This window comes from Oncorhynchus gorbuscha, linkage group LG16, assembly GCF_021184085.1.
Source record: "Oncorhynchus gorbuscha isolate QuinsamMale2020 ecotype Even-year linkage group LG16, OgorEven_v1.0, whole genome shotgun sequence".
NCBI lineage: Eukaryota > Metazoa > Chordata > Actinopteri > Salmoniformes > Salmonidae > Oncorhynchus > Oncorhynchus gorbuscha.
The window spans coordinates 18,367,179-18,439,267 of NC_060188.1; the positions used below are offsets into that span (position 1 = coordinate 18,367,179).

Below are 72,089 nucleotides of genomic sequence, written 5' to 3' on the forward strand. Positions count from 1 at the left end.
CCAAAGGTGTTTCTAACATGTATTGAATCAGAGGGTTGAATACTTACCTAATCAAGGTATATTAGTGTTATATTTAGTATTTAGTATTTTTTACATTTTCTTCCACTTTGACATAAACAGAGTATTTTGTGTAGATTGTTGACAAAAAAACCCCACAATAAATCCATTTAAATCCCACTTTGTAACACAATAAATCCATTTAAATCCCACTTTGTAACACAATAAATCCATTTAAATCCCACTTTGTAACACGATAAAATGTGAAGATATCCAAGGAGGGTGTAGACTTACAAAAAAAAAAGTTTTATAAAAAGGTATGCAAAATATTTTCCAGCAGTCTCAATGCCATCACTTCATTGCCCAGAATTAGATGAATGCTAATTTCATTACAGCTCAGTGTATGAGAAAACAGGACATTCTTCAAGTTTGTCACTAGTTACCATAGCTACAAAGTCAAAATTATGGCCAAACCACACTTATTTCTATAATTTATCTTTTAAAAATCATTTTTTAACCTAACCTAATCACTAACCACATTGCTAACCTTATGCCTAACCTTAAATTAAGACCAAAAAACAATTTTTTTACTTTGTGGCTGTGCTAACTAGTGACAACCATTCTTCTATGACATTATGCTGATGTCACAATGCAACCGCACTGTGCTGCCCCACTTTCAGACATTCTCACAGCTACAGCTAGTGTCATCATACATCCCTGTGGCACTGTGTGCTGAGACAATCTTGTCCATCAAAGCTCTGTCTCTGTACCCTGTGAAGAGAAGAGAGGAAGCAGGGGGCTGGCGAACACTACGCAGAACCCCCTGTCACCACCAGGAAGAAGAAACCATGACCGCCCTCCGGGACAGCATGTTTTTAGGAGGAGGGAACACACGGAGGAAAGAACTCACCAACATCACCATGGCAGCCTTCATGCTTCCCGTGCAGCACCTCAATGAGATCACCCCTCTGATTCTGCTGGAGTTCCACCCTGAGGTGGAGGCTGACACTGTGGACTGGCTCCTGGGGAAGATCCTTACACCTGAGCCTCTGGGGGGACTAGACCTTTTGGCCAGAGTGATCAGCCAGACCAGGGCCGGGGGTGCCATCATGGTGGTGGGGGCCACGCCAGAGCGGCTGCTCCTGGAGGCTGACGAGGACCTTCTGTTCAGACACAAGCCCTGCTGCCCTATAGGAGGTCAGGCACGGGAGGTGGGGGACCTGGGGGACCTGGGGGGGATGCGCCCCACGGAGGGGGTGTATGGGATGCTGTCATCAGCTGAGTGTGTGACCCTGGTGCAGAGGATCCTAGACAGGCTGAGAGTGGGGGAGGGAGAGGAAATTCAGGTGCTCCAGCGGATTCCCCTCCTTCCAGGAGAACCAGTGATGGCCAGTCTGTCCCGCTTAAGAGTCCTAACTAGCATCTACCCCATACATGAAGCCCCACTGCTTCAGAGCCTCCAGGGGAGGTGGTGGGCTGGCTGGTGTGGCCTCAAACCCTTCAGCCAGAGAGAGCATTGGCAGCTGCTGGAAGATATCAGGGCTTATTTCGGGGAGGCGGTGGCCCTCTACTTTGGGTTTGAGGGTTCGCTCATCAGTGCTCTCCTCCTGAAATCCACCTTGTCCATGTTTCTCTCCTTCTACCCCCTCAGGCTGGGGAACAACCTGGTCTTTTTCACCCTCTCTAGTGTGGTGTGGTCAGAGCTGTTCCTGCAGGGCTGGGGGGAGAATAGCAAAGCCCTGCAGAGGGACTGGGGGACTGTGGTCACTCATCTGTCACACAGTCACTCATCAACAGCAGCAGCAGTGCCCAGGGTGGCACAGGGCACAGCACCACCACAGCCCCAGATCGATGCCCACCCTTTTGGAGAGATGAGCTTGAGGAGACTGCAACACTCCTTTGCCTTCCTAACCTGCACCCTCTGCCTCTCCTCCATTCTGATCCTGATGTATTTACACCTAGATGGACTAGTGGGGGACTTCATCCTGAGAGAAGAGCTCAGTTTCCTCTTTCACAACATCCTTGTCTACCTCCCCAAAATCGCCCTCACGGTTGCCATGGCAGGGATGGACTGTGTTGCATTCCAACTGTCCCAAGGCCTCAGCCCTGATCCCGAGCCGCCAGTGCAACAGTCACCAAGGCAACAGCCCCTGCTCCCTGAGGTTATCCTCTCCTGCCTCTTCAACCACTTTTCCGTCCACTTCTACAGGGCTCTGATCTTGAAGGACCTCGCCATGGTGCGCTTCCACCTGTCTGTGCAGCTGGCCACCCATCTGGGCATCAAGCTACTGTCCGCCACACTATTTCCCCGCCTCAGGAGGATGAGGACGCCCCTTGGCCGCGCCCACCAGGAATGTCAGTCTCCCGTCCTTAGACAGATCATAGAGCAGAGCAACAGACCACCGTGTGACACCCAGACCTGGAGCTACCTGGAGCTCCTCATCTCCTACTGCCACGTCATGTTCTTCTCAGGCATCTACCCCCAGTGTGCCCTCTGGTGCTTGTTGACCATCATAGCTAAATCCTGCATGGACTTGTGGCACCTGTGTTCAGGCGCACGCCGCCCCTTCCCCAGAGCATCCCCCGGGGGTAACGTTTTGTGGCAGCGGGTCTTCTGTGGCTTTGAGGCCCTGGCTGTCCTGCTCAACTCCCTCCTGCTGTGGTCCTCTATGGAGTTCAGGCTTCTCTTCCTGAGCTATACTGGGTGGGAAATGTTCAGGGCCTTCCTCCTGCTGCAGCTGTCGCTGCTGAGCCTGAGAGGGGCGGTCACCTTCCTGCTCCTCTACCTGGCCTGGTTTGTTGGCAGAAAGGCAGAGCAGCCTGAGACTCGCCAACCCCACCTCCACAGGCTCCATCGCCACCAGCACCATCAACAGCAGCACTCTCACATACGGTAGAGATGCAGCAGCCACTCAGCTTTAGGCTTTGTGGGAGGATCATTGTGTCCTGCAAATAAAGTGAGGAGTGAGGAGTGACATACTGTAGGTGTGCTGTTTGTATGTGTTTGTGTAGGGGTATCATTTTTCTTTTACAGAGTATATCAACTTTGGCATTAGAGTACAGAAATCTTTGTCAAACAAATCAAGCTCACACATCTATATCTGGGATCTTTAGAGGGTCATTTTTAACCGTTGTCCCATCTACTGTAGGCTATGCCCAGGCTTTGGCCTACGTTGAATGGTGATAACAGTCAGACAATTAACACTGTGACTGGAGTCCTTCCGCCCTGTCAGTAGGACTGACAGATGGTGCTAAGCAAGGCTAAACTCAGTGGTCATGTCTTTGACCTCACAGATGAGACACTCTCCACTGAGTCTGATCACAGACCGGAGAAAGTCCTTGTAGGAGAAAGTCCCAGTAGGAGAAAGTCCTTGTAGGAGAAAGTCCTTGTAGGAGAAAGTCCCAGTAGGAGAAAGTCCTTGTAGGAGAAAGTCCCAGTAGGAGAAAGTCCTTGTAGGAGAAAGTCCCAGTAGGAGAAAGTCCCTGTAGGAGAAAGTCATTGTAGGAGAAAGTCCCAGTAGGAGAAAGTCCTTGTAGGAGAAAGTCCCAGTAGGAGAAAGTCCTTGTAGGAGAAAGTCCCAGTAGGAGAAAGTCCCTGTAGGAGAAAGTCATTGTAGGAGAAAGTCCCAGTAGGAGAAAGTCCTGTTTTAATGATCAGCTTTTTGAGACTGATATATGTTTGGTAAACATATGACCGAGCTACAGTATGTATCAAATGTGTCTGTCGAATAAAGATACTGCACATCACTAGATTACAGTGGCATTCTACAGTGTTTATGGACTTACACCCAGGCCTTCCAGTGCCATAAGAGGGTGCTGCTAGCCTTTGATCCTTCAAACATTGCTATTGCTTTCTAAATTGAAACTCAGACATAGCAGGTAGTCTCCTGGGTTTTTCTTCTACATTTTTAAGATATAACTTAAAAATAATATAAATGTCAAAGCTATTGTAGTTCTAGACTTTGGCCTAAATTAATCTGCTGATGATAAGACTCATAGTATTGATCAATATAGACTGTTCTGTTTTGTCATTCTATGTTAGTGAACCCTCGACTCAAACATTTCTGGTGTTAAAACAGAACCCTGTTTCCACTATTCATCTGAGTCACATCATGACAGTGTTTTATTTGTGGGTGGACTGAACGTTGGTTATTCCATGTCATTAAGGACAATAATGTTCATTATGAACTGTCAGTGGTACAATATCTGAGATGGGAAGGGCTGATCCCAGCTGTCTGTCTCACCTCTAACTTCTGACTCACGGCAGATAGAGAGACCCCCAGTGAAACCTTAGCTTTAGCCACAGAGGCCCGAGCTCATGTACACTGGGTGGGTTATGGTCAGCTAACTATGCTTGCTGAGTCAAACATGGTTGCACCCAGGATAATAGTCATCTGGCTTTCAAAATGCATCTGGGTCCAAGCATATAACAAAGAAAATGTAAATGCCAATGACTGTAGGTCCTTGTTTGTTCACTGTCACACGTGACTATAACATGAAGGACAGGAACTGTCCTGTAGCAAGATAAATTAGACAGAGTTGATTTGAAAAGGATATTTAATGTATGCACTTAATTTCTCCTCATTTCTCCTGATAAGCCTGATGGGACAAAACGGAGATATGTACGGACTGAGATATGATTAGGGCATTTTTACGTTTATTGAAACATTTATAGTAGTTTTGATTCCCTTCACATTTATGCAGTCCTTGATAATGACATTTCTCTGTATTGTGGATGACATTTGTCATTTTGATCGAACACTGAACAGGAGTTAAACCTTTACAAGCAGAGCAGTTAAATGAGAGAGGACATCTTTTGTACATTGTGAATATTTGTCATGAATTTGTAATGTTATATACAAAACAGATTTTAGTCTTACAAAGCATGGAATGTTCAAGCTAACACTAATTCAAGTTTCTGCCCGTCGTAGTGAATTATGCAGTTCTACCATCCCAGTTCCTTAATTATACATTTGAAACGCTAATCTTATAGAAGTCCTGGTATTGGTGACCTCCAGTATCAGTCCTGTTCCCGTGGCAGTGGCCTGTTCACCATACCTGCCTCCCAACGCTGCCACAGAGGAGTTTTCTGGCCGCCTGCCTTGTAAACCTTGGGCTCCTGGAGAGATAATGCAGGACACAGGAAATGGATTTAGCTAGACTGGTTAGCAGTTTAGGTTTTCTTACATTTCAGTCAATCTCCATTTAGCCACACACAGAACTTGAATATAACCACATCCCTTGTCAGATGTCAAATATTATAGCGCAGTTATCTTTGAAAATAAATGTTGAGGTCAGCTTTGCCAGCAAAATACACCGATTCTAAACAGAACCCCTACTGTTACATTGCTAGCAGAGACAGACATACAGTATAATTGCAATCAAAGCTTGTGAGTGAATGACATGTTGTGTTCCTGTCACAGGGAGGAAACTTTTAGGAAAGCAGAGCTGTACCTGTGTTTGTCCAGGGTTCACCCTAGCACTCTTAGGATTGGGAGGAGGCCAGGTCCGATCCAACTTCCCCTTGGATTGTCGGCCATCAACTGCAGAGAGGCAGGATAAGGAATAATGAAATGGGATAAGGAAAGGATTTACAGACTGATCTAGCAGGCTCCAAAACACTGCTAAGTAAAAATACAAACTCCTTCTAGACTCCGTACCATTTGAAGATGTATCCATTGCAGTTACTATAATTCATATTGTAATTCCTCCGATGGCTATTTTTGGAACTAGTTCATTTGATTTGAATCATGCTAGAAGTCAAGGAAATGATCTTCTTCCGTCTGTCCCCCCCAGACCTCTAATATCAATGGTCACAGGTATATATCCCCATGCCCACAAGTTTATCAATCTAGAATATACACACTCATATGATTCTATATTACATGACAGGAATAAGCTGTGACTGCACTGTGCTCACAGAACCCCTTGCTGTCCCCGAAGACATATCTGTCATCTCAAACATGCAGATGCCCAGAACACCCTTGATCTGATCTTTCTGGCCATTGTACTGCCGTGGTAACTGTGGTTACATCCTACAAAGTCCCCCTGTGGCATGTGCTGCTGATTCAGATAAGTGTTCAGCCAGAGGGATCTTGCCCTAACCCCTGGTGACAGGGATGACACTAAGTTGACGACAATACTGTGCCCATAATAACATTATCTGATGCTAATGCAAATAGGCAGACATTAAAGTGCTTGGGCTGAGATGAATGTGTGCTGTGGAATGAAAGAGGCTATAACTGGCCTATCCACTTTCCCTCAGATATAACTGGCTTATCCACTTTCCCTCAGATATAACTGGCCTATCCACTTTCCCTCAGATATAACTGGCCTATCCACTTTCCCTCAGATATAACTGGCTTATCCACTTTCCCTCAGATATAACTGGCTTATCCACTTTCCCTCAGATATAACTGGCTTATCCACTTTCCCTCAGATATAACTGGCTTATCCACTTTCCCTCAGATATAACTGGCTTATCCACTTTCCCTCAGATATAACTGGCTTATCCACTTTCCCTCAGATATAACTGGCTTATCCACTTTCCCTCAGATATAACTGGCTTATCCACTTTCCCTCAGATATAACTGGCTTATCCACTTTCCCTCAGATATAACTGGCTTATCCACTTTCCCAGATCAGATATAACTGGCTTATCCACTTTCCCTCAGATATAACTGGCTTATCCACTTTCCCTCAGATATAACTGGCTTATCCACTTTCCCTCAGATATAACTGGCTTATCCACTTTCCCTCAGATATAACTGGCTTATCCACTTTCCCTCAGATATAACTGGCTTATCCACTTTCCCTCAGATATAACTGGCTTATCCACTTTCCCTCAGATATAACTGGCTTATCCACTTTCCCTCAGCTATAACTGGCTTATCCACTTTCCCTCAGATATAACTGGCTTATCCACTTTCCCTCAGATATAACTGGCTTATCCACTTTCCACTCCCTCAGATATAACTGGCTTATCCACTTTCCCTCAGATATAACTGGCTTATCCACTTTCCCTCAGATATAACTGGCTTATCCACTTTCCCTCAGATATAACTGGCTTATCCACTTTCCCTCCAGATATAACTGGCTTATCCACTTTCCCTCAGATATAACTGGCTTATCCACTTTCCCTCAGATATAACTGGCTTATCCACTTTCCCTCAGATATAACTGGCTTATCCACTTTCCCTCAGATATAACTGGCTTATCCACTTTCCCTCAGATATAACTGGCTTATCCACTTTCCCTCAGCTATAACTGGCTTATCCACTTTCCCTCATCCACTTTCCACTTTCCCCTCAGATATAACTGGCTTATCCACTTTCCCTCAGCTATAACTGGCTTATCCACTTTCCCTCAGATATAACTGGCTTATCCACTTTCCCTCAGATATAACTGGCTTATCCACTTTCCCTCAGATATAACTGGCTTATCCACTTTCCCTCAGATATAACTGGCTTATCCAAGATATAACTGGCTTATCCACTTTCCCTCAGATATAACTGGCTTATCCACTTTCCCTCAGATATAACTGGCTTATCCACTTTCCCTCAGATATAACTGGCTTATCCACTTTCCCTCAGATATAACTGGCTTATCCACTTTCCCTCAGATATAACTGGCTTATCCACTTTCCCTCAGATATAACTGGCCACTTATCCACTTTCCCTCAGATATAACTGGCTTATCCACTTTCCACTCAGATATAACTGGCTTATCCACTTTCCCTCAGATATAACTGGCTTATCCACTTTCCCTCAGATATAACTGGCTTATCCACTTTCCCTCAGATATAACTGGCTTATCCACTTTCCCTCAGATATAACTGGCTTATCCACTTTCCCTCAGATATAACTGGCTTATCCACTTTCCCTCAGATATAACTGGCTTATCCACTTTCCCTCAGATATAACTGGCTTATCCACTTTCCCTCAGATATAACTGGCTTATCCACTTTCCCTCAGCTATAACTGGCTTATCCACTTTCCCTCAGATATAACTGGCTTATCCACTTTCCTCAGATATAACTGGCTTATCCACTTTCCCTCAGATATAACTGGCTTATCCACTTTCCCTCAGCTAGGTGTGTTTATTATACGTTGACGCAACACCAAATCACGATGGCACAAACAAATACTTTTTGCTAAAATTCTACTATGCTCCCCCTCACTTTGCCCCAATTCAAACACAAAGCAATTCTACATGTAATACAGGACATGTCCACTGACCTGATGCTGTGAAAGAGGAGGTGGATGAGGGAATGCGTGTGGTAGGTGAGTCTGGGCTGGGGTCCTCTGTGCCGTCTGGCCTGCCCCCACCGACTCCTGCCTCTCCGTACAGACTACACCTCTGCCTGCGCAGCTCCTCCTCCCTCTCCCTGGCTTCCCGGATGTCCCTCTCCACCTCTGGCTTCATGGCCAGTGAGGGACGCAGCTTAAAGAAGGGGTTCTCCCTGAGGATGTCGTCCTCATCCCCTGGCTGTTCTACCCTCACCTCATCCGTGTGCTCCTCCTCTGTAGAGACAGTACCCCCTATACTTAGGCAGTCTAGGCTTCTGTAGAGGCGCTGAGCTCCTCTGTCTCGGTTTGGATAGTGGGCTATGATTGTGTCGTCACTTTCCAGAATAACCACCTTCCTCGCTGCTCCTTTAGCGGCGGGTTGGTTCTCTGCACTGGGGTTTTGGCCTGAGTTAGCCTCCTTTTGGGCCTTTAAGTCAAACAGCTGGTGGGAGTGGGCTCTAGAGAGAGGGCAGCCTTTAAAAGAGACAAGCTCCATGCTACGCGTCCTCTCCAGCACAGAGGGGTAGACATGACCTCTCATCCCCAGGCCTGCTGTGGTGAGGGGTCTCCTGTGCCTGGTGGGTCCTTCTGCATTGCCTTGTTGGAAGGCTTCAAACAGCAGCTTTCTCTCGCTCATCTGGCGTACTGTTCCCTTGCTGTAGACTCCAGGGATCTTTCCCAAGTTCACCAGGACAAGCTCCCTATGGATCTCCTGGCTGATCTCCTTCTGCATCTTCTTCTCTGAGAACTGCCAGTCAGCGCCCTGCCCCGGCCCAGCCTTAGAGGACAGTGTCTTAGCCAGCAGCGGAGTCTTCATCAGGGGGATGTCTACCACCTCCTGACCTTCCTGGGTGTTTGACATGCACCTGGACCGACGCAGGCTCTGCTCCCTTTCAGCAGATCGCCGGATCTCCCTCTCGATGGGAGTCTCCTTCTGGGGTGGGGGAGCCTTGTTGTCCATGATGGGGGCTGTGGTCGTGTGGATCTCGTGTGTGCTGACAGGGGAGAAGTCAGTGGACACCCCGCTGTCACTCTGGTCATCGTCACTGCATTCCATCTCAATCCTGACCATAGGTTGGACACTGAGCTGGGCAGAAGGATGAGACTGGGCCTCCTCCGCTTTCTCTCCTGCCACTGTTTCAATATGTTGTTTCTCTGGAATCTCTGTGTCTTCCTCACTTACCGCTGCCCTCTCTTCCACCTCGACAGTCTGTACTCTCTCTCCCTGATCTCTCTCTTCCACCTCGACAGTCTGTACTCCCTCTCCCTGCTCTCTCTCTTCCACCTCGACAGTCTGTACTCTCTCTCCCTGCTCTCTCTCTTCCACCTCGACAGTCTGTACTCTCTCTCCCTGCTCTCTCTCTTCCACCTCGACAGTCTGTACTCTCTCTCCCTGCTCTCTCTCTTCACCGCTTCCCTCACTCCCTCCTTCCTCTTCTTCTTCCTCTTCCTTCCTACACTCGATTTGCTCTACCTCCTGGTAGCCTGTATCCTGATTGGTTGTCTTCATGGCTACCTGGTGTGCGGGCGGAGGCTCCTGTGGCACCTGTTGTCCGTCCTGTCTCTGTTGCACCAGATGCAGGCGATGCAGCAGCTGCTCCCCCTGCTGGATGTCTTCAGCTACTGTCAGGCTGCTAACCTGCTGCTCCTGCTGCTCAGAGGCAGGTGACTGAGGCGAGGGCACTAATACTTGTTCTCTGGATAAGCCTCTTGAAATAGATAGGTGAGGCTGGAGGCACTGGACATCACTGCTAGCACTGTCTCTCCTGACCCACTCGTCTTTGGTCATGTCGTAGTCTAGTGATCTACCATCGACCATGTCCTCAACATCATTGTTAGTCTCGTCTGTATGTTCTGGCTCTATGATGGTCCCTTCATGGGTTGGATGACTATTGTTGTCAAGGCTGTGCTCTGGCTCAGACTCCCTTGTCTGTGATGATGGGACAGAATGTGTCTCTTTCAGAATGCTGGTTTCCATGTTCGGATGTGGCTGCTCAGGGCTACTGGCACCCACTGCTTTATATCTGTCTGTTGGCGGTGGCGTGACAGAGCCAGGTATTTCAGTCAGCACTGTGATATCCACAGATCCTCCCTTCTTCAGTTCAGTCTGCTGCTCCTCTTCCACTGTTACTGTAGCCTTGTCCATGACTGGAGTGCTGCTAGGCTGCTCAGACTGAACTCCATCTAAGCTCCTGGGATTTTCTTTAGCCTCTGTGACGCTTATGGCCCCAACATTGGGCTCCGTAGTGCTGCCCTCTTCTGGACAAGAGGGGTCTTTGCATGGTGGGGAAAGGATGAAGACGTCATCATCCTCTTCCATCCTATCGGGGTGGCTTGCACTGACCAAAGGGGGAGGTGGTATGACAGCCTGCCAGGCCTCACAGGGCTTTTCCCCAGAAGTCAGGGAGGAGTTGTCTTTGGCCATATCTGTGTCCTCTGTCGGTTTACAGCCAACCTCCATCCAGAGACCACAATCCTCCTGGGAGACTGGACCCTTAGGAGATTGGGGGCTGACCATGGGCTCTGTTTCCATAGTGATGGGGTATAATTCCGTAATTTGAACTTCACACCTTTAAATATTTTATTTGTTCTCCTTTCACTGCCTTTGGTTTCAGTCTCACAATCTGAAAAATAATGTTAATGACTTTGCGATTAGAGGCATGTTATTTGAGCCCCTTCAAAAACATGCACCACTAGGCTTAGGTGGTCTACCATTCAGTAAACCAAATAATTACGAAATGTCTTTAAAGTGTGTACTAAAAATGGCAATTTTTATAACAATGTCATATATGTCAGGTAATACCAGCAGAAATAGGACAATAAAGTAAATGTTTGTGAATCTGCTGTTGTCCAAGTTTCTTTTGAGGAATGCTGACAGTTGAAAGAAAGGATGACGGTCATTATGCCAGCTTTGGCCTGCCATAATGTGATGTCACTAAAACATGTCATGTCACTAAAACATGGAACTTGGATTAAAAAAATGTACAAAAAAATTGCAACTTCACATTTTAAGCTTTAAAATGAAGGAAATGATCTTAAAGTTGTAGTGCATTCTGTTCTATCTCACCTGACATATTTACTAGCTGACACTACAATGGTGATGCAGTTGACCTGAGCAGAGTTCTGCTTACTAGGGAGAAGAGTAATCAGCTTTTCACTGTCTGGCACATCCACTATGCATCTGCTACAGGAGCCTCCTTCACAGCTTTCTCCTCCAGAGCCATATCACTTTCAGCCTTAAGCTCAAAACATTGACTTCATGACAACATACTCATTTCAATTCCAGCCAATTTAGAGAGCTGTATCTGTGAGAACCAGTTAACCACATTATGAAAATTCATGTTTACTGTATGTCATTTGCATGAATGTCTCCATGTCTACACCACACCTGTTAAGATGACTCCAGATTTTTTACGATGCATAATGGCAAACTGATCAGAACCATCATTGTCATTGAGGTTGTGCAGTTCTGTCTGTCATCATGTCTAATTACCAATGCTCCCATGTAATCTACAGATGCATGATCTTCATTTTAAGACAGCAGGAAAATAATCATGCAGCAACAGAAAATGGGAATTATTGTCAGGATTATAGTTAATGGCCATTTTTACAGGGGTTGATACATTTTTTGTTAGGGCAAATCAAGTCTGAAATTTAAAAGTGGAAATTACAAACTTTAGAAGCCTTTTAAAAACACTACAAGTTTGCGTTTCCTGCCGTGCAGGAAAATTCTCAGCAACAAAAGAGTGATGCAATGAAATTCCTACACCTGTAGTCACCTCAGGTGCAGGTGAGATTTATATGTCTATATTTACCCTCAGGCTTATAGCCATACTCCTGCCCTGGATTAGCAAAAAGCCAGCCACACTATGTATGAAGTGATTGCATCGCAACACATTTGAATGATATTTAATGAGCTTATCTCCTCCATTAAGGGGAAGTCAACCAAACATTTCTCAGTGATACAAATACAAGCTCTTCCTTGAAAACCACAATGAATTATACTTATTACCTCATGACATATCAAATATCCTGAAATCTCAAATATTTAAAGCCTTTTCGTGGGAATAAACTGTAGGCTGTATATATCTACATTAAAGTAAAGCCAGACGCTTGTTTCAAGAGTTGTTACTTTGTGATCAATAATAACAGCCATACTGTTCAAAACCATTATTATTCGTTTGTGAAAACTAAATGGGTTATGGAAATTATATGTAAATGAATCATATGTATCTGTGAGTGCTACTAATGACAAAACGTTGGTAACTAACAGTATAATATCAGAATACGGCAAGGTACTGTAAAATGAATAATAAGAAAGAGACCCACCTGTTTGCAGTGTCGTGGCTGTGTCCAGGCGTCTGTCTGAATGATGCTGCTAGGCTGCTGCTGAGACCCGTGAGAGGTGAGACTGCCTGTCACTCAAAAGGCGAAGGGACTGAAGCTCATTGACTACACATCGAATTGCTACAGGGCTGGCCCACGTGGGGAAAATCTTAGGGAAAATGGCATAGCACATCTTCCAGAAAAATAGTATCTCTTTTAAACTAGGGATTTCATGGCTAATTGTGGTAATTCTGCACATCGACACATCCAGCCCAAAGCGAGAGGGGAAAAAAATACTTTGTAGTCGCCAAAGTTCCGTAGCGTGTCTTTAATGGTATGTCACAGCTCATTTGCAATAAAGAGTCCTATACATGAACATCCTGACAGGAACGTCATGACAACTACTGCTGATCAAAAGGAAAGACCGAGACAAACAAAAATCTTAAGAATATGAAATATATTTTGTTTTGATAATCACACACACATTCCAGTTTTTTATCCACCTTCATTAACAGACATGGCTAAATCAAAATTCAACTACCAAACACACTTACACATACAAATCGCACTGAATAGATGTAATGGCAACCAACCCTTCATTAGCAGACATGGCTAAATCAAAATTCAACTACCAAACACACTTACACATACAAATCGCACTGAATAGATGTAATGGCAACCAACCCTTCATTAGCAGACATGGCTAAATCAAAATTCAACTACCAAACACACTTACACATACAAATCGCACTGAATAGATGTAATGGCAAATCAACCTACTTCATTACAGACATGGCTAAATCAAAACCCTTCAAGCAGACATGGCTAAATCAAAATTCAACACACTTACACATACAAATCGCACTGAATAGATGTAATGGCAACCAACCCTTCATTAGCAGACATGGCTAAATCAAAATTCAACTACCAAACACACTTACACATACAAATCGCACTGAATAGATGTAATGGCAACCAACCCTTCATTAGCAGACATGGCTAAATCAAAATTCAACTACCAAACACACTTACACATACAAATCGCACTGAATAGATGTAATGGCAACCAACCCTTCATTAGCAGACATGGCTAAATCAAAATTCAACTACCAAACACACTTACACATACAAATCAACACTGAATAGATGTAATGGCAACCAACCCTTCATTAGCAGACATGGCTAAATCAAAATTCAACTACCAAACACACTTACACATACAAATCGCACTGAATAGATGTAATGGCAACCAACCCTTCATTAGCAGACATGGCTAAATCAAAATTCAACTACCAAACACACTTACACATACAAATCGCACTGAATAGATGTAATGGCAACCAACCCTTCATTAGCAGACATGGCTAAATCAAAATTCAACTACCAAACACACTTACACATACAAATCGGAATAGATGTAATGGCAACTTCAAATCAAAAAATTCAACTACCAAACACACTTACACATACAAATCGCACTGAATAGATGTAATGGCAACCAACCCTTCATTAGCAGACATGGCTAAATCAAAATTCAACTACCAAACACACTTACACATACAAATCGCACTGAATAGATGTAATGGCAACCAACCCTTCATTAGCAGACATGGCTAAATCAAAATTCAACTACCAAACACACTTACACATACAAATCGCACTGAATAGATGTAATGGCAACCAACCCTTCATTAGCAGACATGGCTAAATCAAAATTCAACTACCAAACACACTTACACATACAAATCGCACTGAATAGATGTAATGGCAACCAACCCTTCATTAGCAGACATGGCTAAATCAAAATTCAACTACCAAACACACTTACACATACAAATCGCACTGAATAGATGTAATGGCAACCAACCCTTCATTAGCAGACATGGCTAAATCAAAATTCAACTACCAAACACACTTACACATACAAATCGCACTGAATAGATGTAATGGCAACCAACCCTTCATTAGCAGACATGGCTAAATCAAAATTCAACTACCAAACACACTTACACATACAAATCGCACTGAATAGATGTAATGGCAAAACCCTTCATTAGCAGACATGGCTAAATCAAAATTCAACTACCAAACACACTTACACATACAAATCGCACTGAATAGATGTAATGGCAACCAACCCTTCATTAGCAGACATGGCTAAATCAAAATTCAACTACCAAACACACTTACACATACAAATCGCACTGAATAGATGTAATGGCAACCAACCCTTCATTAGCAGACATGGCTAAATCAAAATTCAACTACCAAACACACTTACACATACAAATCGCACTGAATAGATGTAATGGCAACCAACCCTTCATTAGCAGACATGGCTAAATCAAAATTCAACTACCAAACACACTTACACATACAAATCGCACTGAATAGATGTAATGGCAACCAACCCTTCATTAGCAGACATGGCTAAATCAAAATTCAACTACCAAACACACTTACACATACAAATCGCACTGAATAGATGTAATGGCAACCAACCCTTCATTAGCAGACATGGCTAAATCAAAATTCAACTACCAAACACACTTACACATACAAATCGCACTGAATAGATGTAATGGCAACCAACCCTTCATTAGCAGACATGGCTAAATCAAAATTCAACTACCAAACACACTTACACATACAAATCGCACTGAATAGATGTAATGGCAACCAACCCTTCATTAGCAGACATGGCTAAATCAAAATTCAACTACCAAACACACTTACACATACAAATCGCACTGAATAGATGTAATGGCAACCAACCCTTCATTAGCAGACATGGCTAAATCAAAATTCAACTACCAAACACACTTACACATACAAATCGCACTGAATAGATGTAATGGCAAACAACCCTTCTTTAACAGACTGTTCTGGTCACTGACGGAATACAGTACCATATTCATAACCATAACATTTGTATTACTGATGAGGACACTCTAAAAGTGCTTCTACGCCTGCATTGCTTGCTGTTTGGGGTTTTAGGCTGGGTTTCTGTACAGCACTTTGAGATATCAGCTGATGTACGAAGGGCTATATAAATACATTTGATTTGAACAAAAGAGTTGCCATTGAAAAAGGCACATCAAGCATTTCTAACATTAATATTTAAAAATCTATTTCCAAAAAGAAACAGATCAGTGGTTGTTGTATTCTTCATCTATTCTTAATAGTCTTCATTCCTAGAGGAAATAGTGCTGAGTACTTGTTTTGGGCTGATACAACCAATCCAGAGGAGTGTGAGATGAGTGCTGCTGGGATTCTGGCAGTAAAACCTAGTTGCATTACTGAACTGTGTCCAGCAGGAGGCAGAAGGGCTTTGTAACAGTCACACTGGAGTCTGTTCACAGAGCTGTTTGAAGAGAGGAGGATAACAGTAAACACTCCATGACACAAGCCATGTGGGACTGTAGTCTCAGAGGATACCAGTGACATTTTAGATGAGGCACGCTGGAGCACATCCTGTGCAATTTAGACAATGTTGTAGATTTAGGCCAAGCATACAGGGGGGGGGGGGGTGATGCTCTATCATGTGCAGAATCACATGATAGAGCAGCACTTGGTATTGTGTTTGGATGCCCTCCTTCCTGTTTCCTCGGCTCTGTAGCGTGGGGTTGGTCTGGGGGCATCATCCTCATGTCCCAGATCCTCAACCTCTTCCCGAGTGTAGCCCAGGATGACAGGTGGGAGAGGGCCCTCCACAAAGACAACCAATCCACTCACGTCCTCCTCATCATCCTCATGCCCCACAGCCTCAACCTTTTGCTCAGTGTAGCCCAGAAAGGGTTCAGTCTCAGATCCAAGAACAGGAGACTGGAGAACAATCTCCTCCTCACCCGAGTCAGAAATGATCACCCGCTCCACCTCCACCAACTCTCTATCATCCTCATGGCCCAGACCCTCCCTCTCTGACTTTACCTCAGTGTAGCCCAGGAAGGTCAGTGTGACAGTGCCCTCCACAAAGTCTACCTGACCTACTCCTGTCTCCTTGTCCATCTCATCATCTTCACAGCCCAGATCCTCAACCTTTTCCTCAGCGTAGCCCAGGTCGGTCAGTCGGGTAGGGCCCTCCACAATTTCCACCACTCCTATTTCTACCTCCTCGTCCATCTCATCATCCTCATGTTCCACAACCTCAACCTCTTCCTCAGTGTAGCCCAGGGATGTAGGTGTGGCAGGGTCCTCCACATTGTCCACCTCCTCTTCCATCCCACCACCAACCTCTATCTTCTCCTCTGCCTTCTGTTGTGGTACAACTGGGATCTCATCCAGCAGCACTTGCATCCCGACATCGTTGATGACACTAAGGAGCTGTCCCAGCTCCTCAGCAGAAGGCTGCCCCTCTGCCCCGCCGACGTGGTGGACGCTCTTCCTGCTGTCATTGAACACCGTCTCCCCCAAGGCCCTGGGTGCTCCAGACACGGGCACCACAGACCTGATCTTGGTGACCCCTGTCTTTGAATCCCTCTCCACCTGCACTGCAACCATCCCCAGCACTGCAACACAGAGGGAGAAATTATACTGGGCAATATAACAGTCAAGTCACTATATTTGGAATCATGGTCAGAGCATGGATTACCTGGGCTATAGAAACATAAAATATTAATGTTATATTCTACCCATACCACCACTCAAATACTATCAATATGGCCTTTCCCCTAAAGCAAGGCCTACATTACCAGTAGGTGAAGGACGAGAGGGCACATTTTTGTGTCATATGTCAGAGCCCTCTTTGCTAATGTCAGCCTGCACAACATGAGTAAACAGCACAAGGTCAATGTGCAGGCTCACAGTGCACAACCCAGTCCCCTTCCACTCTGCATAGCCCCCAGCATGCATAAGAAATGTACCAAGAGAAACAAAGTGGGCTAAATATAACTATCGCCTGCATTCTGCTCCAGCCCTTCAACCCAGCCAGCCACATCGTTAAGCCGTACCCTGGAGGCAAAACCCAGCCACAGGAACAGATACAGAGAGAAATATGGAGAGAAATATGGTTTCCCTCATAGTGAAGGTATGTATAGATCTTCACTGTGGCTGGGCCCGTCCCAAATCAATGGTGTGGAGGATGATGAGCACTATCACATTTCTGTGGTGGAATCCTCCCCAAACAGTACCTGATCGACCTTCCAGTCCATTCTCATGGAGAACCCTCTCCATTACTGGCCCCGGGAGCTGACCCCCAGCAGCTCTGACGATGTCTAAACGATAAAGATACAGCTAATACAAAACCATTGTACTTTCCATATACAAATGCTAATGTGCTGCGCGACAATCATGCATTTGAGTTATATCATAGCAATTATAAAACAATCACAGCTGTGGCTTCATTCTGTCACCCTGATTACATTAGTGTCAGTCAGAAAGAGATGAAAGAACAGTCACATGCAGGATGGTCTAAGAGAAAGTGAGAACAAACGAGATATCCAGGCCTAGAGCTAAATGACCATGCAGGTGAAGCTTACCTTGTATCCCACCCTCTTCAATGTCAGCCTATGGGGAAACAGAGGAGACAATTTTAAGTGGAACCCCTGGTCCAATTGGTCCTACAGTCACTGTCTCCCCCAAACACTTTCCTCTTCTTCCCTTATCTCTCCCAGGCCCTGCGCACTGCCATAAATATGTCACAGTAACCATTAGAGCAGTGTGGCGCTGGGCTCAGCTTCGTGTTAGAGTGTTAGAGATGAATACACACTGAACTTCCTTACCAAGTGTTAGTGTGAGCTAAAGATGGACCAGACATGAACCTGAATGTAAAAGTTCAAGTAATTGTCAGTATATTATATACACTGAGTGTGCAAAACACACCTGCTTTTTCCATGACATAGACTGACTAGGTGAATCCAGGTAAATGTTATGATCCCTTATTGATGTTACCTTTCCTAAATTAGCCATGGATGGAGATAAGGATTTGGACTTGTGGTTTTACTTAATTCTCCATGCTGGACAATGATTATAACGGAGATTCTGATCCAACCATAAATGCATACATTGTGCCCCTGGACTGAGAGGATGGAAGTTCAATATGTAGCTAGATGTAGAAGGCTAATGTTAACTAGCTAATCGTTGCCCATGAAGGGAAGCATTTTAGCCAGGTAGCCTAAGGCAACAAAAAATACAAGTGTGTAATGTATAACAAAGTCATAGATCGTTTCGTCAACAGGAAAGAGAGCAGGATGACATTGGTGTTTCTCTACAGGTAGGGTGAGTCAACATGTTTTTTCCACTTCTGTGCACACACACACACACACACACACACACACACACACACACACACACACACACACACACACACACACACACACACACACACACACACACACACACACACACACACACACACACACACACACACACACACACACACACACACACACACACACACACACACACACACACACACACACACACATCTCACATCAAAGCTCACTCACATGGACAGCCACATCATATTTAACTTACATTGATTGGACTAAATAGTTTTTGGTATATTTTAGTTGTCACTGTATTGGACTAAGCATAGGTGATTTGATGATGTTGAAATGTTGAAGTTGAAATGGTGTCGGAATAGTGGAGGCAGCTCCTGTTTTCTTTGTGACTTGCGGTAACTCTACATGGTTCTAAATCAACCATTGTTTAGTAGTCCATGCTGTAGGTCATGTAACTGTTTGTTACATTCAATATGCTTTGTGGACTTCACCGGACAGATCTTGCTCTCTGGTTTGTGATAAAACAAAGGTGTGGTTTAATTATTCTGACACTGTGTTTTATTATTGTCTCTGCCTTAGGCCTATATATCACAGTGGCAAGGCATATGAACTAACAGGTTATAGAGCAAACAACGCAATTGTCCCTTTATTCTGGCTTGGCTTCCCCAGTGACTGCTACTGGTGCAATGCTTTCAACACCTTGTAGTCCATGCCCGAAGAATTGAGGCTGTTCTGAGGGGAAAAGGAGGTGCAACTCAATATTAGGAATGTGTTCCTAATGTTTTATACACTCAGTGTATGTTCCCCTGTAGAGTTCACAGTTGGTACGGGGTCAAAGTCCTGTCATTCAATAGCCAGACACCCTTTAGGGCTCCCCCAATGTGTAGGGCTATAATGTCACTAAATGTCAGAGTCAGTTTTCCATTGGGTAGCATACATACACTCCTACTTTAAAACAGGGGATCGGCACTTTGCAATGTACTGTGGTTTGATTTCCAAAGGGAGTCAAAAACGAATCTGTTGAAAAGGTCATAACTGCATGAACAACGGGATACTTCACTATAGAGAGGAGTGGTTTCTGCTGAACATCAATCTGTAGGATCAAAGGCTTAGTGAGGGAAAAGATCTTCAACTGCTGTAGTTGTGAAATATCGTAGCTATTTATATTACACAGTTCCAAACTGAATCAGCTGTTATTGATGTAAAAACATTGAGACTATTGAGTAAATCAGACCATTGGGGTAAAAAAGTATACCGGACATAAATATAAATGCAACATGCAACAATTTCAACGATTTTACTGAGTTACAGTTCATAGAAGGAAATCTGTCAATTGAAATAAATAAATTAAGCTCTAATCGATGGATTTCACATGACTGGGCAGTGGTGCCGCCATGCATGGGTCTGGGAGGGCATAGGCACCCCCAAGTCAGAGCCAGGTTCACCCACTGGGGTGGGGCGGCCTAGTGGTTAGAGCGTTGGACTAGTAACCGAAAGGTTGCATGTTCAAATCACCAAGCTGACAAGATACAAATCTGTCATTCTGCCCCTGAACAGGCAGTTGACCCACTGTTCCTAGGCCATCATTGAAAATAAGAATTTGTTCTTAACTGACTTGCCTAGTTAAATAAAAAAATCAGAATGAGTTTTTCCTCACAAAAGGGCTTTATTACAGACATAAAAACTCCTCAGCGTCCCCCTCCTCAGATGGTCCCACAGGTGAAGAAGCCGGATGTGGAGGTCCTGTACTGGCGTGGTTACGTCTGCAGTTGTGAGGCCTGTTGGATGTACTGCCAAATTCTCTAAAACGATGTTGAAGGCGGCTTAAGGTAAGAGCGCAGGTGGACATTCCTGCAGTCAGCATGCCAATTGCATGCTTTCTCAAAACTTGTGGCGTTGTGTGACAAAACTGCACAATTTAGTGGCCTTTTCTTGTCCCCAGCACAAGGTGCACCTGTGTAATGATCATGCTGTTTAATCAGCTTTTTGATATGCCACACCTGTCAGGTGGATGGATTATCTTGGAAAAGGAGAAATGCTTACTTTCCATATTGTGTTAATAATTTTGTTCAGTGTATAATGGGGAAAATCTGCAAAGATATTTAATATGGCACAGAGGTATTTTAGTTGATTGAGTATATTAAAAATCAGATTGAAACGCAGGTTCTCGGAATGTCTCTGCTTTCTCCACTTGCCTGGCTGTGGTTCTGGGCATTGGTGACTGTGTAGCTTGTGGATTCAATGACCTCCACTATATCCTCTTCAGTTGGCAACCTAATACACACACATTCACACAATGATGACCGTAACACCCCATGACACATGAAACCAACACATGAACATACAAAGCCATTCACAAATACAATACATACATGCAGAGGCATGACTACAGTTCAGGGGAGGGTCAGTATCAAGTGCTTTATGTAAGAGATATAAAAACATCTGAGCATATCAACTCCCTCAGCCAACAGGAATGGGGAGTGATAGATTGTGTGTGTGTGTGCCGTGGGTGTCTCACTCCTCTGTGTAGTTCTCAGCGCGGTGCCCAGGGACAGGCTGGGGGTTCTCGCTCAGCCAGCGGTCCCTCAAGGACTTCCGCTGTGAGGAGAGATTTGGAGAGAGAGAGAGAGAGAGAGAGGGAGGGATGGAGAGAGAGAGAAACAGGGTTGGTGACTATGACTAGGGTCTGCTATGTCCTGTGCAGTTAGCATATGCATGAAACGGCCTACGCTCTGAGCCATCTCTCACAGCAGCCAGCTTCCCCACCTGCCAGCTCATCAGTTCAAAACAAGCCTATTCTCTCAAAATCCCCATAGCAAAAGAAGCTAACAAAAACAAAAGCCTTCTGTCTCTATGAATACTGAAACGGTTATCCAGTATGCAGTAACCAAAACAAACAGCCCCTAGACACAGAGCTCTGGTTGCCATTTTGGATCTCCAGCAGGATGAGTGAGGCCAAGAGCCTGGTGTTGTCTTTGAGGGAGAAACTGCCCCCAACTCCGGATCCCTCACAGGGAGGGCTCAGAGAGCCACACGTCCTCAAACCCGGGTGTAGGCTTGGTCACAAGGGGTCTGATTGAGACTGACAATAATAAACCTGACCATGTTTATTTAGAGAGTGTTTGTAAATGGACCAACCTACATTGGCTGCGACTCAGTTAGTTGCTTTCAACCTTTGAAGCAGAAACCTTCCAGAGCCCAGAGGTACAGTAAAGGAGGCGTCCTCCTTTCATTCTAACTCAGGTATGACAACACCAAGCCGAGGGGTGAACATAGTCCTACCTGGCTCCAAGCCTCATCAATTAGTCATACGACAATGTGGGGGAGTGTGATAGCAAGCTAAGCAACAACAACAAACAGACAGTGGTGACAATGACACAACATTAGATTGGAGTGGTGGTGACACTAAGTGGGCCTTGGTCACAACTATTTGCCAAGACAACCTTTTGGATGGAACGTATGTGGACCAGTCTCTTACTGTGCTCAGAGTCAGAAAAGAAAAGTAAGACAGGAGGGGAAGTGAGCTGTGCATACAGAGATGCTCTAACTGCTGGGCTGACTGGGAACACGAGACTGTTCTCACACTTCACACTGAGGAAGAAGAAGGACAACTCTCTTTCCTCTGCCATGTGTAAGGCTGGTGCCGCCAGCACAGCACACATCCTCAGGCAAACCCAGTAATGTAGAGTAGACTGTTTGTGTGGGCGGTTGCCTGAGTCATATGTGTTGATGGAGCGGTTCGAGCCACTCCACCGCTGATCTGACGTGAAGGAGTTAATGGGGTCCAACAGGGATCAGTGCTGGTGGTCCCAGTGGAGGAGAGAGTTACTGACAAAGATCAACACAATGCACAGCTCTCTCTCTCTCTCTCTCTCTCTCTCTCTCTCTCTCTCTCTCTCTCTCTCTCTCTCTCTCTCTCTCTCTCTCTCTCTCTCTCACTCTGACTCACTCTCTCCCTATTTCTCTACAACCACCTCATCATTTCAGTTCCTCTCTTTCATGTGATTTCTCTCTCTGTTACAGACATCATGGTAGCAGAGGTTATGGTAGCAGAGGTCATGGTAAGATGATGAGCAGAAGAGAGTTGAACAGGAAGGAGGGAAAAAAAGAATAGAATAGAGGAATAGAGAATGCCTCAGGACACCTCATGGTGTTGGGGATGTTGTCTGCTGTTATGGAGCTAATTGAGTTTATCATCACACAGGAGGGCTCAACCCTGGGCATGTGAACCAGCTGCCAGACATGTGGCTCCCTGCAACAGGACAACAGGGAAGGACAGACATACAGATCCAGACAGACCTTGCGCTGGGCCTGCGTCAGCCACTCCTCCTCCATCTCCCTCCTTGCTTTCTCGTCGTCCTGCTGCTTACGTCGCTTGTCCTGGTGATGGGAGAAGAAGAGAAAGAGAACAACAGAAAGAGAGATTTAGGGTTGAGTGGAGGTAGATATATAATTATGTTTCTGAACCTAATGAGGAGCACTTCCTGTTATTAAGCATCTCAGACGAGTCCCACAGCTCACACTGCTTTCAAGCTCTATTGAGATAGTCATAGTTGTCATTTGAATGATGCTAGTGAAGGAGAAGATAACAGCACAACTACAGTACTGTATATCTTATTACAGTATAACTGAAAAGCGGTGACAGTAGATCACAGTGACAAGCCCCATAGACATATATGCTGTTGGCCGGTGAAACAGCTGGTTCTTAAAGGTCAAAGTGCAGAGAAACGGAGATGAAGCGGAGGCAAGGCTAGGAGCACGTGGGCATGCCAGCACTCCATCATCATCAGCTAGTCTGACAGTAACACACATATCACACATACTGCATTCATGTTCTGTTAGGAGGAGTGGTTCACTCCCATACATTAGTACCAATCCAGGCCTGAGACTGCTATCCCTTTGGACTTCGCATAGTTTCCACAACATCCCTCCTTTCAAAAGCAACTGCAATTAGATTACGCTAAACAGAAGGGCTAATTTAGATCAGAATTTCATTAACGATTTTGGTCTAACCTAATTCAGTAAGAACTGTGTTGGGGCATAACATGTGGGAGTTGGCTAGACCCCAATGCATCAAAGAAAGACAGGATAAAGCATGGAGGGAAGGCATGAGCATTTTCTGTGTGTGTGTGTGTGTGTGTGTGTGTGTGTGTGTGTGTGTGTGTGTGTGTGTGTGTGTGTGTGTGTGTGTGTGTGTGTGTGTGTGTGTGTGTGTGTGTGTGTGTGTGTGTGTGTGTGTGTGTGTGTGTGTGTGTGTGTGTGTGTGTATTTCTACTGTCTCTTAATGCTCAAGGTCCCTGTAGTGTTTAACCCTGCTGATGAGGTCAGTAGTGGCCCTGAAGCAAACGCCATGCAACCCAATTGAATTATTCAAACATGGACAGACCGGGGAGAGCTGTCACGCCCTGACCTTAGAGAGCCTTTTTATTTCTCTATTTGGTTAGGTCAGGGTGTGATTTGGGTGGGCATTCTAGTTTTCTATTTCTTTGTTGGCCGGGTATGGTTCCCAATCAGAGGCAGCTGTCTATCGTTGTCTCTGATTGGGAATCATACTTAGGCAGCCTGTTTTCCACCCTAGTTTGTGGGATTTTGTTTTGCATATTTGCTGTGGAGCCTGCAGAACTTTACGTTCTTTTGTATTTTGTTGTTTTTTGCTGTCATTTGAAAATGAAGTTAAAGGTACCCCTAACACGCTGCGCCTTGGCCTCCTTCTAACAATGGACGTAACAGAAGATCCCACCACCAAAGGACCAAGCAGCGTGGCCAGGAGGAGCAGGGATCCTGGGCCCGGGAGAAAAGTGAGTGGAGGACATCCTGGACATGGGAGGATAAATTAGACGGTAAAGGATCCTGGAAGTGGGAGGAGATCCAGGCTGGAATGGATCTCCTTCCACGGGAGCAGACGGAGGCAGCGAGGGAAGAAGAACGATGACACCGGGTTTCGCGACCTCGACGCAAACACGAGAGGCAGGGGGGGGGAAATTGGGTGGTTGGCCAGGTTGCAGACCAGAACAAACTCCGCACTCGCTTTAAGGAGCGTGTGACCCTTCAGCCACCATGCTTTGCGGTTACACGTACTGTGTCGCCGGTACGCATCCACAGCCCGGTGCACTCTGTGCCAGCTCCCCGCATTTGCCGTGCTAGAGTGGGCATTCAGCCAGGACGGATTGTGCCGGCTCAGAGCTCCTGGTCTCCGGTGCGACTCTTCGGCCCAGTATATCCTGCGCCGGCTCTGCGCACTGTGTCTCCGGTGCTCCTTCACAGCCCAGTGCGTCCTGTGCCAGTGCCCCGCAGTTGCCGGGCTAGGGTGAGCATCCAGCCAGGACGTGTTGTGCCAGCTCTGCGCTCCAGACCTCCGGTGCGTCTCCACAGCCCAGTATATCCTGTGCCTGCTCCACGCACCAGGCCTCCAGTGCGTCTCTCCAGCCCGGTGCGTCCTGTGCCAGCTCTACGCACCTGGCCTCCAGCAATGATCCAGGGCCCGAAGCCTCCAGTGATGAACCATAGCACGAAGCCTGCAGTGATGATCCATGGCACGAAGCCTCCAGGGATGATCCATGGCCCGAAGCCTCCAATGGTGATCCATGGCCCGAAGCCTCCAATGGTGATCCATGGCCCGAAGCCTCCAGTGATGATCCATGGCACGAAGCCTCCAGTGAGGAGTCATGGCATGAAGCCTCCAGAGACGGCCTCCAGTCCGGGGCCCGCAGCGAGGGTGCCCAGTCAGGGGTCCACAGCGAGGGTGCCCAGTCCAGGGCGCGCAGCGAGGGTGCCCAGTCCGGGGCCCGCAATGAGGGTGCCCAGTCTGGGCCCACAACGAGGGTGCCCAGTCCGGGGTCGGCGACGAGGGTCCCCACGCCAGAGGTGCCACCAAAGTGGGGTGAGCCAGTGGTGGAGCGGGATCTGCATCTCGCACCTGAGCCGCCTCCGCGGATAGATGCCCACCCAGACCCTCCCCTATAGGTTTAGGTTTTGCGGCCGGGGTTCGGGGGGGGATACTGTCACACCTGACCTTAGAGATCCTGTTTATGTCTCTATTTTGGTTTGGTCAGGGTGTGAGTTGGGGTGGGTATTCTATACTCTATTATTTGTATTTCTATGTTTTGGCCGGGTAGGGTTCTCAATCAGGGACAGCTGTCTATCATTGTCTCTGATTGAGAACTATACTTAGGTAGCCCTTTTTCCACATGTCTTTGTGGGAAGTTGACTTTGTTTAGGGCACATAGCCTTTAGCTTCACGGTTTGTTTTTGTCGTGTTTATTATTTTGTTTGGTGTCATTTTCCAAATAAAGAGAACATGTACGCTAACCACGCTGCACCTTGGTCCTCTTCCTTTAACGGCCGTGACAGAGACTCACCTCTATAGCCTGCACTCTCTGTTGGTACTTCTCTGCCTCGTCCATGTTGGGTCTACAACACAAGAACACAGAGGAGAGTTATAGTTACTTTACTCCTACTGTAGCAGTCCAGAAAACTGTTCATCATTTAAATGAAACTCAATTATTAAAAGTTATTCCACACATATTTGGCAAAAGCGCATAACTGATTTTCAATTCCCTTCGCTGTGGGACAGTGGATGAGAGAGTGTGATGATGTGATGCCAGATCCTAGATCAGTCATGTATCAAAGCAGTGCAGAGGCTTATCATGGAGAAACTGCTACACTACTGTATTCTGTCATGTACTGGGTCCTTTGGGTGTTGTCCTGTCATCCTTCAAACCACCAACTACATATTCATATTATTATACACTTTCCACAGAGGTGACTGGAAAACTGCCTGTTAGCAATATCTGCACTAGAGATGATTACTACATAATTCTTATATAATTATTTAAACCCTAAATGAGAGAGCAGAGAGGAACTGGGAGAAGAGAGAGCACATAGCAGCACTTGATGCTGAGTTGCTGAGCTCCCAACAGTAATAAGTCTGACTGAAATTAAAGGAATGATTGATTCCTGGAGCAGCAACCTCACACTTTATCCCTGTGTGTATAAGGAGAGGGAATAAAACAGAGGCTGTGGAGAGGACTATGGATCAGTTTGGCTTACAGTAAGAGTGGGAGGGGAGAGCTGCTCTCAGAAGATATATTAGGTTCACTCCATTCCTATGTTATCATTAACTGTAAATAAAATGCTATAAACCAACCTGTCGCAGCTTTGATCACTGACATGACAATGCCACTAGTCCAGAATGTACTACAGAGTGTAATACGCAGTGTACTACAGTACAGAGTATACTACAGAGTGTAATACGCAGTGTACTACAGTACAGAGTATACTACAGAGTGTAATACGCAGTGTACTACAGTACAGAGTATACTACAGAGTGTAATACGCAGTGTACTACAGTACAGAGTATACTACAGAGTGTATTACAGTACAGAGTATACTACAGAGTGTAATACGCAGTGTACTACAGTACAGAGTATACTACAGAGTGTAATATGCAGTGTACTACAGTACAGAGTATACTACAGAGTGTAATATGCAGTGTACTACAGTACAGAGTATACTACAGAGTGTAATACGCAGTGTACTACAGTACAGAGTATACTACAGAGTGTAATACGCAGTGTACTACAGTACAGAGTATACTACAGAGTGTAATACGCAGTGTACTACAGTACAGAGTATACTACAGAGTGTAATACGCAGTGTACTACAGTACAGAGTATACTACAGAGTGTAATACGCAGTGTACTACAGTACAGAGTATACTACAGAGTGTAATATGCAGTGTACTACAGTACAGAGTATACTACAGAGTGTAATATGCAGTGTACTACAGTACAGAGTATACTACAGAGTGTACCACAGAATGTACTACAGTGTACATAGTGTACTACAGAGTGTACTACAGTACAGAGTATACTAGAGTGTACTACAGTAGAGTGTAAGACACAGTGTACCACACAACAGAATGTACTACAGAGTGTACCACAGAGTGTACTACAGTACAGAGTGTACTACTGTACATAGTGTACGACAGTGTGTACTCCAGTACAGTGTACTACTGTACAGATTGTACAACACTAGAGTGTACTACACTACAGAGTGTACTACAGTGTACTACAGTACAGCCTGTACTACAGTACAGAGTTTACTACAGAGTGTACTACAGTACAGAGTGTACTAACTACAGTGCAGAGTGTACTACACTACAGATTATTACTACAGAGTGTACTACACTACAGCGTATTAGAATGTACTACACTACAGAGTATTACTACAGAGTATACTACAAAACACAGTGTTCAACATATTGTACTACACTATAGAGTGTACTACACTACAGAGTGTACTACACTACAAATAATTACTACAGAGTGTAATACAGTACGTACTACAGAGTGTACTACACTACAGCATATTAGAATGTACTACACTACAGAGTGTACTACAGTACAGCTTGTACTACAGTACAGAGTGTACTACATAGTGTACAACAGCACAGAGTGTACTACAGAGTGTACCACAGAATGTACTACAGTGTACATAGTGTACTACAGAGTGTACTACAGTACAGAGTGTATTAGAGTGTACTAACTACAATACAGAGTGTACTACACTACAGAGTATTACTACAGAGTGTACTACCCTACAGTGTATTACTACAGAGTGTCCTACACTACAGCGTATTACTACAGTGTGCACTACACTACAGCGTATTACTACAGTGTACCACACTATTGCGTATTGCTACATAGTGTACTACAGTACAGCGTATTACTACAGTGTGTACTACACTACAGCGTATTACTACACAGTGCACTACAGTATCTCATCCTGTCATCTATTTAAACACACTTAGAAGTGTTGACATAAGAAGAGCTGGAAGATGCCGATTGAGTCAAACTCCAACAACTGTCAGAAGGGCTACACACACACACACACACACACACACACACACACACACACACACACACACACACACACACACACACACACACACACACACACACACACACACACACACACACACACACACACACACACACACACACACACACACACACACACACACACACACCTCAAATCAAAGCTCACTCTGGGAGATGGCTGCTTGATTGAAGTTGCAGGTGTGTTAAGCAATAAGAGATCTATAATGATTCACAGCCAATGACAGTCATTTCATGAGAGCAGAAGATAATATAATTATACAGTATTATAACTATACAGGTTATAATTCAACCTCAGATATTTACCTTATATCTGTAAATTAATAAATATTCTATTCACATGATATTTATGATTGGTATGACTAGCCTACTATGGAGAATGGTACTCGAGGCACGGGTGACTATATTTTAAGTACCGTTCTGTCCAACTCAGATTGATACTATATAGCATAAGTGGTTAGAGATTTAGGATGGTTGTATGGTGTCTGAGGGCTGTTAGTCCCAGGCGGGCATTGTAGTGGGGGTGACAGACGGCTCTAGAGGTAGAGGGGTGTTGTATTGATGGCAGGGCTGTGATGGAGAGGGAGGGGCTGTGATGTCTCACACCCAACACGGGGGTCATTAGTGGGCATTGTCACGGTGATGGAGTGCCACAGGCAGAGGTTCATTAAGCGCTGCCAACCCGGGGGACTCTCCTTGTCCAGATGATGGACGCCTTACACATTGCCAACCGCCAGCCAGCCCAGAGCCCCCCCACTCACTTGGACACCCCAGTCCTTCTGTGTCTGTCTGTGTATGACTGGCTGCTGCTGCTATCCTGGAGAGAGTATACCACTTTGTTTGTTTCTAGACACCATTTGTCACATGGTATTCTCCTGGGAATCAGCAAATGTGATGTGTGATGCTTATCATATGAGTCCACACTCCTTAGAGAGAGAGAGAGAGAGAGAGAGAGAGAGAGAGAGAGAGAGAGAGAGAGAGAGAGAGAGAGAGAGAGAGAGAGACAGAGACACAGACACAGAGGGAGAGAGAGAGAGAGAGAGAGAGGGGGAGAGAGAGAGAGAGAGAGAGAGAGAGAGAGAGAGAGAGAGAGAGAGAGAGAGAGAGAGAGAGAGAGAGAGAGAGAGAGAGAGAGAGAGAGAGACACAGACAGACACAGACACAGACACAGACACAGACACAGAAAAGACACAGAGGGAGAGAGGGGACCGGACCTTCCAGGGAGCTTCCCAGGGTTTCTGCTTAACTTAAATGTAACTTCCGAGGAGAAATGACTAGGGCCAAAGGGACAGACACTTTCCATGCATCAAATGTCCCTGTACACTATACTGTAACTCAGCCCCTTGAGAGACCCTGACCTGAAAGAGAGAGATAGAGGAAAGAGAGACACCTGGGTCCTCTGTGACCTGGCCTGGACTGAGGGGAAAACACAATGTACTTCCGACAGCTACAAATCGAGCACTTAAGCCAGAGTCCCTGCAACCCTTTTCCACTGAGTGGAGTCTTGGAACGGGACCAACATGGAATGTAAGCACAGATACTGAGGCTGGTGTTTGGGTGTCCCTCACCTGTCCCCACTCTGTCACTGAGCCATCTCTCTCTCTCTCTCTCTCTCTCTCTCTCTCTCTCTCTCTCTCTCTCTCCCATCCGTCAGCAGAGAGAGAAGTGCTCTCACGGAACATGGAGTGCCCACTCAGGCTGAACTGATTTCTCTCCAGCTCTGGGTGAGATCCAGGGACGGAATGAGTGTGTTGTGTGTGTGTCACATTGAGTGTTTCACAAGGGGACACAGATAGTATGTACAGGAAGGTGGGGGTGTAAATGGGTGGGTGATGTGTGTGTGGGAGAGTGATAGATCTGACCTGTGTTTCTCAGCCACAAACAAACTACTTGGAAATCTCTTCTGTCTTCTCCGGTTAAGGCACGGCTCACTGAATGTGACGGTAAGACTGCAGGTGGGGCGGGGCACTGGGAGATATTTACACCAGTAGCACAGCAGGAGGCATATTCTGTAGCCTCATACAGTACAGTATGCATTACTGATACATACATAATTAGTTGTGTACAAGAAAGAAAGGCTTTACACATTCAGTATTACTGTAATCACTATGCTGTATGAACAATACTCAAGAGGAGCACTGCCCATAATATTGGAATGGTGGGTGGAAACGTAGGGGAAAAGGCAGGTAAAATGGAGGTAAAATGTTCTCCAAGATTTCTGGTGTACATTAAGTTGAGTGCCAGGAGTTTTTCCTGGCTGTGTGATCTGACCAGAAAAGACTTGGCCTTAGTTGTGTCTATAACTAGGGCCCAGATTTTTTCTGGCCAGGTCCCATGATCTGGAAATAACTCTGGCCATAAATGCATCGTAATCGCAATCGTGTAAAAACAAGAAATGTCCAATCTGATCTGGCCACTGGTCTTCATGGCACATCCAGTCCACAGAGTGAGACAAACTCAGACCCTGCCACATAGCCATATTCTACATTGGGGTGAGAGTCAGCCAGTCCAGAGAGAAAGCGATTCTCTGTCCCAGAAACCAGTCATGTACAAAAGTTACGCTGCTCCCCTCCCTAATGTATAATTCAGCACTAGGAAGGAATTCTATCTGTTCTCCGGAATCGACTAGGTTTTTAAAGTTACTCTCTGTGTTGTTTTCCAACTCCTCTACTTCCTGTTGCTGAAAGCATGGATTCAATTGTATATACTTTTGGTTTTTAATAAAGTGCAAGTGCTTTAAGTCGTTGTGGGTGTGCATGTCTGCATGCATTTGTTTGTTTGTGTGAATCTGTGTACGTGTGTTTGGTAGATTGAGTGCTGAAAGTATAGGGAGCCGTAAAAGTGACAGAATATGAGTGGAATCAGAAATATTTCATTTGAATGCCACAGAAGTATAACTCACAGAGCATTCTTCCTCAAAAGCAAAAGCAGGTCTGGAGGAGGAAGCTCACAACTATGTGACTGATGTGACAGTGGGAACTCTGGAGATGTGAGAGCAGTATAAGCTCCCAGTGAGATTCTGGAGGTTATCAGGAAGCCACACATCTCTCCGGCAAGGTCACAGCTGTAGTTTTATTCACATCCAAAACATCTCTAAATGGGATGTAAGGCAGCGATCAGGGAGATAATTGGGCTTTAGCAGAGGTGTTCACCCAGCAACAATATTCATACACCAGTAACTATGGGATGTCCTGAACTCTGTAACCAACACCACCATTTCCAGGAACAGAGGTGCAGCTAACATTCCAGTACAATGAAGTCAACTAGAGAATACAGCACTGTTATCCAGACATACAGTAGACTGTGGTAGTGTACTAGGCTGAGTCAGGACAGGAGAGCCCCAACCCTCCTCAGCCTGGCACAGGATGGGCTGCTAGGAGCCAGGACTTCCAGGACTGGTAGGCTTTACTCAACTGAAAGCACACAGCTTAGCAGGGGAGACAGACTCACATTAATGGTCTCTCTATCAGGGACTTCCACCTGGGCCACACACGCACGCACGCACGCACGCACGCACGCACGCACGCACGCACGCACGCACGCACACACACACACACACACACACACACACACACACACACACACACACACTCCTGCCATGTTGAGGCCCAGATTGCAGGGCATGTGTCTGTTGCCTACCAAGCGTTTGCATTGTCATTGTGGGTTACTTCATCATTGGGTTCAATCACCATCAGAGCTGTGCTTGGGGGCACAGATGGCTCCTGTGTGCTCTGTTTGTTTGTCTGAGCCTCTCTGTCAACGTCTCTAATTAGAATAAGGAGAAACAGTATGCTGTTTCCCAACAGGAAGTAAGATGCAGCAATACACTCAATTTAACTTCACAAGAGCTCACACAGGAGATCCGCCTATCACGTGCACATGCACACACACCGACGTTCAAAGGTGCATGCCACGAACACACACCCACACTCACTAACACACACACTTCACCAACTTTCCCTGGCAAACACACTTGGATGGAAATGTTCTCTCACTTCGTAACGGTTTTCCTACAAAGAGTATTGAACTGTGTGCCGTTTAAATGTGTGCCGTTTATACTGAACAAAAATATAAACGCAACTTGTAAAGTGTTGGTCCCATGTTTCATGAGTTGAAATAAAATGTTCTCCATATGCACAAAAACCTTATTTCTCTCAAATGTGGTGCACAAATTTGTTTATATCCCTTGCCAAGATAATCCATCCACCTGACAGGTGTGGCATATCAAAAGGCTGATTAAACAGCATGATCATTACACAGGTGAACCTTCCACAGATGGTTCACCTGTGTAGACGTTTTGAGGGAGTGTGCAATTGGTATGCTGACTGCAGAAATGTCCACCAGAGCTGTTGCCAGATAATTGAATGTTAATTTCTCTACCATAAGCCGACTCCAAAGCCATTTCAGAGACTTTGGCAGTATGTCCAACTGACCTCACAACCGCAGACCGTGTGTATGGTGTTGTGTGGGCGAGCGGTTTGTGAACAGAGTGCCCCATTGTGGCGGTGAGGTTATGGTATGGGCAGGCATAAGCTACTGACAACAAACACAATTGCATTTTATCGATGGCAATTTGAATGACCAGAGATACCGTTACAAGATCCTGGGGCCCATTGTCGTGCCATTCATCCGCCACCATTAAGTCATGTTTCACCATGATAATACACAGCCCCATGTCACAAGGATCTGTACACAATTCCTGGAAGCTGAACATTTCCCAGTTCTTTCATGGCCTGCAAACCAGACATGTCACCCATTGAGCAAGTTCGGGATGCTCTGGATCAACGTGTACTACAACGTGTTCCAGTTCCTGTCAATATCTAGTAACTTCAAACAGCTATTTAAGAGTTGTGGGAGAACATTCCACAGGACACAATCAACAGCCTGATCAACTGTATGCAAAGGAGATGCAAAGTGTCACGCTGCATGAGGCAAATTATACTGATTTTTCTGATCCACAACCCACTTTTTTAAACGGTATTTGTGACTAGTGTAACGGATGTGAAACGCTAGCTTAGTTAGCGGTGGTGCGTGCTAAATAGTGTTTCAATTTGTGACGTCACTTGCTCTGAGACCTTGAAGTAGTTGTTCCCCTTGCCCTGCAAGGGCCGTGGCTTTTGTGGAGCGATGGGTAACGATGCTTCGTGGTTGACTGTTGTTGATGTGTGCAGAGGGTCCCTGGTTCGCGCCCGGGTATGGGCGAGGGGACGGTCTAAAGTTATACTGTTACACTAACAGGTGCATATCTATATTCCCAGGCATGTGAAATTCATAGATTAGGCCCTAATTTATTTATTTAAATTGACTGATTTCCTTATATGAACTGTAAGTTGATAAAGTCTTTGAAATTGTTGCATGTTGTGTTAATATTTTTGTTCAGTATAAATGCCTGTCCTATTGTCAATGGATAAAATAGGGTGGGAACATGAGACGTGAAAGTGTGGTTGTGTTGAGCATAAACTGTTCAAGTATTCAGTAAATACGTGATCCAAACTCAGGTGTTCCCAAAACTTTTTGGCCCGTGACCCCATTTTGATATAAAAAATGTTTTGTGACCCTACCATGTAAAAGAAGTAATGCTATCAACAGCCATTGTATACTTTTTATTATTGGGGCTATAACAGTTTATTACAAATCAGTCTGCCGGTACTTTTGCCAGTATTTCAATCTGAAGGGAGTATGGTTTGAAGTAAATGAAATGCATCAGAAAGGTATTGGGAAGTTCAATAGATCAGGGCCTGGTCTTGTCTACTCTGTTTTAATGAGTCCTGCGTGTATTGTGGGCAAGGTAGAAGGAAACAGAAGACACATACAGTACATGTTTCAGAAGACACATACAGTACATGTTTCAGAAGAGACATACATGTTTCAGGGTACTAGCATAACCCCAGTTCTATGAACCAATTTACTCTCCCGACCTCATTTTCAGAGCAGGCGACCCCTAGTTTAGAAAACGCTGTCCCAACTGCTGTGTATGTACAGTATGTCAGGCTGCATCCTCTTCCCTGCGGTACCTACCGTGCCAAATCAAAGCAATACCATGAGGAGGTGACTGAGCCTAGCTATAGTTAATGGGAACAGACCAGGGTACAAAATGATCAGATGCAGCCAACGCTTGCACCCCACCCCCATCCTCCACTGATATACTGTCCATACACATGGATACACATGGACACATGCACACTTGGCTGCATAAACAAGCAGGCAGAAACAATGTGCTCTAGATTGCATGAAGTGTTACCGTAGTCTCTGCAGCGTCACATTGTATGAATGGAATATTCTGCAAAATGAGGGCCGAGAATACACAGTGTTGACTCAGGAAAAGTTCTCATCTCATAAATAGTTAAAAAGCTGGGGCTTTTAAAATAATTGGTTAACCTGTGCCCTACAAAATATGCATTCAGGGAGGTGGAATTGTGCTTTTCTGGGATGCCTAGCACTCAATAACTATGGCTCTGGCCTGGAGAATGTGGCCTATAAGCATGCCTGGTTAACTTTGACATGCACCTGCTCTGAACCTGCTCTGCTCACATAGACTTCTCTCTACCTCTACCCAGCACACACAACACCTCATCCTTTACACTGTTGACCATTATCATCACGTTATGCAGTTCCATTAACAGCAGAGTTGTCATCACTATGGAGAGAAGAGCCATAAGACAATGAGTTAAAGCTGGTGAACCTTACCTTACCTTCAGTGATTCAGCCGTTCTAGTCCATGATCAGAATGAAACTACCCACAATGACCAATCAACATTACAGCATTACAGCAATTATTGTCTGGCCGGCAACATCAAATTTGAAAGGCCTAATCTTCATACAGTAATAAACACTCTAGCAATATAAGTAATGAGCAATATAACTACTGACCTTTCATTTACTGCTGCTTAAAATGGCAGCTAGGTCACACTTTTGAGCTGAGGCTGGGGTCCTATGTGGCTCAGTTGGTAGAGCATGGCGCTTGCAATGCCAGGGTTGTGGGTTTGATTCCCACGGGGCACCAGCAAGAAAATGTAAGTCACTCTGTATAAGAGCATCTGCTAAATGGCTAAAATGTCCAACAAAAGAAAAGGATGTAAGGCCAAAGTGTACTTGTCGAGGAAGTTTGAGGTGTAGCTGTCAGTACCTGTGCCCTACAGGAGGCCAGGTTTAGAGCAAACCAAAATTGGTTCTTTAAAGGTTCCCAGTACATTTGTTAGGTTGTGGCAAATGTTCTCTTGACACAAAAGCTGTCGTTTTGTGATGCTTATAGAATGTTTGTATAAAACATTTGCCTGATGTTTCTAGTACACATTTAATCTGTTCCCAGAATGTTTCATGATGTTGTGTGGACATTATAAGAGTTCCCAAAACACAAAAACTGTCCACTTGTGATGATTATGTAAATGTTTCTATTAGGTTGCAAAACAAACAACATTTGCCTGATGTTGCAATAACATTCACAGAACAATTATTTTGTTTCTTTAAAAGTTCATAAAACATTTCTTTAGGTTGTGGGAACATTGTGGGGATATGACAAGAGATAGGTTCCTAAAACACAAAAACTGTCCATTTGTGCTGACATTCAGATAATGTTTGTATCCGGGTGCACAAAACATTCCTTTGATGTTGGTAACAATGTTGACAGAACAGCCTAGTTCTTTAAAGGTTCCCAGAAAATATCATTAGGTTTTGGGAACAGTGTGGGTGCATTACAAGAGATAGGTTCCCAAAACACAAAATATGCATGGTTGTGATGAAATTCATACAATTTAAGTGAGGTTGCACAGGACATTCACTTAATGTTGTAAGAATTAAACAGTTTTTATGACGTTCGTAGACTATTCCATTGATTTTAACGATCGTCATAAAAACAGACTCATTGCTGCAACTGCCCAACAGGCTCGGGAGGCAATGGTCGAGTAATTTGTCCTCGGAAACATGACCCGCCAAACCGCACTTCTTAACACCCACCCGCTGAACCCGGGAAGCCAAACACCATTCAACTGATGACTGAGGTCAGCCTGCAGGTGCTCGGCCCGCCACATGAAGTCGCTAGAGGGCAATGAGCCATGTAAAGTCCCCCGGCCAAACCATCCCCGAACACGGACGATGCTGGGCCAATTCTGCACCGCCTTATGGGACTCCCGATCACGGTCGGTTGTGATACAGCCAGGATCGAACCCGGGTCTGTAGTGACGCCTCTAGCACTGCAATGCTAGAGTAGTGCCTTGGACTGCTGCACCACTCGGGAGGCTCTTTCGAAAGATACCCCCCCCCCACACACTCCTAAATATGAGCCTTTTTGCAGACAAGCTGATATTCAGTCCCATAGACACTCAGATCCCCTATGTACTTGAACACTAGTTAATAGTTCACAGTTCTGACTGGTTCTTTCATTCAGCTGACAGCAGCACTGATCTCTGACCCTTTCACGATGAAGGTCATTGAAAAGCCTGCTCACGTCTCGTCTTCACACATTCCAGGCAGTGAGATCACATTTACTGTACACACAGAGACAGTAAGAAGGCTGCAGAGAGCAGAGTGTACACAATGTAATCTCCTGTAATCTCCTAGCCTAGTAAAGTCACATGATGTCTTGCTATTATTCCCTCTGTATGATTTCCACCTCCATCATAGAAACAGGCTGCAATTATGGGAATTAATAATTATTCCACAATTATGGGCATTAATATGGAGTTAGTCCCCACTTTGCTGCTATAACAGCCTCCGCTCTTCTGGGAAGGCTTTTGTTGGAGGAAATTATGGTTGAAATGATTAATTATGTATACATTTAAATTAGAACCATTTATTTAAATACTATTATGTTATGGTATAAAATGTATGGGTTCTTGGTTAAACTAGGACCGAAAATGTAGGTAAAACAAATTAATTGTCTGTACCTTGCGGGTTTAAGGGAGAGGGATGGCATATATCTTCTCAGACAGATAAGAATGTTTGTTTGATGTTCCATTAGTGGAGAAAAGTATATCTTTTAGACAGATTGGAATGTTTGTTTTATGAGGGGAGTAGAAGACAGTCTCCAGTCCTGAAGACACTGCGCTATTGTTTGGATCGGCGAGAGGGTGAGAAACTGATGACGTCATTTTATGTTCTCTCCTTAAAATGTCATGTTCTTTGTATTTTAAGTCAGTACTCTCTTGAATTAAACGCTGTTACCTGACTTTTAAGACTGGTCTCGATCTATTTCATGCATAATTAATACATTTACAACTTATTAATGTTTTGGTTTTGGCTACAAAACATATAGGAATTTAGAATTCCTCTAACAGCTTTCCACTAGATGTTGGAACATTTCTGCTGGGACTTGCTTCCATTCAGCCACAAGACCATTAGTGCACTGATGTTGGGTGATTAGGCGTAGCTTGCAGCCTGCATTCCAATTCATCTCAAAGGTGTTCGATGGAGTTGAGGTCAGGGTTCTGTGCAGGCCAGGAAAGTTCTTCCACACCGATCTCGACAAACCATTTCAGTATGGACCTGCTTTTGTGCATGGGGGCATTGTCATGCTGAAACAGGAAAAGGCCTTCCCTAAACTGTTGCCACAAAGTTGGAAGCACAAAATCGTCTAGAATATCATTGTATGCTGTAGAGTTAAGATTTCCCTTCACTGGAACTAAGGGGCCTAGCCCAAACCATGAAAAACAGCATCCACCAAACTTTACAGTTGGCACTAAGCATTCGGGCAGGTAGCGTTCTCCTGGCATCCACCAAACCCAGATTCGTCGGGATTCATCACTCCAGAGGACGCGTTTCCACTGCTCCAGAGTCCAACGGTGGTGAGCTTTACGCCACTCCAGCCGATGCTTGGCATTGCACATGGTGATCTTAGGCTTGTGTGTGGCTGCTCGGCCATGGAAACCCATTTCATGAAGCTCTCGGCAAACAGTCATTGTGCTGACGTTGCTTCCAGAGGCAGTTTGGAACTCGGTAATGAGTGTTGCAACATCAGCAGTCCCATTCTGTGAGCTCGTGTGGCCTACCACTTCGTGGCTGAGCCGTTGTTGCTCCTAGACATTTCCACTTCACAATAACAGCACTTACAGTTGACCAGGGCAACTCTAGCAGGGCAGAAATTTGACGAACTGACTTGTTGGAAAAGTGGCATCCTATGACGGTGCCACAATGAAAGTCACTGAGCTCTCTGGTACTGCCAATGTTTGTCTATGGAAACTGCATGGCTATGTGCTCAATTTTATACACCTGTCAGCAACGGGTGTGGCTGAAATAGCCTAATTGTCACGGCTGTTGAAGGAGGAGGACCAAGGTGCATCGTGGTGAGCGTACATATTATTTTTATTTGAAAAGACGCAGAACAAAACAATAAACACTACAAAACAAACAGTGAAGCTGAAGGCTATGTGCCCTACACAAAGTCAACTTCCCACAAAGCCAGGTGGAAAAAAAGGGCTACCCAAGTATGATTCTCAATCAGAGACAACGATAGACAGCTGCCTCTGATTGAGAACCACACCCAGCCTGTAACGGTTCTCTTGTGGTGAAGGAGAGTTGGACCAAAATGCAGCGTGATGATGATTCATGATATTTTAATGAAGGAAAAAACTATACATTAAGAAGCTACAAAATAATGAAATGTGAAAACCGAAACAGCCCTATCTGGTGCAAACACAAAGACAGGAACAAGGACACTAAGGACAATCACCCACCAAACACACAAAGAATATGGCTGCCTAAATATGGTTCCCAATCAGAGACAACGATAAACACCTACCTCTGATTGAGAACCACTTCAGACAGCCATAGACTTAACTAGAACACCCCACTAAGCTACAATCCCAATACATACACACCACATACAAAAACCCATGTCACACCCTGGCCTGACCAAATAAATGAAGAAAAACACAAAATACTTCGACCAGGGCGTGACACAGCCAAACACAAAGAAATGGAAAACATAGAAATAAAGAAACTCAAATGCCCAAACTAGTCACACCCTGGCCTAAACAAAATAGAGAATAAAAGCCACTCTATGGCCAGGGCGTGACACGAATGCACTAATTTGAAGGGATGTCCACATACTTTTGTACATATAGTGTATGAACTGAACATAGACCAGCCTAAACATTAAATTTAAACAAATGCATGCAATCATTTACACATGTGTCATGTTCGTCATAAGAATTATCGGACCAAGGTGCAGGGTGATATGGTTTCCACATGTTTATTAACTGAATCGCACAAAAACAATAAAGAATGAACGAAACGTGAAGACAATGCAGTGCTCACAGGCAACTACACATAAACAAGATCCCACAAACACAGGTGGAGAAAATAACTACTTAAATATGATCCCCAATTAGAGACAACGATTACCAGCTGCCTCTAATTGGGAATCATACAAAACACCAACATAGAAAAATAAACTAGAACACAACATAGACATAGATATACTAGATCACCCCCTAGGCACGCCATGACCTACTACACCATAGAGAAACAATGGCTCTCTATGGTCAGGGCGTGGACAGTACCCCCCGGCCGGACTCCGGCCGCTAAACGGGGGATTAGTGTCGATGTCGGTGGCGGCTCTGGTGTGGGATGAAGAACCCGCTCAGCTTGCGGATCCGCCAGCTTTGGTGGTGGCTCTGGTGCCTGCTGAAGAACCCGCTCATCCTGCGGATCCAGCCATGGACCCGGGCTGAACACTGTGCCTGGACTGGACCTCGGTGTCAAGGAAGGCTCCTGCCATGGAGCGGGACTGGACACCACCCCTGGCCTGGACATCAGTGCAGAGGAAGGCTCCTGCCATGGAGCAGGACTGGACGCAGTGTTTGGATTGGGCACCGGCGCAGAATAAGGCTCTGACCATGGAACAGGACTGAACACTGTGCCTGGACTGGGAACCGGCGCAGAGGAAGGCTCCTGCCATGGAGCGGAACTGGACGACATGTCTAGAAGCTCCGAACCGTCGCTGGAGGTTCCGGACCGTCGACCGTCGTAGGAGGTTCCGGACTGTGGACCGTCGTAGGAGGTTCCGGATTCTGGACCGTCGTCAGAAGCTCTGGACTGGAAACCGTCACCGGAAGCTCTGGACTGTGAATCATCGCCGGAAGCTCTGGACTGTGAATACGCACTGGAGGCATAGTGCGTGGAGCCGGTACAGGTGCCACCGGACTGGTGACACACACTTCAGGGCGAGTGCGTGGAGCTGGCACAGGACGTACAAGACTGGAGAGGCGCACTGGAGGCCTGATGCGTGGAGCATCAATTGTACAGGTTCGATGACACATTTAGCACGGCAAGTGCGAGGAGCTGGCACAGGACGTACTGGGCGGTAAAGGCGCACTGGAGACCTGGTGCGTATAGCCGGCACAGATTTGACCAGACTGATAGCACACTCCTTAGGACGAGTACGGAGAGCTGACTCAGATGGCATTAAACTGACAACACGCTCCTTAGCGCAAATGTCGTGCATCTTCCACCAACTCAACAACTCTCTCCGTTCTCTCTCCTCCAATATCTCCATCCACTCTCTGACACTCTGACTCTCTCCTTTCACTCACCTCCAGTTTATCCCTCTTCTCACAGACTGGCTCTGGTTCACTCCTCGGCTCCGCCGACCACCCCTTGTGCACCCCCCCAAAAAAATTTGGGCTGGTTTTTTGGGCTTTCTTTGTGGCCGCGAACCCCGACGTCGTCGCTGTCTTCCCTTCTCTCTTTGCGTCTGCCACCAAGGAAGGCTATCCTGTCCTGCCATGATTTCCTCCCAAGTCCAGGATACCTTCCCATCCAATACCTCTTCCAAAGTCCACATATACAAATACATTATGCACCACTAGTATGTCCTCATTCTGTCCTCTCCAACAGTCTGTAAATCGTATCTCATTCTATCTATGCACATTATATTCCACTTAATCCTAGTTTATTCTGTGTAGGCTAAGGCTCACGCACATCTGATAAATCATGGCGTCCAGTTCATCACATCGTGTGCTCCTCCACAGCACTCTGATCCAGTTGGAAAAACAAACCGAAGACATAAGCTGTTGTTGTTCCTTAGCTACGTTGTTTTTAGCCATCGACCCTGCAGTCTCTCTCTCCTCTGCCTTAACACCATTACATCGTTAGAGAGGGACGATGACATCATTTGGGCGGAATATGCGGAATATATTAATGGTGATGTCTTTTCAAATCAGATTAGAGATGAGGTCATGTTGTTAACCTCAGTGTTAAGGTATGCATGGCTTTGTCATGTGAGGATGTCAACCGCAGTTCCTTGACACAGCTTGGATTATGAAAAACAGATTGTCCATTCAAATGTGTAAACCCTTTGGAAAATAGTGTGTTCAGCCTGTCACAAGTACTTTACACTCAATGTACTCTTTGGAAAACGGTATTCAATGCACAATTCATATATTTGTCTTCCACACCTCACTTGACAAGTACTTTCACTGATTCAAATTCAGCATTAAAACGGCAATGGAGAAAAAGCATTTCAAACCATTTTTAGATGTTTCCAGAGCATTCCAATGCAGCTTCCTGAAATAGCTCAATGTCTCTTGGTAGAGGTTACAATTTAAGCACTTTAACAAAAACAATTGGCCTTGTCAATGTACAGTGCAAGTCTAATGAGTTCATGGCTCCATAAGGGGAAAGAGCATTCATCAAGCACTTTGCCTCACTTGCCAGGCTTATATTTTAACACCGCATTGTTGGAATAGGACCCGTAAGTTATTTATGAGGCAGCACTAGAGGGACAGGGGCCCAACTATAGTCTTATTGAAGGGTAATTAGATCCATGTTATCTCCCTCTCTACACTCAAAGACTCGATCATGGACACTGTTACTGACACTTGTGGATGCTTTGCGTGATGTATTGTTGCCTCTACCTTTTTGCCCTTTGTGCTGTTGTCTGTGCCTAACAATGTTTGTACCATGTTTGTGCTGCTATCTTGTTGTGCTGCTGCCATGTTGCTACCTTGTTGTTGGTGTGTTGCTACCATGATGTGCTACTATGCTGTTGTTGTCTTAGGTCTCTCTTTATGTAGTGTTGTCTCTCTTGTCGTGATGTGTGTGTTGTCCTAAAAAAAAATGATATCCCAGCCCCGTCCCCGCAGGGGGCCTTTTGCCTCTTGTTAGGCTGCCATTGTAAATAACAATTTGTTCTTATCTGACTTGCCTAGTTAAATAAAGGTTCAATTAAAACTAAAAATAGATTTGATTGAGGCAGAATGAACAGCCATTGTCTGATGAGCCTCCAAATGTCAATCCAAATCCTACACATCTGTCCTCATATCCCTTGGGCGTACTACTGAATGAATTTGTGTACAGTATAAATATGTATTCAAAATCTCAAGGATTTCATCTTGAATTTTGTGGCAGTCGAGGTCCTCAGATGTTACATAGTCATTGTAACAACACGTTGTCCAATCCACAACACTCAGCTGTGCCATTTAGGTGTTCAACAGAACACCACCCAACATAGGACGGCCCACGTCATGTCAGAGTTGGATGGTAAATGTTCCAATAAATGTTGATTTATGGTCCCCTACCAGCCCTTTCCCTGGCAGTGGAATCCATCCCCTCAAAAGTGGGTCACGTAAAAGTAATGGGGGCTGTGGAACAGGACAGAGCAACCCCATAAATAATAGAGAAGGGAAAGCAAGGCGGTGTTAGCCGCAGCGGCCATATTCCTTTGTCTGTAATCACATTTCTAGGCCCAGCTTCGTCAGGCAAATCCGTAGAGGTTTTGTGTCTAATGGTGTCTTTCCATCAAGGCGTAAGTCTGATTCACGACTCTGGAGTGACAGCCCATTGTCTCCTCCCTGAACCCAGAATCCTCAGGGTTTTCTCAAGCTGTCAGCTTGTGTATCCACGGGCTACATTAAGCTGATGACGGGATGGAGGACAGGCTTGGGGAGAAGGGCAGGCATGGCTGAATGCAAACAGCTCAAAGCTCTCCGTCAATCCAATTGTGTGAGAGACTGTGGTGCTGATATCACCAAGGAGATATCACGGAGAGCAGCGCTCAAATGTGTTAATTGGGTTGACACTCGATTTCCAAATCCACGGGCAGGAATTTAGTTTTGCCTCATCTAAGGAACAGTACTGTACATTTCCACATCCATTCGATCTACAGTAACAATCATAAAAACTACAGTACAAAAGTATTTTGCACAGTAAGCTAATTCCTCTATATCTCAGAACATCTGATCAAGACCAGAACTGCCTGAGGTTACGGAGCAGCAGATATTCAGTATCAAACTGCATGGTTAATGTTCCTCTCTCTGGAATCCATTTTCCTTCCTGTGACTGAAGCTCTGACATTTAACTGTAATGGCTCGGAAGAACATGAACCAAAGCCCTATTTTCAGGAAACAGCGCTGCTTCTCTTTGAGATGATTGACAATAAGTTAGCCATGTACCAAGAGCTTCTGAAGTAAGTCTCTTACCTGATGTGATATGAAACATCAAATATTCAAGAGAGCAAAATTCACCTGCCTTTCCAAGCGCAAGCGCACCCCACCACTGAAAATCGTTGGCTCTGGACAGGTGCAAAGCCCTAGATCCAAAATAATCTCGGTTAACCCAGAACTAAAATCTCACATAATTTGGTTATGTTTATGTAGTCTGTCCACGAAAGATTAGTTCCAACCAAACAACCAATACTCTGAATGTTTAAGGGGGCACAACCTTTTGGCACTATCATATGGTTTCTCACAATCTCTTCAACGGGAATTTAGGATTGCTGTTTTGTGTCATGTTTTGTCATAGATTGTCATGTCTTGTCCCTGTGCTTCCTCTTCTATTCGTTTCCCCCTGCTGGTCTTATTAGGTTCTTTCCCTCTCTCTATCCCTCTCTCTCCCCCTCCCTCTCTCTCTCTCTCTCTCTCTATCGTTCCGTTGCTGCTCCCAGCTGTTCCTCATTCTCCTAACTACCTCATTTACTCTTTCACACCTGTCCCCTATTTTGCCCTTTGATTAAGTCCCTATTTCTCCCTCTGTTTCCGCTTCTGTCCTTGTCGGATCCTTGTTTGATGTTTGCTGTGCTGTGTTCTTGTTCCGTCGTGTTTTTGCCTTCTTCAGATGCTGCGTGTGAGCAGGTGTCTATCTCAACTACGGCCTGCGCCTTCCCGAAGCGACCTGCAGTCTGTGGTCGCATCTCCTGTTCTTCCCCTCTACTGACTAGAGGGTTTCAGTTTTCCTGTTTGGACATTACCTGTGATAGTATCCAGGATTATCGTTTTTGTTAAAGACTGGAATAAACTCTGTTTCTGTTAAGTCGCTTTTGGGTCCTCATTCACCTGCATAACAGAAGGATCCGACCAAGAATGGACCCAGCGACTACGGATTCTCTCTACTCTGCTGTCGAGTTCCAGGGAGCGATGCTAGGCAGACACGAACAGGAATTGTCTGCTGCTCGACATGCCGTTGAGACCCTGGCCGCCCAAGTCTCCGGCCTCTCGGAGGAGATTCACAATCTCCGCCTCGATCCACCGGTTACCTCCTGGGCTTCCGGGTCTCCGGAGCCCAGAATTAATAACCCACCGTGCTACTCTGGGGAGCCCACTGAATGTCGCTCGTTCCTTACCCAGTGTGATATAGTGTTCTCTCTCCAGCCCCACACGTACTCCAGGGGTATTGCTCGTATCGCCTACGTCATATCTCTCCTCACTGGACGGGCTCGGGAGTGGGGCACGGCTATCTGGGAGGCAAGGGCTGAGTGTACTAACCAGTATCAGAACTTTAAGGAGGAGATGATACGGGTTTTTGATCGTTCTGTTTTTGGGAAAGAAGCTTCCTGGTCCCTGTCTTCCCTATGTCAAGGTAATCGATCCATAACGGATTACTCTATAGAGTTTCGCACTCTTGCTGCCTCCAGTAACTGGAACGAGCAGGCGTTGCTCGCTCGTTTTCTGGAGGGACTCCACGCTAAGGTTAAGGATGAGATTCTCTCCCGGGAGGTTCCATCCAGCGTGGATTCTTTGATTGAAATCGCTATTCGCATAGAACGACGGGTAGATCTTCGTCACCGAGCTCATGGAAGAGAGCTCGCGTTAACTGTGTCCCCCCTCTCCCCGACACTACCATCTTTCCCCACTGACTCAGGTGTTGAGCCCATGCAGCTGGGGGGTATTCGCATCTCGACTAAGGAGAGGGAACGGAGAATCACCAACCGCCTCTGTCTCTATTGCGGTTCCGCTGGTCATTTTGACATTTCATGTCCAGTTAAAGGCCAGAGCTCATCAGTAAGCAGAGGGCTACTGATAAGCACTACTACTCTGTCCTCTCCGTCAAGTTCCTGTACTACCTTGCCGGTCCATCTACGCTGGACCGGTTCGGCAGCTTCCTGCAGTGCATTAATAGACTCTGGGGCTGAGGGCTGTTTTATGGACGAAGCCTGGGCTCGGGAACATGACATTCCTCTCAGACAGTTAGGGGAGCCCACGGTCATGTTCGCCTTGGATGGTAGTCCTCTCCCCAGTATATTATGTGAAACACTACCTTTAACCCTCACAGTATCTGGTAACCATAGTGAGACCATTTCTTTTTTGATTTTTCGTTCACCTTTTACACCTGTTGTTTTGGGTCATCCCTGGCTAGTGTGTCATAATCCTTCTTTTGATTGGTCTAGTAATTCTATCCTTTCCTGGAACGTTTCTTGTCATGTGAAATGTTTAATGTCTGCTTTTCCTCCTGTTTCTTCTGCCCCCTCTTCACAGGAGGAGCCTGGTGATTTGACAGGATTGCCGGAGGAATATCATGATCTGCGCACGGTCTTCAGTCGGTCCAGAGCCACCTCCCTTCCTCCTCACCGGTCATATGATTGTTGTACTGATCTCCTCAAGAAGCGTTTAACATCCGCTCCTATCCTTGTTACACCTGATGTCACTAAACAGTTCATTGTCGAGGTAGACGCGTCAGAGGTAGGCGTGGAAGCCATTCTGTCCCAGCGCTCCCATACTGACGTTAAGGTCCACCCTTGCGCGTATTTTTCTCATTGCCTGTCGCCGTCGGAACGTAACTATGATGTGGCTAACCGCGAACTGCTCGCCATCCGTTTAGCCCTAGGCGAATGGCGACAGTGGTTGGAGGGGGCGACCGTTCCTTTTGTCGTTTGGACTGACCATAAGAACCTTGAGTACATCCGTTCTGCCAAACGACTTAATGCGTGTCAGGCTCGTTGGGCGCTGTATTTCGCTCATTTCGAGTTCGTTATTTCTTATCGTCCGGGCACTAAGAACACCAAGCCTGATGCTTTATCCCGTCTCTTCAGTTCTTCTGTAGCCTCTACCGACCCCGAGGGAATTCTCCCTGAGGGGCGTGTTGTCGGGTTGAATGTCTGGGGAATTGAGAGACAGGTAAAGCAAGCACTCACTCACACTCCGTCGCCGCGCGCTTGTCCTAGTAACCTTCTTTTCGTTCCTGTCTCTACTCGTCTGGCTGTTCTTCAGTGGGCTCACTCTGCCAAGTTAGCTGGCCACCCCGGCGTTCGGGGTACGCTTGCTTCTATTCGCCAGCGTTTTTGGTGGCCTACTCAGGAGCGTGACACGCGCCGTTTCGTGGCTGCTTGTTCGGACTGCGCGCAGACTAAGTCCGGTAACTTTCTTCCTGCTTCTGCTCCTGGCCTTGCTGGGTCTCAGTCTGTCCCCAGCCACCGCATCTCTCCTGCCCTTGCTGTGTCTCAGTCTGTCCACAGCCACCGCCTCTCTCCTGTTCCTGGTCTTAGCCTTGCTGTGTCTCAGTCTGTCCCTAGTTGTTACTCTCCTGGCCTGTTTGGTCCTGATTGCTCTAACTCTTACAGTTCTCTACCCGTGTCTCATTTTTATAATAGTAATTGCACTAGATTCCCTCTTCATTGTTTCCCGTTTCGGTCCTGAGGAGAGGAGTTGGGTTCTTTCTCGGGACGTGCTGGACCGTTCGTTGATCAATGATTTCCTCCGTTGCCGCCAGGGTTCCTCCTCGAGTGCGCCAGGAGGCGCTCGGTGAGTGGGGGGTACTGTCATGTTTTGTCATAGATTGTCATGTCTTGTCCCTGTGCTTCCTCTTCTCTTTGTTTCCCCCTGCTGGTCTTATTAGGTTCTTTCCCTCTCTCTCTCTCTCTCTCTCTCTCTCTCTCTCTCTCTCTCTCTCTCTCTCTCTCTCTCTCTCTCTCTCTCTCTCTCTCTCTCTCTCTCTCTATCGTTCCGTTCCTGCTCCCAGCTGTTCCTCATTCTCCTAACTACCTCATTTACTCTTTCACACCTGTTCCCTATTTTGCCCTCTGATTAGAGTCCCTATTTCTCCCTCTGTTTCTGCGTCTGTCCTTGTCGGATCCTTGTATGATGTTTGCTGTTCTGTATCCTTGTTCTGCCCTGTCGTGTTTTTTGCCTTCTTCAGATGCTGCGTGTGAGCAGGTGTCTAGATCAGCTACGGCCTGGGCCTTCCCGAAGCGACCTGCAGTCTGTGGTCGCATCTCCAGTAGTTCCCCTCTACTGACTAGAGGATTTCAGTTTTCCTGTTTTGACTTTACCTGAGATATATCCAGGATTATCGTTTTTGTTAAAGACTGGAATAAAGACTCTGTTTCTGTTAAGTCGCTTTTGGGTCCTCATTCACCTGCATAACAGCAGTGAGACTCACCCGCCTCAGGCCCAATCTGGATGCTCATAACACTGGCAGACACTCTACACACTGAATTTATTTCCCTCTCTTACAGAGAGCAGAGCGATGACTTCAGACGCCGTCCACCCTAGCACCAACACTACCACTCTGATGATGTGAAATCAATATGAATATTAGAGCCCTAATCACTACTAATGTTCTTTATGGTCATTACCCATTTACTCATTAACTACAAGGCATTTCTTTGATATTCATATTCACATGAATATCATTATTCACATGACTATCATTATGTTAATGGGTGATATTTTGCCTGACAACAAGCTCTATATTTGGTAGGTGGAGCCTGTGTCAATTCTAGACTAGTTATCTCCTATGAAGCTCCTCAGCCTGATGCTGATATGTGTTTCAGCTCTGTTGCAGAAGACGTCACAAGAGTAATGAGGGACTGTCTCTGTACTGCAGCATAGAGGCCAGAGCTGGAGTGGTGGTGTTGGGAGGGTGCGGTGTGGCTGGAATATAGTAGCACTTCATTCCAATTAGACTCAATTCCATTATTGTGCCCTGGCTGAGAATCCCAAAGCAATTTGTCTCCTTAAGCATTGAAGCCATTTTAGGGGATGTTGCCATGGAGTAGGTTAGTTAATGAAGCGCTCATTGTTAGAGATGTGTCAGTCGTCTGTGACTGACAGGTTGTTTATCAGTATTGAGTGGGTCACAAAAGCAGCTATTTCAAATGCACACCTTATATTAACGTGCACCAAGTCATAGTTATCTCTCCTATACCAAAGGCAGGGATTTGTGTCTTAAGCTTTGCCAATAGAGTGAGGTGACAAAGTTCTTCAGTTCAGGAATGCCCAAAGAGGACCATTTATTATTTAAACATCAGCCAGTCTATTGTGAAATGATGCCAGGTACTTGGTTTTTACACTTTGAACAGGAATACAATGAAGCTGAATTTATTCATTTCACATGATATTCATAAAAATGTGTCATTATATTGAACCAGCCCAGTTACAACATTATAATAAGCAATGTTGCAAAACAAAACCCGTTTTAAAAAAAAGATCTGTGGCACAACCTCAATGTTGAATAATATTGCAAACTGGGATCCAACTTGGTACAACTTCATGGGATATGATAATACGAAGTTGGCCCGCAGAGTGGACTTTTAAAAGAGATGATGAACTACAAGAATTTACATACAACTGAAATGACGTGTAAAGCATTTGAACAAATAGGTAAATAGCCTTACCTTGCGTAACTTTCACTCGCAGTTGGAATGCAGAACAAGCGCACAGAAATATATGGTCAAGGACAGGACTCCGATTGAAGAAGTTATGAACTCTTCAATCAGATTTGACTGTATTTTCCACTTCTACGATGTGTAACGTTGGGTATGAAAACTGCTGGGAAGTTAGTAAGAAAACACGAATTCGTTTGTGGGAGTGACCACAAAGTTCAGCGAGACGTAATAGGAGGCTCGAGTAGACCAGTCCATAATGAACACTTCGGCGCGCCTCTCGTTCGGGGAAGGTACCGGGGAAGAAGAATATCATGCTCCAGGAGAATGATCCAGACCGTTAACTACCGCAATAGTCTTAGCGTTTTACTTTCTAAAAACAGTTTTAGAATATGTCTTGCTGCCAGGATAGGTAGCTAAAAAAGAAAGAAAGTGAAACGGTAACTTGAGGTCGGCTGTTCTTGGTTATCTCATCACTTTTCATGGGGGTCGGTTAAGTTAAGATAACAAGGTGCAGGCTATGGCCAGATACCAGATACCGTATGGGCCATATGCCACACAGTAGACATGTTAGGGACCTTCCGTGTTATGTGCTCTATTGTAAACGTCATTGTCACATGCCTGGAAAACGCCTCAATATGTATAAGCATACCTATACATTATTTTATATTTACACCATTGAAAACCCATTGATTATTACTTGATAATTCAGGAGGGAAACCATTTAATCCACTAATAGTGTCTGCTTGGCTGACTGCATGGTCTATCACCAAGGCAGAGTGGAGTCATTATGGGAGTGCTCCTTTGATAGTGTACACATGAGACAGTGATTAATAATCAGCTCTGTAGGAGGTGCACTTCTTGTCATTATAATGAGCTTGTGTCCCCAGCCAAATTTGACAAATAGGATATTTTCTGCATGCAGGTTTTCTACCTGTCATGTGGGATGCCAGCCTACTCCAACCTGTGTAACCTTGCAGCGTCATCCATTAAAATGAGCCCTGTGCTACCTACATTTCCATCTCATTAACACCCTAAACCTCAGTGTACTCAGTGCATCGGGACCCCATCTGGTGTGTTCACAATAACATGCATCATTTCCCCCATGCCTGAAGGCTTTTCTGCAGTCTCTCTTACATTAACAAGAAGCTCCATCAGAACCTGTAAAAATAACTGAAGCGCATAAAACAAAACACGTGATTTTATTTTCTAATCAGCATCAAAGCATCTCACCTAGTCCCTGTCGCTTGCATGGCCAGCACACTCACTGTATCCATTCCGTCCATATTTATGACACAAAGCCGAAGCAGCCCAACACAAAGCATAGACTACAGTACAGCTCCAGCACTGCGGGAGCGCAAGCATTGAGACCACTCTAGCAGACATTTCCATAAGGTTATGTTCAGTCAGGCATTTGCGTGGCTGACTGAACATTGTGTCGCACATTGTGTCACTCTGAGCACCCTCTCCTCTCACTCATTGGGTTAGGGTTAACTCTAGCTGATCAATGGGTTAGGGTTAACTCTAGCTGATCATCTGGTTAGGGTTAGGGTTAACTCTAACTGATCAATGGGTTAGGGTTAACTCTAGCTGATCAATGGGTTGGAGTTAACCCTAAATGATCATTGGGTTAGGGTTAACTCTAGCTGATCATTGGGTTAGGGTTAACTCTAACTGATCATTGTGTTAGGGTTAACTCTAACTGATCAATGGGTTAGGGTTAACTCTAACTGATCATTGGGTTAGGGTTAGGGTTATCTCTAACTGATCATTGGGTTAGGGTTAACTCTAGGTGATCAATGGGTTAGTGTTAACTCTAACTGATCATTAGGTTAGGGTTAACTCTAGCTGATCATTGGGTTAGGGTTAACTCTAACTGATCATTGGGTATTTTTAACTCTAGCTGACCATCTGGTTAGGGTTAACTCTAGCTGATCATCTGGTTAGGGTTAGGGTTAACTCGAACTGATCATCTGGTTAGGGTTAGGGTTAGCTCTAACTGATCATCTGGTTAGGGTTAACTCTAGCTGATCATCTGGTTAGGGTTAGGGTTAACTCTAACTGATCATTGGGTTAGGGTTAACTCTAGCTGATCATCTGGTTAGGGTTAGGGTTAACTCTAACTGATCATCTGGTTAGGGTTGGGGTTAACTCTAACTGATCATTTGGTTAGGGTTAGGGTTAACTCTAACTGATCATTTGGTTAGAGTTAACTCTAGCTGATCATCTGGTTAGGGTTAACTCTAACTGATCATTGGGTTAGGGTTAACTCTAACTGATCATTGGGTTAGGGTTGACTCTAACTGATCGTTTGGTTAGGGTTAACTCTAACTGATCATTGGGTTAGGGTTAACTCTAACTGATCATTGGGTTAGGGTTGACTCTAACTGATCGTTTGGTTAGGGTTAACTCTAACTGATCATTGGGTTAGGGTTAACTCTAACTGATCATTGGGTTAGGGTTGACTCTAACTGATCGTTTGGTTAGGGTTAACTCTAACTGATCATTTCATTAGGGTTATGGTTAACTCGAACTAATCATTTGGTTAGGGTTAGGGTTAACTCTAACTGATCATTTGGTTAGGGTTAGGGTTAACTCTAACTAATCATTTGGTTAGGGTTAGAGTTAACTCTAACTAATCATTTGGTTAGGGTTAGGGTTAACTCTGATTGTTTGGTTAGTGTTAACTCTAGCTGATAATTTGGTTAGGGTTTAGGGTTAACTCTAACTGATCATTTGGTTAGGGTTAGGGTTAACTCTAGCTGATCATTTGGCTAGGGTTAATCTAACTGATCATTTGGTTAGGGTTAACTCTAACTGATCATTTGGTTAGGGTTAACTCTAACTGATCATTTGGTTAGGGTTAGGGTTAACTCTAACTGATCATTTGGTTAGGGTTAACTCTAACTGATCATTTGCTTAGGGTTAGGGTTAACTCTAACTAATCATTTGGTTAGGGTTAGGGTTAACTCTAACTGATCATTTGGTTAGGGTTAACTCTAGCTGATCATTTGGTTAGGGTTGGTTAGGGTTAACTCTAGCTGATAATTTGGTTAGGTTTAGTGTTAACTCTAGCTGATCATTTGGTTAGGGTTAGGGTCAACTCTAGCTGATCATTTGGTTAGGGTTAGGGTTAACTCTAGCTGATCATTTGGTTGGGGTTAGGGTTAACTCTAGCTGATCATTTGGTTAGGGTTAGGGTTAACTCTAGCTGATAATTTTGTTAGGGTTAGGGTTAACTCTAACTTATCATTTGGTTAGGGTTAGGGGGGACTCTAACTGATCATTTGGTTAGGGTTAACTCTAGCTGATCATTTGGTTAGGGTTAACTCTAGCTGATCATTTGGTTAGGGTTAACTCTAGCTGATCATTTGGTTAGGGTTAGTGTTAACTCTAGCTGATAATTTGGTTAGAGTTTAGGGTTAACTCTAACTGATCATTTGGTTAGGGTTAGGGTTAACTCTAGCTGATCATTTGGCTAGGGTTAACTCTAACTGATCATTTGGTTAGGGTTAACTCTAACTGATCATTGGGTTAGGGTTAACTCTAGCTGATCATCTGGTTAGAGTTAACTCTAACCGATCATTTGGTTAGTGTTAATTCTAACTGATCATTGGGTTAGGGTTAACTCTAACTGGTCATTGGGTTAGGGTTAACTCTAACTGATCATTTGGTTAGGGTTAACTCTAACCAATCATTGGGTTAGGGTTAACTCTAACTGATCATTTGGTTAGGGTTAGGGTTAACTCTAACTGATCATTTGTTTAGGGTTAACTCTAGCTGATCATCTGGTTAGAGTTAACTCTAACTGATCATTTGGTTAGGGTTAACTCTAACAGATCATTTGGTTAGGGTTAGGGTTAACTCTAACTGATCATTTGGTTAGGGTTTAGGGTTAACTCTAACTGATCATTTGGTTAGGGTTAGGGTTAACTCTAGCTGATCATTTGGCTAGGGTTAATCTAACTGATCATTTGGTTAGGGTTAACTCTAGCTGATCATTGGGTTAGGGTTAACTCTAACTGATCATTGGGTATTTTTAACTCTAGCTGACCATCTGGTTAGGGTTAACTCTAGCTGATCATCTGGTTAGGGTTAGGGTTAACTCGAACTGATCATCTGGTTAGGGTTAGGGTTAGCTCTAACTGATCATCTGGTTAGGGTTAACTCTAGCTGATCATCTGGTTAGGGTTAGGGTTAACTCTAACTGATCATTGGGTTAGGGTTAACTCTAGCTGATCATCTGGTTAGGGTTAGGGTTAACTCTAACTGATCATCTGGTTAGGGTTGGGGTTAACTCTAACTGATCATTTGGTTAGGGTTAGGGTTAACTCTAACTGATCATTTGGTTAGAGTTAACTCTAGCTGATCATCTGGTTAGGGTTAACTCTAACTGATCATTGGGTTAGGGTTAACTCTAACTGATCATTGGGTTAGGGTTGACTCTAACTGATCGTTTGGTTAGGGTTAACTCTAACTGATCATTGGGTTAGGGTTAACTCTAACTGATCATTGGGTTAGGGTTGACTCTAACTGATCGTTTGGTTAGGGTTAACTCTAACTGATCATTGGGTTAGGGTTAACTCTAACTGATCATTGGGTTAGGGTTGACTCTAACTGATCGTTTGGTTAGGGTTAACTCTAACTGATCATTTCATTAGGGTTATGGTTAACTCGAACTAATCATTTGGTTAGGGTTAGGGTTAACTCTAACTGATCATTTGGTTAGGGTTAGGGTTAACTCTAACTAATCATTTGGTTAGGGTTAGAGTTAACTCTAACTAATCATTTGGTTAGGGTTAGGGTTAACTCTGATTGTTTGGTTAGTGTTAACTCTAGCTGATAATTTGGTTAGGGTTTAGGGTTAACTCTAACTGATCATTTGGTTAGGGTTAGGGTTAACTCTAGCTGATCATTTGGCTAGGGTTAATCTAACTGATCATTTGGTTAGGGTTAACTCTAACTGATCATTTGGTTAGGGTTAACTCTAACTGATCATTTGGTTAGGGTTAGGGTTAACTCTAACTGATCATTTGGTTAGGGTTAACTCTAACTGATCATTTGCTTAGGGTTAGGGTTAACTCTAACTAATCATTTGGTTAGGTTAGGGTTAACTCTAACTGATCATTTGGTTAGGGTTAACTCTAGCTGATCATTTGGTTAGGGTTGGTTAGGGTTAACTCTAGCTGATAATTTGGTTAGGTTTAGTGTTAACTCTAGCTGATCATTTGGTTAGGGTTAGGGTCAACTCTAGCTGATCATTTGGTTAGGGTTAGGGTTAACTCTAGCTGATCATTTGGTTGGGGTTAGGGTTAACTCTAGCTGATCATTTGGTTAGGGTTAGGGTTAACTCTAGCTGATAATTTTGTTAGGGTTAGAGTTAACTCTAACTAATCATTTGGTTAGGGTTAGGGTTAACTCTAACTGATCATTTGGTTAGGGTTAGGGTTAACTCTAACTTATCATTTGGTTAGGGTTAGGGGGGACTCTAACTGATCATTTGGTTAGGGTTAACTCTAGCTGATCATTTGGTTAGGGTTAGGGTTAACTCTAGCTGATCATTTGGTTAGGGTTAACTCTAGCTGATCATTTGGTTAGGGTTAGTGTTAACTCTAGCTGATAATTTGGTTAGAGTTTAGGGTTAACTCTAACTGATCATTTGGTTAGGGTTAGGGTTAACTCTAGCTGATCATTTGGCTAGGGTTAACTCTAACTGATCATTTGGTTAGGGTTAACTCTAACTGATCATTGGGTTAGGGTTAACTCTAGCTGATCATCTGGTTAGAGTTAACTCTAACCGATCATTTGGTTAGTGTTAATTCTAACTGATCATTGGGTTAGGGTTAACTCTAACTGGTCATTGGGTTAGGGTTAACTCTAACTGATCATTTGGTTAGGGTTAACTCTAACCAATCATTGGGTTAGGGTTAACTCTAACTGATCATTTGGTTAGGGTTAGGGTTAACTCTAACTGATCATTTGTTTAGGGTTAACTCTAGCTGATCATCTGGTTAGAGTTAACTCTAACTGATCATTTGGTTAGGGTTAACTCTAACAGATCATTTGGTTAGGGTTAGGGTTAACTCTAACTGATCATTTGGTTAGGGTTTAGGGTTAACTCTAACTGATCATTTGGTTAGGGTTAGGGTTAACTCTAGCTGATCATTTGGCTAGGGTTAATCTAACTGATCATTTGGTTAGGGTTAACTCTAACTGATAATTTGGTTAGGGTTAACTCTAACTGATCATTTGGTTAGGGTTAACTCTAGCTGATCATTTGGTTAGGGTTAGGGTTAACTCTAGCTGATAATTTGGTTAGGTTTAGTGTTAACTCTAGCTGATTATTTGGTTAGGGTTAGGGTTAACTCTAGCTGATAATTTGGTTAGGTTTAGTGTTAACTCTAGCTGATCATTTGGTTAGGGTTAGGGTTAACTCTAGCTGATAATTTGGTTAGGTTTAGTGTTAACTCTAGCTGATTATTTGGTTAGGGTTAGGGTCAACTCTAGCTGATCATTTGGTTAGGGTTAGGGTTAACTCTAGCTGATCATTTGGTTGGGGTTAGGGTTAACTCTAGCTGATCATTTGGTTATGGTTAGGGTTAACTCTAGCTGATCATTTTGTTAGGGTTAGAGTTAACTCTAACTAATCATTTGGTTAGGGTTAGGGTTAACTCTAACTGATCGTTTGGTTAGAGTTAACTCTAACTGATCATTTGGTTAGGGTTAGGGTTAATTCTAACTTATCATTTGGTTAGGGTTAGGGTGGACTCTAACTGATCATTTGGTTAGGGTTAACTCTAGCTGATCATTTGGTTAGGGTTAGGGTTAACTCTAGCTGATCATTTGGTTAGGGTTAACTATAGCTGATAATTTGGTTAGGGTTAGTGTTAACTCTAGCTGATAATTTGGTTAGAGTTTAGGGTTAACTCTAACTGATCATTTGGTTAGGGTTAGGGTTAACTCTAGCTGATCATTTGGCTAGGGTTAACTCTAACTGATCATTTGGTTAGGGTTAACTCTAACTGATCATTTGGTTAGGGTTAACTCTAACTGATCATTGGGTTAGGGTTAACTCTAGCTGATCATCTGGTTAGAGTTAACTCTAACCGATCATTTGGTTAGTGTTAACCCTAAATGATAATTGGGTTAGGGTTAACTCTAGCTGATCATTGGGTTAGGGTTAACTCTAGCTGATCATTGGGTTAGGGTTAACTCTAACTGATCATTATGTTAGGGTTAACTCTAGCTGATCATTGGGTTAGGGTTAACTCTAGCTGATCAATTGGTTAGGGTTAACTCTAACTGATAATTGGGTTAGGGTTAGGGTTATCTCTAACTGATCATTGGGTTAGGGTTAACTCTAGCTGATCAATGGGTTAGGGTTAACTCTAACTGATCATTGGGTTAGGGTTAACTCTAGCTGATCATTGGGTTAGGGTTAACTCTAACTGATCATTGTGTTAGGGTTAACTCTAACTGATCAATGGGTTAGGGTTAACTCTAACTGATCATTGGGTTAGGGTTAGGGTTATCTCTAACTGATCATTGGGTTAGGGTTAACTCTAGGTGATCAATGGGTTAGTGTTAACTCTAACTGATCATTAGGTTAGGGTTAACTCTAGCTGATCATTGGGTTAGGGTTAACTCTAACTGATCATTGGGTATTTTTAACTCTAGCTGATCATCTGGTTAGGGTTAACTCTAGCTGATCATCTGGTTAGGGTTAGGGTTAACTCGAACTGATCATCTGGTTAGGGTTAGGGTTAGCTCTAACTGATCATCTGGTTAGGGTTAACTCTAGCTGATCATCTGGTTAGGGTTAGGGTTAACTCTAACTGATCATTGGGTTAGGGTTAACTCTAGCTGATCATCTGGTTAGGGTTAGGGTTAACTCTAGCTGATCATCTGGTTAGGGTTAGGGTTAACTCTAACTGATCATCTGGTTAGGGTTGGGGTTAACTCTAACTGATCATTTGGTTAGGGTTAGGGTTAACTCTAACTGATCATTTGGTTAGAGTTAACTCTAGCTGATCATCTGGTTAGGGTTAACTCTAACTGATCATTGGGTTAGGGTTAACTCTAACTGATCATTGGGTTAGGGTTAACTCTAACTGATCATTGGGTTAGGGTTGACTCTAACTGATCGTTTGGTTAGGGTTAACTCTAACTGATCATTTCGTTAGGGTTATGGTTAACTCGAACTAATCATTTGGTTAGGGTTAGGGTTAACTCTAACTGATCATTTGGTTAGGGTTAGGGTTAACTCTAACTAATCATTTGGTTAGGGTTAGAGTTAACTCTAACTAATCATTTGGTTAGGGTTAGGGTTAACTCTGATTGTTTGGTTAGTGTTAACTCTAGCTGAAAATTTGGTTAGGGTTTAGGGTTAACTCTAACTGATCATTTGGTTAGGGTTAGGGTTAACTCTAGCTGATCATTTGGCTAGGGTTAATCTAACTGATCATTTGGTTAGGGTTAACTCTAACTGATCATTTGGTTAGGGTTAACTCTAACTGATCATTTGGTTAGGGTTAGGGTTAACTCTAACTGATCATTTGGTTAGGGTTAACTCTAACTGATCATTTGCTTAGGGTTAGGGTTAACTCTAACTAATCATTTGGTTAGGGTTAGGGTTAACTCTAACTGATCATTTGGTTAGGGTTAACTCTAGCTGATCATTTGGTTAGGGTTGGTTAGGGTTAACTCTAGCTGATAATTTGGTTAGGTTTAGTGTTAACTCTAGCTGATCATTTGGTTAGGGTTAGGGTCAACTCTAGCTGATCATTTGGTTAGGGTTAGGGTTAACTCTAGCTGATCATTTGGTTGGGGTTAGGGTTAACTCTAGCTGATCATTTGGTTAGGGTTAGGGTTAACTCTAGCTGATCATTTTGTTAGGGTTAGAGTTAACTCTAACTAATCATTTGGTTAGGGTTAGGGTTAACTCTAACTGATCATTTGGTTAGGGTTAGGGTTAACTCTAACTTATCATTTGGTTAGGGTTAGGGGGGACTCTAACTGATCATTTGGTTAGGGTTAACTCTAGCTGATCATTTGGTTAGGGTTAGGGTTAACTCTAGCTGATCATTTGGTTAGGGTTAACTCTAGCTGATAATTTGGTTAGGGTTAGTGTTAACTCTAGCTGATAATTTGGTTAGAGTTTAGGGTTAACTCTAGCTGATCATTTGGCTAAGGTTAACTCTAACTGATCATTTGGTTAGGGTTAACTCTAACTGATCATTGGGTTAGGGTTAACTCTAGCTGATCATCTGGTTAGAGTTAACTCTAACCGATCATTTGGTTAGTGTTAATTCTAACTGATCATTGGGTTAGGGTTAACTCTAACTGGTCATTGGGTTAGGGTTAACTCTAACTGATCATTTGGTTAGGGTTAACTCTAACCAATCATTGGGTTAGGGTTAACTCTAACTGATCATTTGGTTAGGGTTAGGGTTAACTCTAACTGATCATTTGTTTAGGGTTAACTCTAGCTGATCATCTGGTTAGAGTTAACTCTAACTGATCATTTGGTTAGGGTTAACTCTAACAGATCATTTGGTTAGGGTTAGGGTTAACTCTAACTGATCATTTGGTTAGGGTTTAGGGTTAACTCTAACTGATCATTTGGTTAGGGTTAGGTTAACTCTAGCTGATCATTTGGCTAGGGTTAATCTAACTGATCATTTGGTTAGGTTAACTCTAACTGATCATTTGGTTAGGGTTAACTCTAACTGATCATTTGGTTAGGGTTAACTCTAGCTGATCATTTGGTTAGGGTTAGGGTTAACTCTAGCTGATAATTTGGTTAGGTTTAGTGTTAACTCTAGCTGATTATTTGGTTAGGGTTAGGGTTAACTCTAGCTGATAATTTGGTTAGGTTTAGTGTTAACTCTAGCTGATCATTTGGTTAGGGTTAGGGTTAACTCTAGCTGATAATTTGGTTAGGTTTAGTGTTAACTCTAGCTGATTATTTGGTTAGGGTTAGGGTTAACTCTAGCTGATCATTTTGTTAGGGTTAGAGTTAACTCTAACTAATCATTTGGTTAGGTTTAGGGTTAACTCTAACTGATCGTTTGGTTAGAGTTAACTCTAACTGATCATTTGGTTAGGGTTAGGGTTAATTCTAACTTATCATTTGGTTAGGGTTAGGGTGGACTCTAACTGATCATTTGGTTAGGGTTAACTCTAGCTGATCATTTGGTTAGGGTTAGGGTTAACTCTAGCTGATCATTTGGTTAGGGTTAACTATAGCTGATAATTTGGTTAGGGTTAGTGTTAACTCTAGCTGATAATTTGGTTAGAGTTTAGGGTTAACTCTAACTGATCATTTGGTTAGGGTTAGGGTTAACTCTAGCTGATCATTTGGCTAGGGTTAACTCTAACTGATCATTTGGTTAGGGTTAACTCTAACTGATCATTTGGTTAGGGTTAACTCTAACTGATCATTGGGTTAGGGTTAACTCTAGCTGATCATCTGGTTAGAGTTAACTCTAACCGATCATTTGGTTAGTGTTAACTCTAACTGATCATTGGGTTAGGGTTAACTCTAACTGATCATTTGGTTAGGGTTAACTCTAACCAATCATTGGGTTAGGGTTAACTCTAACTGAGCATTTGGTTAGGGTTAGGGTTAACTCTAACTGATCATTTGTTTAGGCTTAACTCTAGCTGATCATCTGGTTAGAGTTAACTCTAACTGATCATTTGGTTAGGGTTAACTCTAACAGATCATTTGGTTAGGGTTAGGGTTAACTCTAACTGATCATTTGGTTAGGGTTAACTCTAATTGATCATTTGGTTAGGGTTAGGGTTAACTCTAACTAATCATTTGGTTAGGGCTAGGGTTAACTCTAACTGATCATTTGGTTAGGGTTAGGGTTAACTCTAGCTGATCATTTGGTTAGGGTTAGGGTTAACTCTAGCTGATAATTTGGTTAGGTTTAGTGTTAACTGTAGCTGATCATTTGGTTAGGGTTAGGCTTAACTCTAGCTGATCATTTGGTTAGGGTTAGGGTTAAAACTAGCTGATCATTTTGTTAGGGTTAGGGTTAACTCTAGCTGATCATTTGGTTAGGGTTAGGGTTAACTCTAGCTGATCATTTTGTTAGGGTTAGGGTTAACTCTAGCTGATCATTTGGTTAGGGTTAGGGTTAACTCTAGCTGATAATTTGGTTAGGGTTAGTGTTAACTCTAGCTGATCATTTGGTTAGCGTTAGTGTTAACTCTAGCTGATCATTTGGTTAGGGTTAGGGTTAACTCTAACTGATCATTGTTTTGTTTCTCAGTGAGCAGAGCAAGGCAGACCAAGGCCAACAGTATGAAGCTGTATAGACAGCAGACCAAGCAGAGGAATGTACAGATGTAGGATTTTTTGGACCTATATTGTCACAGCAAAATAATCATGCAGCAACAGGATTTTAACGTTTAGTCCATAATGTAGCTGGAGCTGTGGTTAAGCTATTAACTGGCCAAAAGTAGGCTACATGAAAAGTGCATTACTGTTAATATACCGTGTGTATTGTGTGTTTTCAGTGAATTTATATAAATCACAAAGCTTATCTGCATTCTCTGCGGTCAGGAAGATTCTCAGCAACAAAAGACTGATCACATTAAGATCCTACATCTATTGTCTATTGTTGTGTGTCTGATTAATGAGTTGCACCACAGCTGGAGCCTTGGCTTGGCATTGTGTGTGTGCACATATGTGTGTATGCGTAGGCATGCACATGTGTCCTATTTTCCAGTCTTTCTGCAGACTGATCTGCCTTAGTGGAGGGTGTCCATGTAGGACATGTGTTATGCCATTACATTGTTAAAGGAAATGTGCAATCATTTCTGCAATTAAATCCAAACCTCTGGATTTGTACTGCTATTTGTTCAGTTCCTCTGACCGCCCATCAGACTGACTGCCCAATACTGCAGGATCATCACATTCTTTATATTGCATGGATCACATGTAAGACTCTCACAAAATCAATCACCTAAATAATTCAAACTGGTCAGTATGCAGGTGTTATAGGCAGTACAACCAGACCGGATACAACCAGAGGTACCGGAGGTGCTTACGTATTCACATATGAATATTCTATTTGGTGTTTGGTGAATCTTTGTGCAAGGTGCATGCATGTGTAAATGTATGTGTACATCCCATAAAGTCCACCCATGTTGGGTTTGTCTTTTTGTGTCTCGGTGTGCAGTGTAGAGACATGGTTACCATGGTAACCACACATCCACATCTCCCACAGTGAGAATACCCGGGCCCCTCCACCTCGCTCTCTCTGCCGCCCTCTATCCCTCCCTCCTCTTCTCCCCATTCCTCCTCTGTCTGTATTGATCAGTCAGTAAGGCAGCTCAGTTATGTTCTCACCGGGCAGGGCAGGGGAGGGGAGGGGAGGAGAGGAGAGGAGACCCATGGGACAGACATCCAATGTGCTGTAACCATAACGGCCTAATAATGGGCAGATTCCTCATTTCCTCAATGCCGTAGCCATATCTCATCCCCACTCTGACAATCCCACCGAATCAGAACAGCAATGCATGCTCAGCGCCTAAGTGATAGTGAGGGGAGAGCTGGGCCTGCCTCTGGTGCTAGTGCTAGGGCAGTACACCCCTAGCCTCCACATAATTGTCCCCTATGCTTGCCTAGAGGGGTTACCCAGTGGCTGTGTTGATTTATGCTGTAGGTATATATTTATATACTGTATGTGTATTGGTCAGATACTATACAGAGAGCACTGTGTGTTAGCTAATGTGGCTAATGCCTATCAGCCTCCCAGTGGTAATGATATATTAATGAAGGTGAGTGAGTCATTGTGGAGTTACCCGTGGTTGACCTGCTGATTCATTTAACACCTCAGGGTGGAATGGGGAGCACTTAGAGGTCCTCTGCTCCTGAGTGGCATGGTGGTCTAAGGCACTGCATCTCAGTGCCAGAGGCATCATTACAGACCCTGGTTCGATTCCAGGCTGTATCACAACAGGCCATGATTGGGAGTTCCATAGGGCAATGTACAATTGGCCCAGCTCTGTTTGGCCTTGGGTAGGCTGCATTTGTAAATAAGAATGAGTTCTTAACTGACTTGCCTAGTTAAATAAAGGTTCAATCAAAAATGCTCCTCACTAAATCAAATCAATTCAAATGTATTTATATAGCCCTTCATACATCAGCTGATATCTCAAAGTGCTGTACAGAAACCCAGCCTAAAACCCCAAACAGCATTGTCATTTGGTTAGGGTTAACTCTAACTGATCATTTGGTTAGGGTTAACTCTAACTGATCATTGGGTTAGGGTTAACTCTAGCTGATCATCTGGTTAGAGTTAACTCTAACCGATCATTTGGTTAGTGTTAACCCTAAATGATCATTGGGTTAGGGTTAACTCTAGCTGATCATTGGGTTAGGGTTAACTCTAGCTGATCATTGGGTTAGGGTTAACTCTAACTGATCATTATGTTAGGGTTAACTCTAGCTGATCATTGGGTTAGGGTTAACTCTAGCTGATCAATTGGTTAGGGTTAACTCTAACTGATAATTGGGTTAGGGTTAGGGTTATCTCTAACTGATCATTGGGTTAGGGTTAACTCTAGCTGATCAATGGGTTAGGGTTAACTCTAACTGATCATTGGGTTAGGGTTAACTCTAGCTGATCATTGGGTTAGGGTTAACTCTAACTGATCATTGTGTTAGGGTTAACTCTAACTGATCAATGGGTTAGGGTTAACTCTAACTGATCATTGGGTTAGGGTTAGGGTTATCTCTAACTGATCATTGGGTTAGGGTTAACTCTAGGTGATCAATGGGTTAGTGTTAACTCTAACTGATCATTAGGTTAGGGTTAACTCTAGCTGATCATTGGGTTAGGGTTAACTCTAACTGATCATTGGGTATTTTTAACTCTAGCTGATCATCTGGTTAGGGTTAACTCTAGCTGATCATCTGGTTAGGGTTAGGGTTAACTCGAACTGATCATCTGGTTAGGGTTAGGGTTAGCTCTAACTGATCATCTGGTTAGGGTTAACTCTAGCTGATCATCTGGTTAGGGTTAGGGTTAACTCTAACTGATCATTGGGTTAGGGTTAACTCTAGCTGATCATCTGGTTAGGGTTAGGGTTAACTCTAGCTGATCATCTGGTTAGGGTTAGGGTTAACTCTAACTGATCATCTGGTTAGGCTTGGGGTTAACTCTAACTGATCATTTGGTTAGGGTTAGGGTTAACTCTAACTGATCATTTGGTTAGAGTTAACTCTAGCTGATCATCTGGTTAGGGTTAACTCTAACTGATCATTGGGTTAGGGTTAACTCTAACTGATCATTGGGTTAGGGTTAACTCTAACTGATCATTGGGTTAGGGTTGACTCTAACTGATCGTTTGGTTAGGGTTAACTCTAACTGATCATTTCGTTAGGGTTATGGTTAACTCGAACTAATCATTTGGTTAGGGTTAGGGTTAACTCTAACTGATCATTTGGTTAGGGTTAGGGTTAACTCTAACTAATCATTTGGTTAGGGTTAGAGTTAACTCTAACTAATCATTTGGTTAGGGTTAGGGTTAACTCTGATTGTTTGGTTAGTGTTAACTCTAGCTGAAAATTTGGTTAGGGTTTAGGGTTAACTCTAACTGATCATTTGGTTAGGGTTAGGGTTAACTCTAGCTGATCATTTGGCTAGGGTTAATCTAACTGATCATTTGGTTAGGGTTAACTCTAACTGATCATTTGGTTAGGGTTAACTCTAACTGATCATTTGGTTAGGGTTAGGGTTAACTCTAACTGATCATTTGGTTAGGGTTAACTCTAACTGATCATTTGCTTAGGGTTAGGGTTAACTCTAACTAATCATTTGGTTAGGGTTAGGGTTAACTCTAACTGATCATTTGGTTAGGGTTAACTCTAGCTGATCATTTGGTTAGGGTTGGTTAGGGTTAACTCTAGCTGATAATTTGGTTAGGTTTAGTGTTAACTCTAGCTGATCATTTGGTTAGGGTTAGGGTTAACTCTAGCTGATCATTTGGTTGGGGTTAGGGTTAACTCTAGCTGATCATTTGGTTAGGGTTAGGGTTAACTCTAGCTGATCATTTTGTTAGGGTTAGAGTTAACTCTAACTAATCATTTGGTTAGGGTTAGGGTTAACTCTAACTGATCATTTGGTTAGGGTTAGGGTTAACTCTAACTTATCATTTGGTTAGGGTTAGGGGGGACTCTAACTGATCATTTGGTTAGGGTTAACTCTAGCTGATCATTTGGTTAGGGTTAGGGTTAACTCTAGCTGATCATTTGGTTAGGGTTAACTCTAGCTGATAATTTGGTTAGGGTTAGTGTTAACTCTAGCTGATAATTTGGTTAGAGTTTAGGGTTAACTCTAGCTGATCATTTGGCTAAGGTTAACTCTAACTGATCATTTGGTTAGGGTTAACTCTAACTGATCATTGGGTTAGGGTTAACTCTAGCTGATCATCTGGTTAGAGTTAACTCTAACCGATCATTTGGTTAGTGTTAATTCTAACTGATCATTGGGTTAGGGTTAACTCTAACTGGTCATTGGGTTAGGGTTAACTCTAACTGATCATTTGGTTAGGGTTAACTCTAACCAATCATTGGGTTAGGGTTAACTCTAACTGATCATTTGGTTAGGGTTAGGGTTAACTCTAACTGATCATTTGTTTAGGGTTAACTCTAGCTGATCATCTGGTTAGAGTTAACTCTAACTGATCATTTGGTTAGGGTTAACTCTAACAGATCATTTGGTTAGGGTTAGGGTTAACTCTAACTGATCATTTGGTTAGGGTTTAGGGTTAACTCTAACTGATCATTTGGTTAGGGTTAGGGTTAACTCTAGCTGATCATTTGGCTAGGGTTAATCTAACTGATCATTTGGTTAGGGTTAACTCTAACTGATAATTTGGTTAGGGTTAACTCTAACTGATCATTTGGTTAGGGTTAACTCTAGCTGATCATTTGGTTAGGGTTAGGGTTAACTCTAGCTGATAATTTGGTTAGGTTTAGTGTTAACTCTAGCTGATCATTTGGTTAGGGTTAGGGTTAACTCTAGCTGATAATTTGGTTAGGTTTAGTGTTAACTCTAGCTGATTATTTGGTTAGGGTTAGGGTTAACTCTAGCTGATCATTTTGTTAGGGTTAGAGTTAACTCTAACTAATCATTTGGTTAGGTTTAGGGTTAACTCTAACTGATCGTTTGGTTAGAGTTAACTCTAACTGATCATTTGGTTAGGGTTAGGGTTAATTCTAACTTATCATTTGGTTAGGGTTAGGTGGACTCTAACTGATCATTTGGTTAGGGTTAACTCTAGCTGATCATTTGGTTAGGGTTAGGGTTAACTCTAGCTGATCATTTGGTTAGGGTTAACTATAGCTGATAATTTGGTTAGGGTTAGTGTTAACTCTAGCTGATAATTTGGTTAGAGTTTAGGGTTAACTCTAACTGATCATTTGGTTAGGGTTAGGGTTAACTCTAGCTGATCATTTGGCTAGGGTTAACTCTAACTGATCATTTGGTTAGGGTTAACTCTAACTGATCATTTGGTTAGGGTTAACTCTAACTGATCATTGGGTTAGGGTTAACTCTAGCTGATCATCTGGTTAGAGTTAACTCTAACCGATCATTTGGTTAGTGTTAACTCTAACTGATCATTGGGTTAGGGTTAACTCTAACTGATCATTTGGTTAGGGTTAACTCTAACCAATCATTGGGTTAGGGTTAACTCTAACTGAGCATTTGGTTAGGGTTAGGGTTAACTCTAACTGATCATTTGTTTAGGGTTAACTCTAGCTGATCATCTGGTTAGAGTTAACTCTAACTGATCATTTGGTTAGGGTTAACTCTAACAGATCATTTGGTTAGGGTTAGGGTTAACTCTAACTGATCATTTGGTTAGGGTTAACTCTAATTGATCATTTGGTTAGGGTTAGGGTTAACTCTAACTAATCATTTGGTTAGGGCTAGGGTTAACTCTAACTGATCATTTGGTTAGGGTTAGGGTTAACTCTAGCTGATCATTTGGTTAGGGTTAGGGTTAACTCTAGCTGATAATTTATTAGGTTTAGTGTTAACTGTAGCTGATCATTTGGTTAGGGTTAGGCTTAACTCTAGCTGATCATTTGGTTAGGGTTAGGGTTAAAACTAGCTGATCATTTTGTTAGGGTTAGGGTTAACTCTAGCTGATCATTTGGTTAGGGTTAGGGTTAACTCTAGCTGATCATTTTGTTAGGGTTAGGGTTAACTCTAGCTGATCATTTGGTTAGGGTTAGGGTTAACTCTAGCTGATAATTTGGTTAGGGTTAGTGTTAACTCTAGCTGATCATTTGGTTAGCGTTAGTGTTAACTCTAGCTGATCATTTGGTTAGGGTTAGGGTTAACTCTAACTGATCATTGTTTTGTTTCTCAGTGAGCAGAGCAAGGCAGACCAAGGCCAACAGTATGAAGCTGTATAGACAGCAGACCAAGCAGAGGAATGTACAGATGTAGGATTTTTTGGACCTATATTGTCACAGCAAAATAATCATGCAGCAACAGGATTTTAACGTTTAGTCCATAATGTAGCTGGAGCTGTGGTTAAGCTATTAACTGGCCAAAAGTAGGCTACATGAAAAGTGCATTACTGTTAATATACCGTGTGTATTGTGTGTTTTCAGTGAATTTATATAAATCACAAAGCTTATCTGCATTCTCTGCGGTCAGGAAGATTCTCAGCAACAAAAGACTGATCACATTAAGATCCTACATCTATTGTCTATTGTTGTGTGTCTGATTAATGAGTTGCACCACAGCTGGAGCCTTGGCTTGGCATTGTGTGTGTGCACATATGTGTGTATGCGTAGGCATGCACATGTGTCCTATTTTCCAGTCTTTCTGCAGACTGATCTGCCTTAGTGGAGGGTGTCCATGTAGGACATGTGTTATGCCATTACATTGTTAAAGGAAATGTGCAATCATTTCTGCAATTAAATCCAAACCTCTGGATTTGTACTGCTATTTGTTCAGTTCCTCTGACCGCCCATCAGACTGACTGCCCAATACTGCAGGATCATCACATTCTTTATATTGCATGGATCACATGTAAGACTCTCACAAAATCAATCACCTAAATAATTCAAACTGGTCAGTATGCAGGTGTTATAGGCAGTACAACCAGACCGGATACAACCAGAGGTACCGGAGGTGCTTACGTATTCACATATGAATATTCTATTTGGTGTTTGGTGAATCTTTGTGCAAGGTGCATGCATGTGTAAATGTATGTGTACATCCCATAAAGTCCACCCATGTTGGGTTTGTCTTTTTGTGTCTCGGTGTGCAGTGTAGAGACATGGTTACCATGGTAACCACACATCCACATCTCCCACAGTGAGAATACCCGGGCCCCTCCACCTCGCTCTCTCTGCCGCCCTCTATCCCTCCCTCCTCTTCTCCCCATTCCTCCTCTGTCTGTATTGATCAGTCAGTAAGGCAGCTCAGTTATGTTCTCACCGGGCAGGGCAGGGGAGGGGAGGGGAGGAGAGGAGAGGAGACCCATGGGACAGACATCCAATGTGCTGTAACCATAACGGCCTAATAATGGGCAGATTCCTCATTTCCTCAATGCCGTAGCCATATCTCATCCCCACTCTGACAATCCCACCGAATCAGAACAGCAATGCATGCTCAGCGCCTAAGTGATAGTGAGGGGAGAGCTGGGCCTGCCTCTGGTGCTAGTGCTAGGGCAGTACACCCCTAGCCTCCACATAATTGTCCCCTATGCTTGCCTAGAGGGGTTACCCAGTGGCTGTGTTGATTTATGCTGTAGGTATATATTTATATACTGTATGTGTATTGGTCAGATACTATACAGAGAGCACTGTGTGTTAGCTAATGTGGCTAATGCCTATCAGCCTCCCAGTGGTAATGATATATTAATGAAGGTGAGTGAGTCATTGTGGAGTTACCCGTGGTTGACCTGCTGATTCATTTAACACCTCAGGGTGGAATGGGGAGCACTTAGAGGTCCTCTGCTCCTGAGTGGCATGGTGGTCTAAGGCACTGCATCTCAGTGCCAGAGGCATCATTACAGACCCTGGTTCGATTCCAGGCTGTATCACAACAGGCCATGATTGGGAGTTCCATAGGGCAATGTACAATTGGCCCAGCTCTGTTTGGCCTTGGGTAGGCTGCATTTGTAAATAAGAATGAGTTCTTAACTGACTTGCCTAGTTAAATAAAGGTTCAATCAAAAATGCTCCTCACTAAATCAAATCAATTCAAATGTATTTATATAGCCCTTCATACATCAGCTGATATCTCAAAGTGCTGTACAGAAACCCAGCCTAAAACCCCAAACAGCAAGCAATGCAGGTGTAGAAGCACGGTGGCTAGGAAAAACTCCCTAGAAAGGCCAAAACCTAGGAAGAAACCTAGAGAGGAACCAGGCTATGTGGGGTGGCCAGTCCTCTTCTGGCTGTGCCGGGTAGAGATTATAACAGAACATGACCAAGATGTTCAAATGTTCATAAATGACCAGCATGGTCCAATAATAATAAGGCAGAACAGTTGAAACTGGAGCAGCAGCACGGCCAGGTGGACTGGGGACAGCAAGGTGTCATTATGTCAGGTAGTCCTGAGGCATGGTCCTAGGGCTCAGGTCCTCCGAGAGAGAGAAAGAAAGAGAGAATTAGAGAGAGCACACTTAAATTCACACAGGACACCGAATAGGACAGGAGAAGTACTCCAGATATAACAAACTGACCCTAGCCCCCCGACACATAAACTACTGCAGCATAAATACTGGAGGCTGAGACAAGAGGGGTCAGGAGACACTGTGGCCCCATCCGAGGACACCCCCGGACAGGGCCAAACAGGAAGGATATAACCCCACCCACTTTGCCAAAGCACAGCCCCAACACCACTAGAGGGATATCAGAGAGATAGATAGGAGCAATCCCATGTAATGCTTTGTAGGTTAGCAGTAAAACCTTGAAATCAGCCCTTGCCTTGACGGGAAGCCAGTGTAGGGAGGCTAGCACTGGAGTAATATGATCAAATGTTTTGGTTCTAGTCAGGATTCTAGTAGCCGTATTTAGCACTAACTGAAGTTTATTTAGTGCTTTATCCGGGTAGCCGGAAAGTAGAACATTGCAGTATAACCTAGAAGTGACAAAAGCATGGATTAATTTTTCTGCATCAATTTTGGACAGAAAGTTTCTGATTTTTGCAATGTTACGTAGATGGAAAAAAGCTGTCCTTGAAATGGTCTTGATATGTTCTTCAAAAGAGAGATCAGGGTCCAGAGTAACGCTGAGGTCCTTCATAGTTTTATTTGAGACGACTGTACAACCATTAAATTTAATTATCAAATTCAACAGAAGATCTCTTTGTTTCTTGAGACCTAGAACAAGCATCTCTGTTTTGTCCGAGTTTAAAAGTAGAAAGTTTGCAGCCATCCACTTCCTTATGTCTGAAACACATCCTTCTAGCGAGGGCAATTTTGGGGCTTCACCATGTTTCATTGAAATGTACAGCTGTGTGTCATCCGCATAGCAGTGAAAGTTAACATTATGTTTTCGAATGACATCCCCAAGAGGTAAAATATATAGTGAAAACAACAGTGGTCCTAAAATGGAACCTTGAGGAACACCGAAACTTACAGTTGATTTGTCAGAGGACAAACCATTCATAGAGACAAACTGATATCTTTCCGACAGATAAGATCTAAACTAGGCCAGAACTTGTCCGTGTACACCAATTTGGGTTTCCAATCTCTCCAAAAGAATGTGGTGATCGATGGTATCATAAGCAGCACTAAGGTCTAGGAGCACGAGGACAGATGCAGAGCCTCGGTCTGATGCCATTAAAAGGTAATTAACCACCTTCACAAGTGCAGTCTCAGTGCTATGATGGGGTCTAAAACCAGACTGAAGCATTTCGTATACATTGTTTGTCTTCAGGAAGGCAGTGAGTTGCTGCGCAACAGCCTTTTCTAAAATTTTTGAGAGGAATGGAAGATTCGATATAGGCCAATAGTTTTTTATATTTTCTGGGTCAAGGTTTGGCTTTTTCAAGAGAGGCTTTATTACTGCCACTTTTAGTGAGTTTGTTACACATCCGGTGGATAGAGAGCCGTTTATTAAGTTCAACATAGGAGGGCCAAGCACAGGAAACAGCTCTTTCAGTAGTTTAGTTGGAGTAGGGTCCAGTATGCAGCTTGAAGGTTTAGAGGCCATGATTATTTTCATCATTGTGTCAAGAGATATAGTACTAAAACACTTGAGCGTCTCTCTTGATCCTAGGTCCTGGCAGTTGTGCAGACTCAGGACAACTGAGCTTTGAAGGAATACGCAGATTTAAAGAGGAGTCCGTAATTTGCTTTCTAATAATCATGATCTTTTCCTCAAAGAAGTTCATGAATTTATCACTGCTGAAGTGAAAGCCATCCTCTCTTGGGGAATGCTGCTTTTTAGTCAGCTTTGCGACAGTATCAAAAAAGGAATTTCGGATTGTTCTTATTTTCCTCAATTAAAACCTCATGGGGATAGGGCTGTCTACTGCCCCCGCTGGAGTAATTGCGTGCCCATAGTAAACATAATTTCTTTTGTCAAAAGTTGCTAATATATGCAAATAAAAAATATTATTGAATAGAAAACACTCTAAGGCTTCTAAAACCGTTTAAATTATGTCTGTATGTAAAGCATAACTCTCAGGGCAGTCATTCTCCCAAACTTTCTCTTGTCATCATAAAAGTTGACCCAACTTTGACGTCATCGCCCCCATCCTTCCGAAGCAGTTACAGTTCTGGGAACAGTCTCTCTGTCTTCAGCGCGATCTCAGCTTTCAATGGGGCTTCTCATTGTTAGAATCGCTCGCTCAGGAGAGTTTTGGCGGGCCGAAACCTTTCGGTCACGCGAAAAAAACAGGTCACTTTTATGCGCGCTCTGGTCAAGTCCTGTCTTTTTTCCAAGATCGATTAAACGGTGCCTGTGTTTCTGTTCGTCCTCACGATTGCTGTACACCTTTATAACATGTTAAAGCTTGATTATGAAGTTAGTTTGACATGTTTAATCGACATAATATGTAAGTTCGACGTTTTGGTGCGCATCCACTTGACTTTTGGCTACATTTCAACCGAAATGTGTCGTTTTTGAGAACCGAAAGACACAGACTGCAAAACTAAATGCTGTTTTTGGTAAGTATAATTCCTTCCAGGTCTTCTGATGGAAGAACAGCAAAGGTAAGGGAATATTTATGTGGTAAATTTGGGTTTATGTGGACTCCAAGATAGAGGAGCCATAATGCTACTTTTTGAGCGCTGACTCATAGTATAGCCTAGTGAACGAAACCTGTAATGTTAAAAATAAATGTAACACAGCGATTGCATTCAGAAGAAGTGTATCTAACTATATATATGTAGAACATGCATATTTAGTCAAAGTTTATGATGTGTATTCCTTGTTAGCTGACATTATCTGCCGGAGCTATCGTCATTTCTCAGGACATTTGAGTAGCATTTTTTGAACGATGCATCATTGTAAACAGAGATTTATGGATATATATAGCATATTATTGAA

General features: G+C 43.8%; 3 protein-coding genes across 3 annotated transcripts; 1 reads left to right on the plus strand and 2 right to left on the minus strand.

Moving 5' to 3' along the window:
- The first annotated feature begins 632 nt into the window (after positions 1–632).
- On the plus strand, positions 633–2,894 carry LOC123999039 (anoctamin-10-like). Its single transcript, XM_046304367.1, has one exon. It carries the CDS (start codon positions 633–635, stop codon positions 2,892–2,894), a length of 2,262 nt encoding a protein of 753 aa, XP_046160323.1.
- A 1,659-nt stretch (positions 2,895–4,553) lies between these two features.
- LOC123998796 lies at positions 4,554–12,677 on the minus strand. Its single transcript, XM_046303944.1, has 4 exons — positions 12,615–12,677; positions 8,235–10,909; positions 5,452–5,540; positions 4,554–5,116 (listed from the first exon to the last, which is right to left on the minus strand). Exons 2-4 carry the CDS (start codon positions 10,816–10,818, stop codon positions 5,018–5,020), a joined length of 2,772 nt encoding a protein of 923 aa, XP_046159900.1. The 5' UTR covers positions 10,819–10,909; positions 12,615–12,677; the 3' UTR covers positions 4,554–5,017.
- Positions 12,678–14,196: 1,519 nt separating this feature from the next.
- LOC124000305 (paralemmin-1-like) lies at positions 14,197–49,946 on the minus strand. The gene is made up of 8 exons (XM_046306578.1): positions 49,553–49,946; positions 26,191–26,242; positions 23,132–23,212; positions 21,351–21,430; positions 21,028–21,106; positions 18,089–18,116; positions 17,741–17,824; positions 14,197–17,119 (listed from the first exon to the last, which is right to left on the minus strand). Exons 2-8 carry the CDS (start codon positions 26,233–26,235, stop codon positions 16,164–16,166), a joined length of 1,353 nt encoding a protein of 450 aa, XP_046162534.1. The 5' UTR covers positions 26,236–26,242; positions 49,553–49,946; the 3' UTR covers positions 14,197–16,163.
- Between the last annotated feature and the right edge of the window lie 22,143 nt (positions 49,947–72,089).

What these genes read in the sequence shown, in the direction of transcription:
- LOC124000305 (XM_046306578.1), bottom strand. Translation starts at nt 26,235, where the DNA reads ATGGACGAGGCAGAGAAGTACCAACAGAGAGTGCAGGCTATAGAG. An exon ending in TGACGCAGGCCCAGCGCAAG is followed by an intron (nt 21,431 to 23,131) that starts GTCTGTCTGGAT and finishes CTCTCCTCACAG; the next exon opens with CGGAAGTCCTTGAGGGACCG. An exon ending in GCTGAGAACTACACAGAGGA is followed by an intron (nt 21,107 to 21,350) that starts GTGAGACACCCA and finishes TGTGTGTATTAG; the next exon opens with GTTGCCAACTGAAGAGGATA.
- LOC123998796 (XM_046303944.1), bottom strand. Translation starts at nt 10,818, where the DNA reads ATGGAAACAGAGCCCATGGTCAGCCCCCAATCTCCTAAGGGTCCAGTC. An exon ending in CTCCTCTTTCACAGCATCAG is followed by an intron (nt 5,541 to 8,234) that starts GTCAGTGGACAT and finishes GCCTCTCTGCAG; the next exon opens with TTGATGGCCGACAATCCAAG. An exon ending in TGAACCCTGGACAAACACAG is followed by an intron (nt 5,117 to 5,451) that starts GTACAGCTCTGC and finishes TTATCTCTCCAG; the next exon opens with GAGCCCAAGGTTTACAAGGC.
- LOC123999039 (XM_046304367.1), top strand. Translation starts at nt 633, where the DNA reads ATGCTGATGTCACAATGCAACCGCACTGTGCTGCCCCACTTTCAGACA.